We start from the raw sequence: 71,101 nt of genomic DNA, 5'->3' as shown, positions 1-71,101 counted from the left end.
CAACCGCAATCGAAGACCCGGAGCATGCACTCTACGGCTGTAAGAGATACGCAGCATGGACGGAGAATATCCCCCCAGCAGAGTTGCTGGTTAGCTTTATGACAGCATCGGAGGATAACTATATATACGTGTACCGTCTCATCAAGCGCATCCAGGATGACCTGAGACGATGCGAGAAAGAGCGGCATGTAGCGGCCTAGAATAGGCCCCCCCTCCCCGCGAAGCAATACCTAACGGTGATCCCGCGGGGGAAGAGGTGTGTATGTGTGTGGGGTGGTTTAGTACGTATGACTTGACTAGAGCAAGGAATCGTGCATGCCAATGGCACGGGTCATTGGTATCTCATGAAGATTTCCACTCCTCATGGCGCATCCATGAAAAAAAAAAAGAAAAGTGTAATGGGTGTTTGTGTGTGGGTGTCTGTTTTTGGCTATTCTAGCAATCACCAACGCACTGCATTCGATTTGAATTTGTCCGGCCGTATGATTTTGCAAGTGTGTATGGCAGCATTTTTATTCGTTTATGTTTTATTTAATGGCTTTGATGGCGGCAGCGTCCGTTGTTCATTTTTGTTGTGGCATGCGAGTGATATGCATTTGTCATTTAATCCAATGCAGTGGCAGAGATGTGTCCAATTAGTACACAGCGTTCCAGGATATCTGGTTGTCAAGATGGTACCTCATGTTGCGGGCGTAGGCCTTAATGTCATCCATGGAGTCGTCATCTGTCCACATCTCATCGTCATCATTTTCTTCATCCATTTCAGGATCCGTCTCTGGAATGGCGGCTGGCGTTGGCCCTAACGTTTTTTGTGGTGGCTGTGGCGTCCTTCCAGAGTCTGGTCGGCGAGTCGCTAGGGGACGCAGCAGAGGTCCGCGCCCTCCAACAGCGAGTCATCGTTGAATGCAGCGACTTGGACGAGGTGACCACCAAGGAGGAGATAAGGGACGCCCTCATGTCCCAGGTCCAGTTGGCAAACGTGGCACTGGACGACATATCAATAAGGAGAGGGTACGGACAGACGCAGATTGCAACTGTCCGACTTCCGACAGAGGACGCCCGCAGGGCACTCAAAATAGGAGGACTGAAGGTCGGCTGGGTAAGAGGCAGACTTAGGGAAAGGGTCAGCGTCACCAAATGCTTCCGCTGCATGGAGTTCGGCCACATGGCCAGACAGTGTAGGAGCGGAGATGCGGGAAGGAGGACCACCTTGCAAAAGACTGCGACAAGGACCCCCAGTGCATGTTCTGCAAGGGAAAGAAGGAAGATTGGAGGCATATCGCAGGAAGCGGCAGGTGCCCCCTCTTTAGACAGCCACTTGCAAAGAGGATAGGATGAGGTGCATGCAGCTGAACCTTAACCACTGCGAGGCGGCACAGGCACTACTGAGCCAGGACGCCAGGGAGAGGAAACCGGACGTGGTCATCGTATGCGAACCATACAAACCGGTGCCAGGCAGCGGTTGGGCACAAAGTAAGTGCAGGAAGGCCGCGATCTGGGGCGTCGAGACCCCGCCGCTCGATGTGGATTCGTCAAAGGAGGGCTTTGTAAGAGCTAGACTCAAGGGTGTAACTTTCTACAGTTTTTACGCACCGCCGAGTTAGGACCTGTCGCGTTTCAAAACTATGTTGGAACACATTGCGGAAGACACTCGTGGGAGGACACCCTTTGTCATCGCAGGGGACTTTAATGCGTGGGCCGTCGAATGGGGCAGCAAAGAGACCAACGCAAGAGGGTACTGCCTACTGGAGCAGTTCTCGTCTCTCGACGTCGGACTGGCAAACGACGGGAAAAAGATGACCTTCTGCAGGGCGGGAAGATCCTCAATAATAGATCTGACCTTTCTGAGCAGTTCGCTATGTAGACATTCCACCTGGAGAGTGGGTGACGAATTCACATTTAGCAACCACCAGGCGATACACTTTGAGCTCGGACAGCGCAACAGAGTCCCCAGGAAGCCAAAAACAACGGGGCCAAAGTGCAAGGATAGTCTACTGGACGTCGCAGCCTTCTCGGACTCCTTCAGGCAACACGAGTGGAACCTAGCTGGTATCTCAGCGGAGGAAGCGGCACGGGAACTGACGCAGAGGATAGCCGACGCATGCGATCAGTCCATGCCAAGGAGGAAGCCGAAGAAGACGAGGAAGACCTTGCTACTGGTGGACGCAGGAAATAGGCGAGCTTAGAAGGGCTTGTCTCCGAGCGCGACGGCGTGCCCAAAGAGCGAGAGGCCGCTACGCCTTTGAAACCAGGCAAGAGGAATTTCGCACGGCAAAACACGGGCTGAAGGTGGCCATCAAGAAGAGTAAGAGCGACTGCTTCCGCCACATATGCGACGAAGCGGAGGTAGACCCCTGGGGTACTGCTTATAAAGTAGTCACCAAAAGGATCAGAGGAATAAGCACTCCTACCCCGACGTGCCCGCAACTGCTGCATAGGATTGTGACAGCGCTGTTCCCCAGGCACCCGCAGAAGGAAGAAGCTAACCTGGACCAGGAGGAACCACCATACGAGCCAGTATCTACACTGGAGGTCATAAAAGCAACCAGGAGAGTTGGCGACCGGAAGGCACCAGGGCCGGATGGAATACCCAACAAGGCCCTAAAGCTCGCGGTGGCCACCCGACCGGAACCCTTTGCGGAGACTTTCAACAGTTGCCTCAGGGAGGGAACATTCCCAAAACGATGGAAGAGGCAGCGTCTAATTCTGCTGCCCAAAGGCAACGATACGGTCGGCAAGCTGCTTGAAAGAGTGCTGTACAACAGGCTTCTAGAGTTCGTGGAGGAAAAAGAAGCACTCTCAGAGGCGCAATATGGATTCCGGAAATCCCGCTCGACCGTGGACGCCATCATGGCGGTAGTTAGCATCGCAGCGAAGGCCATAGAAGGAACAAGATGGAGGTGGGGCACCAAGGAGTACTGTGCCATCGTGACGCTGGACATCCGAAACGCTTTCAACTCGGCCAACTGGTCAAGGATCGAGACGGCGTTGTACCGAATCGGGGTACCGGTATACCTTCTGAGGATGATCTCCAGTTACTTCTCGGACAGGGTGCTGAGCTACGAGACGGACCAAGGAGAGATAGCGTACGAGGTTACGGCAGGAGTCCCGCAAGGATCAGTCTTGGGGCCGCTCCTGTGGAACCTCATGTACGACAGCGTGCTCAGACTGCAGCTACCCCCAGGTTGCCAGCTAATCGGTTTCGCTGACGACCTGGCCCTAGTCGTTGTAGCTAAGGAGGTCCAGAAAGTCGAATTGGTAGCCAATACAGCTATTGATCTAATTTCTGGATGGATGTGGGAAGCCGGTCTGGATCTGGCTGGCCACAAGACGGAAGCAGTCCTCATCACGAGCAGGAAGAAGACGGAGTACGCCACAGTGCGAGTAGGAGCAGACCTGATAAAATCGCAAGACTCCAAGTATTTGGGAGTGATGTTGGACAACCGCCTAACCTTCCGCTCGCATGTGGAGTATGCTAGCCAGAAGGCAGCGAGGATGCAAGGAGCTCTCTACCGCATGCTTCCAAATGTTGGTAGACCAAAGACTGGATGCCGAAGACTGATGGCAAGCGTAGTGTCCTCCATCCTTCTCTACGCAGCGCCAATCTGGGCGGCAGCGGTCATAAACAACCAAGGCCTGCGAAGGAAGTTAGCTGCTCCATACAGGCTAGACGCGCTGAGGGTCATCTCGGCTTACAGGACTGTGTCCGAGGACGCAGCACTAGTCCTAGCGGGTATGATACCCGTGGACATACTGGCCAGGGAGATGAAAATAGTGTACGAAACGAGTACGGCGCAGGGAACCATAGGCGGCACGGCGGCCATCCGCAATACAGCGCGACAGGCCTCCATCGAAACATGGCAGGAACGGTGGAATCAGAGCGTCAAAGGGAGGTGGACGCATAAACTGATCAGTAGCGCGAAGGAGTGGATCGGAAGGAGCAGCGGCAACGCGGACTACCACATAACGCAATTCCTAACCGCGCATGGGGGCTATCGTAGCTACCTATATAAGTACAAACACGATACCAGCCCATACTGCCCTACGTGCCCAACCGCAATCGAAGACCCGGAGCATGCACTCTACGGCTGTAAGAGATACGCAGCATGGACGGAGAATATCCCCCCAGCAGAGTTGCTGGTTAGCTTTATGACAGCATCGGAGGATAACTATATATACGTGTACCGTCTCATCAAGCGCATCCAGGATGACCTGAGCCGATGCGAGAAGGAGCGGCATGTAGCGGCCTAGAATAGGCCCCCCCTCCCCGCGAAGCAATACCTAACGGGGATCCCGCGGGGGGAAGAGGGGGGTATGTGTGTGGGGTGGTTTAGTACGTATGACTTGACTAGAGCAAGGAATCGTGCATGCCAATGGCACGGGTCATTGGTATCTCATGAAGATTTCCACTCCTCATGGCGCATCCATGAAAAAAAAAAAGAAAAGTGTAATGGGTGTTTGTGTGTGTGTGTCTGTTTTTGGCTATTCTAGCAATCACCAACGCACTGCATTCGATTTGAATTTGTCCGGCCGTATGATTTTGCAAGTGTGTATGGCAGCATTTTTATTCGTTTATGTTTTATTTAATGGCTTTGATGGCGGCAGCGTCCGTTGTTCATTTTTGTTGTGGCATGCGAGTGATATGCATTTGTCATTTAATCCAATGCAGTGGCAGAGATGTGTCCAATTAGTACACAGCGTTCCAGGATATCTGGTTTTCAAGATGGTACCTCATGTTGCGGGCGTAGGCCTTAATGTCATCCATGGAGTCGTCATCTGTCCACATCTCATCGTCATCATTTTCTTCATCCATTTCAGGATCCGTCTCTGGAATGGCGGCTGGCGTTGGCCCTAACGTTTTTTGTGGTGGCTGTGATCGTGGTGGTTTCTTTGACCGCCTGGCTGCTGGAGCTGGGGCAACCACTGTTGCTGCTGCCATTGTTGGTGGATTTTCCGATGTTTCTGGAACTGCTGGAGTTGCCGTCACTGCCTGGGATTGGATGAGCGAGGTGAGTAGTGACATCATCACTTCCAGCCTCTTTTCCAATCGCGTCATCCTCTGCGTATTCTCCAACAGTGCCTGGCTGCAGGCTGTCCTCTTCGTCGCCCAGGAGAGGAGACATTGAGTGGCGTCCATGCTGCCTACTGCTGCTGTCCGCGCCAGAGATTGGCTGGCGTTTGAGCTGGCTGTTGCTGCTGCTGTCGGCGCCCTGGATGTGCTGGTGTTGTTTTTGCTGGTGGCTGCTGCTCTGGCAATGGCTGCAGAAGCGAGCTGCGCTTGCGACGCAACTCCTGCATGGCCACTCGGTGCGACAGAAGGCGGCCCCTTGCTGCCTTGAATGCCGGACATCTCTTGTAGGCGCTGATGTGGGCGCCCTGGCAATTGGCGCATTTAGGGGCGTCTGCCCTTGGCTTGACACATGCCGTGGACGCGTGGGCACCCGCACACTTCATACAGACGAATGAACGCCTGCAGTAGGTGCGGGTGTGCCCAAAAGCCTGACATCTGTGGCACTGGGCTGGGTCCACCGGCTTGGCCTGCCTCTCAGCGATCACCAACTGGTTGTCCAGCTGGGTTAATTGGAGGACATCGTGGTGGCTTTCATCCGGCGTGGGGGCTATCTCCAACTCAAACTGGTCGAGTGGCTGTCCATCGGATCTCGCTTTGATGGCTCTAATAAATTTAACTGAATAGCCCAGTTCGGCCATCTGATTTGTTATTAGTTGGGTGCTTGTGGAGTGGTGGAGATCTCGCACGACGATCCGTAGCCCACGGTCACTCTTGTGCTGGTGTGTGTAGTGGCCAGTCATCGCCTCGTTGCCGCCGCCATCGCCCAGGATTGCCATGGTGGCATCCCTGGTAGCCATGTCGCGGGCCTGGATACGGCAGTGGCAGGGGCGGGGGCAGGGGCATTTTGTGTAATTGTCCGCTGATGTTGTTGCTGGTTTGATTGTTGGTGATGGGGATGGTTTTGAATTTGGGGGACATGGGATTTGCTTGGCTGTTGGATACTTTCCCGGAGTCGTCGTTTGGCCGATGCATGATTGGCATCCAAATTGTGAAGTGGTTTGAAAGAGTAACGTATAAAAAAAAGGTATAAATACTGGGATCCACAAAAGGGAACATTTGGAAAAGTACCAAGAAGGGATATTGGTCTCCCTATGTTACACAACTTTGCCGCCTCAATTCAAGTTAAAAGGTAAACGAAGGAGAGCGGGTTTTTTTTTCTGTTTTTTGAGTTTAAACTTGTACAATAATTACGGCGTCAATTCGAAAATGGAGGATTCTCAAGTTTAACGCTGTACTGGGGGGTCTCAGACTGTGCAGATCTAGCCTCGGTCTCTTGGAAGAAAAACTGTTGGCGAAGACAGACGTGCTATTTTTGTCCAGTCCAAGTATAAAGAAAAAAAGAGGAATAAAAACCGGGAAAAGATCTTAACAGCTGAATACAGCAAAAAGAAAGAAATATTGTGCGTTTATAAAGTAAAAGTGTGTTAAGTGCCAATCTCAATTGGTATGTATTTCAGCGTCGCTAATATACACCACATACACTCGTGGCGTAGGGGAGTGCTTTTTTTTATTGTAGGAAATTAATTTTTCAGATTGGCGGTTACCTTTCTGAACCCCAATACGAAAGCTCGCAACAACAATTTCCCCGATATTAGGGCCTCCGCCCGCGGCAAGGGACTTATGCTCCTCGCCCAACTACAGCTCCGTACCAAAAATTCCCAGCGCTAGGCCGAGCAGCACAAAGCGGGAGGCGTAAAAGATCGGCTCATCAGTCGCTTTGCGGGCGCGAGCCACTTATGTGTCACGGACCCGCGATATATTGGAGGCCGTCCAATTCTGCGGAAATTATTAAAGCTATGTAAACGGTCAGCCAATTTCTACCCGAAATATAGATCTGGGTCTCGACCTATTTTCGTTTCCCCATACGAAGTGCCGAGGAGTGCCCAGATGTGAAGCCGGCGGCAACGACTGTCGTTTTTTTTATATCCATCAGTGTAACCGCTGATTCCTATTTTTATGCTATAGTGTCATTAGTGTAATTAGCTTAGTAAATTTCTTTTGGTTGTGTTTTTAAATTCTGTTCGGAAGAAATAGCAAGTGGAATGTGTGACAGGGCGAAAGTGAACAACGGTTAAACGGCAGAGGAGAGCGTGGGTTTTTTTTTTGTAAAAGTATTTCTCCAGCTTTCGTTTTAGGAACGTTGCCGAAGTCCATGGAAGCGCTTTCATCGCTGTTTCAACGCATTTATTAAAACAAATCAAAGGAAGGCCGTAAGTGATCCCAAAACATAAAGATAAAATATTGGAGTTTGTTTGTTATGAGCAACTATTTATTGCATGACCGAAAAAAAAAAAACTTCACGTAGTCAGGGGCTTCGTCGCTTAAGAGAGGCTGTGCGCTCTCCCTTATGCCCTGCTGGCAACCATAAGCGCTTACGCCGCGCATAAGAACCAGCCCTCTTAAGAACAAGGCACAAAAGGGAAGATGCGAGGCTGGTAGCTCTGACGTTCTTTTATGCTTTCTACTTGCGGTTGCTTTCGCTAATGCACTTGAATAACTGACCTGCCATAACGATCGCGGCGCACAGTTTTTACATTCCCTTTTGCATATTTATTTATTATTATTATCTATTTGCCTAACATAAAAGCTGGAGGTATGTACCCTTCCCTTCTTTCAATTTGTAAGTTAAATTTCAATCTAAAGTGTATTATTAAGAGTTAATCATTTATTAGTTTACTAGTGCGATGCATTGCTATTGCTCAATATGAAATATAGGATTTAACATGAATCGGGGCTAGAGTTCTATATGCGGGGACTATGCTGGGCAAAGGAGGGTAATGGGGTTGGATAGGAGGCTGTAAGAGCCTTCTTTATGGGATCACCGGATGAACCGGGAGCGGTGATCATGGTAGGGTGGGCATGAGTGGTCACAACAACACCGTGGCACGACTTGTATGTGTGTATGTGTCCGTGTGTGTGTAGTTAGGTGTATTTGCTCTTGTACATATTTGTGTCGATACTTCGCTTGCACGTGAAATTTTAATGAACGTTACTGTGTCAGTATTATGATTGTTGGAGTAGAGCTGTGTCCCGTCCGTTCTGGGAAATAAAAAAAACCCCCCCATTTCTTGCCGATGAGACGGAAGCCGGAACAAGCACGTGCCCGGACGGGAGATGAACCATCACCTGCTCAGCCTTCCGTGAAGGTTTGGTAATATCCAATATGCTACAATTGTCGACGTCATCGTCATCAAACTCAACAACCATAACATCACTGTCATCATCGTCATCATCATCATCCACCTCGGCGCGGACGCGCTTCAGTGGCGAACGGGCCGCTGCTGCAGAAGAGGTGGATGGGATATCATCGGTATTGGCTGTGTTTGTTGCCGTTGGCTGATGTTGTTGTTGTTGTTGTTGATGTGTTTGCTGCTGCTGCTGATGTTCCTCTGGCGTCGGTGGTGGGTGTGGTGGGGGGGGGGGGGGGTCCGCCTGTTAACATTGCTGCATCGTCTGGCTGCCGACGTAATTGTAGTTGTCGTTTTTGTGTTTGATGTCGCTGCTTGTGTGCTGATGTATGTCATCATTGTATTTGTGGTTGTGGTTGTGGTATTGGCTGTGTGCATTGCATTTGGAACCGCTGCTGTGGCCGATCGAGCGGGGTTTGTGCCATGGCTGTGGTTCGAGTTCGAACTCGCTCCCGAACGGGCACTCGAACACGAATCTTTTGTTGGCTGCTGTTCGTGCAGAGGCTGCTCGAGTGCCCTCTCGTACTGTCGCTGGTACGAGGTCGTTACCCGCTCTCTCTTTGCGCCTTCTCTCGCTCCTTGCTGTTTCCGGCTCTCTCCACACGATGCATCGGCATACGGTGCATCGATACGTGTCTGTGTGTGTTGGAGTGTGGGAAGCGGAATTATTGGCGCGCTTGGTACCGCTTGGCTTGGCTTGGCTTGACATTGCGGTGCTTTGGCTGACGCCGCTGCCGACGCCGCCAATGCCTCAAGCCGGCGACTACCGCTGCTGCTGCTGATGGTCTGCTGCTGCTGCTGCTGGCGTTCCTGGGTATGGACCGCCTCCACCCAGTCGCCGATCTGGAACTGCTCCTGGCTGGTGAGATTGGGAATGGCCGCCCAGCTGTTGGGGCAGGGCAGGTCGGGGATGGGGCTTGTGGCCGGAGTGGCCGTGATGGTGGTGTCGGCATTTGTGGTCCTCACATACCCGGTAAGTATACCCGGAAGTGCCTCCAACCAGGTGACGGAGTCGGTGGATTGGCGTCTCAGTATCGCTGCGTTTGCCACGGTGCCGGTGGCTGCGCTGTCGGCGCTGGCTTCGCCGTCGGCGGCGCTGTCGGAGCTGGCAGTGGAAATGGCTGATTTGGGGCGATCCCTGGCTGTGACGCCGTGTGGTCCTCGTCGTCGTCGTCCTCTTCTGGCAGTGGATCCGCGTGGCATAGCTGCGCTGGATTGGCTTTGGTTGGATTTGGTAATAAATTTTTCGACCGACGCGAGTAGAGTTTTTATACCCGATACTCAAAATGAGTATTGGGGTATATTAGATTTGTGGTAAAAGTGGATGTGTGTCACGTCCAGAAGGAATCGTTTCCGACCCCATAAAGTATATATATTCTTGATCAGCATCAATAGCCGAGCCGATTGAGCCCTGTCTGTCTGTCCGTCTGTCCGTCCGTCCGTCCGTCCATCCGTCCGTCCGTCCCCTTCAGCGCCTAGTGCTCAAAGACTATAAGAGCTAGAGCAACGATATTTTGGATCCAGACTTCTGTGATATGTCACTGCTTCAAAAATATTTCAAAACTTCGCCCCGCCCACTTCCGCCCCCACAAAGGAGAAAAATCTGTGGCATCTACATTTTTAAAGATAGTATAAAACTAAAAACTCAGAATCGTAGAAGATGATGTAACGAGTAACGAAGAGAATCTTCGCACGATGAAGCTGGTGGTCGGCTAACTGAGAAGGAGTACGCGCTCGCTTCCACGGCTGATCTCTGGTCGGAAATGGGGATGGGTTCTTTAGGGTAACCCTCCAGTTAGGTTGCTTCGCTCCTGCTGGTATTATTTTATTAAAATTCGCGTACTCTTTTTGGTAATGGGAGGGGGACAGACAAGGAAAGGATCGTTAGGGGTACGGAAAGTATAGTGGGGCAAAGATAGTGCAGAGAAGGAGTAGGGATCTACCACCGCGGCGGACATCTCTGTTTTGCTGGCACGGAGTCGTGCCACGCCCACCCTACCATGATCCTGAAAGAGCCAATAATAATATCAGGATCCCTGGAGTGTCCAGTATTGGTCATCCTATTTCGCTCAAGAGCGGCATGGTTCCCCCAAATGCGGTAACGTCTAGCACATATTCATCTTAACAATCATTTTATTAGAAACTATATTCAGATACTATATTCATGTTACAAGAAAAAAGAAACACTAACCGAGAACTCCAAGACAAGGATAAATGGACAAAAGGAGGAACGAAAAGCGTCACAAGAGATATAGCTATTATTACTAGGGAATATTTAGATAAATAAATACGATAAGTTTAAATAGTTATAAGTGCATATACGATATTTTATAGTGCGATATAAACTAATGATTTTTCCTTAGATAGAAAGATAATACTATAGCGCAATATAGGTACACATGTCCCAGCACATCGGCTTCAGGGAGTAGTTGGACATACTATTCGTTCTACCAAGCGTATTGTAAAGGCAGAAGGCCAATCAGCTGTGACTACTTTAAAAGTGTGAGGTCAACGACCGACAAACAGCTCTAGCAAAAAAGAACGAAGCTTTTGCCACGCTCGCGGAATTTTGGGAGGCAATAAAATGTAATGTTGTTGGTATATTATAAAGCTCACTCAGTTTTTGTTTGTGTTCCCGCGGCGAAAGATCTTTCGTAGCTGGGCGTGTGGCTGTGTGTGGGTGCATTAAACTTTTACCTGCAAACCAAAAACAAAATCGTACAGCGCGTGCTGCATGGCATAAGCTCGCGGAGGGGACCCGGCCGAGCGGACGCTTTTAAGCTCAAACTTTTAAGCTTTTATCAAATGCATTTTCAAACTTTCCATGTGTTGGTGGGTTTTTTTTTCTGTTTTTTTTTTACTGTCTACAATTAACACTAAGTATATCCAACTACACAAAAACAGACATATCAACGGACTGCGAGGTTCAAGGGAATGCGAGTCACGGTGGGATCTTACTGGCCTCAGTGGCTTTCAGTGGGCGGTGTATACATATGTATGTGAGCACATCTCTTACAGTTTTCATTCAGCCTACATAATGACACTAACGTGCACATAAGACAAACGCTGGCCTCCACTGCACTTTAAATAAACGTTTGGAACAGCTAGGCCGAATCACGAGAAGAACAAGAGAGGCGATACCACTAGGGGACGCCGGGAGGTTATGTACACACGTGGTGCACTATTTTTTCCCGCCCGGTAGGAACATTTAAGCGGCTTCGGGCCTACGCTGACTGCCAGCACCGGTTTCCGTTTCTTGGCCCGGTTTTGAATGCGAAACGGTTACGCCACTTCGCCGCACTAAGCCCGTTCAGACGGCTGTCCTCGTCTCGCGCAGCCAAAGTTCACTGCCTGCGACTTGGTGGATCAGCTGGTTCGTAGTGCGGGGGCTTAAAGCGCGGGCTGCAGCTTTTGGATAATTCCCAAACTAAGTGCCGATTCTAATGTGGAATTTGAAAATACTGATCAGGCTACTTTTTCTAACAGTTACTCCATGCACATATTTACCCGGTTGGAACTGGCACTGCGAAAATAGGGGGATGGGGTTGAGGTGCTAATTCCTTCTTTCTCCAGGTGTTTTTTTTTTGTTTTTTTGTTGGGGCTGCTCACCTCCAAGCGGAAACTACAGAAAAAGTCGGAAAATCTAACTTCGAGGCTCCTAGCACTGTCGAAGGCCGGTACTCACGTTTTCGATTAGAGCCCAATCTGCTTTCTTGGGTTCTTTTTTCCCGATCGAGTGCACTTTGGTTTCACACCACGGTTATTTACGGCGGTTTAATTTTATTTTTATTATTTTTTTTTCTCACCGCGCAACTGAATGCTTGTACGGCCACGAGGAGAAAGAAAGATTTGGGCGGATCTACTGACCAACAAAAATTTTGTTCTCCGGATCTGCCATTGCACGATCCTTCGCCATTCACCTTGAATGGATATGGACATGGTGGGGAGATTTTTTGTTCGTTTTTAAGCATATTCTTAATGTCAACCCTAGATGGCGCTAGCCCTCACACGACCAGGAACATTTAACAAGTAACACCACAACAAGAAATTAAGCCAACCTAACTATACACTAACTATGGGGACTAAACTTAATAATTAATAAGTATCTCGGTGAGGTGTGATATATACTTGTATAAATAATACAATATATATAAATATATTTATATATATATTATATACATAAATATATAAATTGTACAAATACCATCGGGCATACTTTCAGGCGAAGAACACAAATATGCTTTCCTATCCGCCCGACAAGCGACCACTACAAATCCCCCCGGCCAAGATCACACTTTGGTGTTAATCACATCAAAGGGGGATAGACGCTTGGAGGAAAACCGTTAACCTGTATTAGGATGGTCACTGCTTTATGTCTTTAGCATGGTATTTTCCGATAAGTCTACCTTGGGGATCTTCCAACTCGTAATAACTGTGACCAAGCCTACGTTTTATTCTAGCTTTAACAAAAGTAGGAGCTAGTTTTGCGCTGAAACCTTTAACGAAATTGCTCTGCTGAAAGTTGCGTCTGTAGACCTCCTGGCCAACTTTGAACGCCACTTCACGACTTCGAAGGTTGTACTGCTGTTCGTTTCGTTGGTGTTGTTTTTGTATTGTTCGTTGGGCTATTTTTCGAATCACATCAAACGAATCTTCCCGGCCAAAACTCACGGTACGATCTTCTAAAACCTGCAAATTTCGTAAGAGCTGATAGGTGTCTCCATTGGTGATCATGTGCTGTCCAAATGCAACCCGATAGGGGCTGTCGTTTAGGGCTGAATGCAGACTAGATCGTAAGGCACAACTAATAGAACTAAGCTGCTCATCCCAATTAGTTTGATCTGGCTTGATGTAAGCTTTAATGGCGGTAATAACGGATCTGTTAACGCGTTCCGATGCGTTGGCTTGAGGTGCGTACACAGCCGTATAAAAATGCTGCACATTGTACTTTTTCAACAGCAAATTGAAGTGATGGGACTTAAATTGTACTCCATTGTCGGACACAACCACTTCGGGTACCCCGAAGCAATGGAATAGGTCCTCTTCCATGAATCGAGTTATCGCCTCCGCTGTAAATTTCTTTACGGGTTTTAAAAACGGATATTTTGAAAGATGGTCCAAAACAACGAAGATACCGATATTTCCGGATTTGCTTCGTGGATACGGACCCAGGAAATCCACAAACAACTTCTGAAACACTCGTTGAGTTTCCTTCACTGGAGCTAATGGGGGTCGTAACGAACGATTCAGGTACTTGGTGCACTTGCAGACCGAACAGCTGTTTATGAACGCTCTCACATCGGTTACTAAACTTGGCCAATAATAATAACGTCGAACTCTCTCCAACGTTTTATTAATGCCGCTATGAGCTGCTAGCGACTGTTCGTGACTCTGTTTTAGTACATCGGACACCAGCTCCGTTGGAACCCACAGCTTCCAACACAGGTCGTCAGCGATCTGATCAGCAGCCGCGTGTTCTGCTCGCCGATATATGAGATTATCGATCACCTTAATGTCTGGCATCTGTGTCTGGTTGCCTTTAATTTTTCGAATTAGTTCCAAATATTCTGCCGACTTGAAGCAATCAGACTGCAAGTCTACCAATCCATCGCAGCTGAATGCCGATAGATCTTCGGTGTGCACCCGCGACAGAGCATCTGGGACAACATTTTGGCTACCTTTGCGGTGGAAAATTTTGAAGTTGAACCCCTGCAATTTGAGAGCCCATCTTGCCAATCTAGAACTTAGGTCCGATTGTGACATTAGCCACTTCAATGATGCATGGTCGGTATGGATGGAGAACTCGTGTCCTTCCACATAAGCTCGAAACTTCTTCACACACATTATGGCTGCCAAACACTCTTTCTCCGTGACTGAATAGTTTCGCTGACACTGATTCAGCTTGCGAGACATGAATGCGATTGGGATGTCATTACCATCGCTATCCGTTTGCATTAACACGCCGCCAACTCCGGTGTGGCTGGCATCGCAATGAATGGCAAATGGAATGGTAAAGTCGGGGCTATGTAGGACGGGTGCCTCGCACATTTGGTCTTTTAAACTTTCAAACGCCCTTTGCGCTTCGTTGGTCCATACAAACGATCGACGTTGCTTTAGTGTATCTGATATTGGGGCAGCAATTCCGGCATAGTTTTTAATAAATTTATGGTACCATCCAGTGGTTCCCAAAAATCGTCGCACTTGCTTCACCGATCGTGGCACTGGAAACTCCCGAATAGCAGAAACTTTTTCGGGATCCGTTTGTATCATCCCATACCCTATCACGTGGCCCAGGTATTTCACTTCCTTCAGGCAAAATTTGCTCTTCTCTACGTTTATCGTCAGTCCAGCTTGAGACAGTCGGTCGGCCAGCGCTTTCAACACGGACATGTGCTTCTCGAAGGACTCCGAAATCACCAATAAGTCGTCGGGATAAATGAAAATCTCATTTCGCAAAGATGGTGGGATAACTTTATCCATCAGTTTGGACATGGTCTGTGGGGCATTGCATAAACCAAACGGCATCACCGTGAATTGATATAGCGGCCTCCCAGGCACAGCAAAAGCCGTCTTCTCCCGAGCCCTTGGAGTAAGCGGAATCTGCCAGTAAGCATCTTTAAGATCGATGCTTGAAATGAACTGCGCTTTTGGAAGTCTACTTAAAATGCCATCAATGAGGGGCATAGGGTAAGCATTTTTGACTGTTACTCCGTTAACTTTCCGGCTATCAAGGCAAAGGCGAACCTTACCTGGCTTACGCACAATTACTACCGGGGAAGACCACGGGCTATCTGATTCTTCAATCACCCCAAGGCCTAACATTCGGTCCAACTCTTCGTATATACATTTTTCGACTGCAGGCGACACTGCGTAGTGGCGTTGTTTTATGGGCCGAGTCTCGGAAATTTCTATGTCATGTGTAAGCCAGTTTGTCTTTCCTAATCCTTTTTCGGCAAACGAAGGGAACATCTGTACTATCGCTACTAGTTCCTTCTGCTGTAATTCCGACAAAGGTATTTGCATCGGGTTGACAAAGTTTATAGCCGCCAAACTGTTGTTATTCGCTTTGCTCATTAAGAAGAACGGCAGTAGATTAAAGCTTCTCCAAAAGTATATTCCTAGATATAACTCCTGCGATAACGATGGTACAAGATAAAGGCATATTAGTTTGGAATTTCCACGCAAGCAAATGAGTGTGGAGATCCTATCTAGAATAACTTGCTTTTTCCCATCTGCGGTTCGCACGGCTGACTTCATCGGTTTGACCTCAGGGTTTGTTCGAGATAACTCTTCTGCAAATTTACCCCCAAGGCAGCTGATTGAGGCGCCTGTGTTCATTAATCCACTTATCGTCTTGCCAAACAGAGTGACATTGGCGTAGGGTCGTAGGTCAGTGATATTACTAATAACAGAGGCTAATAATGCTCTGCGCGCATTTTTACTCTGCGTGCGGAACAGCTTCCTACGCTTACGGTCTCGAGTTTTGCTAGGCGCAGGGGTCGTTTCCTGATCGTCGTCCTGTACTGGTATCATAGTGGTCGTTATCATGTCAGGAGGTAGGGGGAGTGAGCTTGACGTAGCCCCGGTTACTCCGTATTCGATGCCTTCGACAGCGTCAGCTTCTTCCGAATCGGCTTCTGCCAGACCTTCTGTCTGGATGGACATTTCGTTCACCTGATTGCGAGGAACAAATCGTCGAGTAGTCGGGATTGGCTTAGCAGTATTTTCGATGAACCTTTCACGCTTGCGGACCACTTGTCGCAACTGCACAATGTTCGGTATGGGCACATATAAAATCTCATGTTGTATCTCATTGAGCAGATTTGCTCGCAACACCTCTAGCAAGGCCTGCTCGGTCATCGGCCGCACGAGCTTGTCTGCAAGCGCCACTATGGCCTCATAAAAACTGTCAAACGGTTCGTTGACTTTCTGCTTCCTCTGGGTGATCGCGGTTCTGATTTCTAAATCTGTTCTGCCGTCCGAAAACTGCGATCTCAGAGCAATACAGAGATCAATCCAGCGCACTCTTGGTACGCTTTTATGATACCTCCAGTACCATTCACCCGCGCTTCCTTCGAACAGGTTGCTCGCGTAGCGAGATAACAATTCAAAATTGCTATCTAATGTCTGGCTGGTCAGAGCTTCGACGCGATACAAAAAATCATCTATTGACATAGAGGAGCGCCCTGAGAATCTCAACTTCCAGTTCGCGATTATCTGGCTAATCCGATCCGCGCGCAACTGATGTGATTGCTGCGACTCGGGTGGGGCTGACAAGTTAGTCGGTCGCTCGGACGCTGAGTTTGGCAATGCTGCGTTTTCCCTGGCGGATAACCTAAAGAGTTGCTCAAAGGATTGATTTGACCTAACGGGAGAGGACTGCCTATGGGCTGGGTGTACCCTTTCCGTTGGAACTGGAGCTGCATTCTGGAGCGACAATCTTTGAAACCCCGCTTCAATCGCGTTAGCTAGCATTTGAGTGTGCTGTGCTAGTGCGGCTGTCACTGCGTCCGCAATGGTCTGTTGCAAGCTACCATCCGTGGCTGGCAGACCCGTTCGAGCTGCTGAAGCTGACACCACTGCTGCCGCAGAGTTTGGCGGTTGGCCTCTAGGACGATCTGGAGCGGCCATTGGACCGGACACACTAGGCCCTTCGGGTTGGCTAACACTTCGGACCCCACTCTGCATATTGGCAGCGGATAATTGGTTTTGCTGTGATTTAAGTGTTTTCGAACGGGATCTGGTCACTGCAACTGCCCCTGGTTGGCTGCCTGAGGCTTGAGCTGCTTCTAGTTCTTCTGCCAAATTAAGGGTCGATTTGCTCAGCGCAGTTCTGCACACTGGACAGACTTTCTTATTTCCTGAACGTGCACTAAAGCAGGTGTGATGGAAATAATGGTTACAGCTGGTAGCTAATAGTTGGCCTGGGTATTCGACTTCTTGCGTGCATACACAGCAAAAGGTTTCGCTCTCTTTTGGCTGAATCCTATAATCCGGGCTTCGGTCTACCGGCATTGTAAAGTTATCCTATATATTAATTAGCTTTAAGCACGTTCCTATAAATCTAGTTGAGACAAATATTAACAAAAAAAGAAACAATAATAACGGGGAAAGCAAAAAAAACGATCTTTGATAGAGAGATTTTGGGGGAAACCATGCAACCCTTTCCCTCCGAAAGGTTGCCAATAACTATGCGTGGTAGAGCGAAAAAGGGGGAAATAAAGAAAAGGTATCTTCGGCAATCGTGACCCAAGTAGTAGCTCTAGGCCCCTTCCTGTCTGCGGCGAACGCCTAAACATAGGGACGGACGACGTTCTTGCCCGCGTGCCCATACCAGGATCACGACGGTGTTCGTCAGCCGCCCATCGAGGAAACATTACCGAAGCGGTTACGGGGAGTTTGTAATAGTCTCTGCGTGCTACGACCTATACCTTTTTCGCAGCCATTATCGGTCCGGGCCGGAAACGTAGCACGAAGAAACGCACCAGCACCAGGGGTACCACGTTCGGCCGGCGATAACCTGCTGTATAAATCGGCGCACGAATAGACCAATCACTAGAAAGTAGAGAGAGAAACAAAAGACGGAGGCACCCTAATAACCCCGATTCGAGTTGAGCGGCAACAAAAAATAATTTTGATTCTTCTAGCTGACTCCGGTGACAACTGAACCAAAGCTACCCAAGGTACCTGTCAATTTCCAAGGAATACGGGCGAATGTATTCACTAATATGCTTCTGTATAGCGGCAGGTCGTAGATTTACTCCACTAATAACCCTGTGTCCAGCCACTTCCACATACCAGTGAATCCATCTAGATTTCACTGCTATGGCATATACTGCTCGGCAATAAAGCTATGGTGAAGCTATTATCGATTCCAGAGCAGCTTACCATCGAGCAAGGGTTATGGATCATACTCCGATGCGGGCTAACCGTTATCAGAAACTAATAAGCATCCACCATCACAGGATCCAATTCCAGGACAAAAGGAAGGCTTTAAGGAAGGGGGGTGGGAAACAGGGAACAAAAGTCTTAAGCCAGTGCATGACTATGCACTGCTCGCAGGTGTTATGGACTTTCTCAACAATTTTTCTGCTTCGGGGTCAAGTTTGGCTGGGGTCACACACAACCATATAAGTTAATGTAACTCCGCTTTGTAACGTTTACAATTACGTCAACCCTGACCTTCAGGTCTTTCGGCCCCACGTTGGGCGCCAAATAAAATAATTATTACTGTAACGAGTAACGAAGAGAATCTTCGCACGATGAAGCTGGTGGTCGGCTAACTGAGAAGGAGTACGCGCTCGCTTCCACGGCTGATCTCTGGTCGGAAATGGGGATGGGTTCTTTAGGGTAACCCTCCAGTTAGGTTGCTTCGCTCCTGCTGGTATTATTTTATTAAAATTCGCGTACTCTTTTTGGTAATGGGAGGTGGACAGACAAGGAAAGGATCGTTAGGGGTACGGAAAGTATAGTGGGGCAAAGATAGTGCAGAGAAGGAGTAGGGATCTACCACCGCGGCGGACATCTCTGTTTTGCTGGCACGGAGGCGTGCCACGCCCACCCTACCATGATCCTGAAAGAGCCAATAATAATATCAGGATCCCTGGAGTGTCCGGTATTGGTCATCCTATTTCGCTCAAGAGCGGCATGGTTCTCCCAAATGCGGTAACGTCTAGCACATATTCATCTTAACAATCATTTTATTAGAAACTATATTCAGATACTATATTCATGTTACAAGAAAAAAGAAACACTAACCGAGAACTGCAAGACAAGGATAAATGGACAAAAGGAGGAACGAAAAGCGTCACAAGAGATATAGCTATTATTACTAGGGAATATTTAGATAAATAAATACGATAAGTGTAAATAGTTATAAGTGCATATACGATATTTTATAGTGCGATATAAACTAATGATTTTTCCTTAGATAGAAAGATAATACTATAGCGCAATATAGGTACACATGTCCCAGCACATCGGCTTCAGGGAGTAGTTGGACATACTATTCGTTCTACCAAGCGTATTGTAAAGGCAGAAGGCCAATCAGCTGTGACTACTTTAAAAGTGTGAGGTCAACGACCGACAAACAGCTCTAGCAAAAAAGAACGAAGCTTTTGCCACGCTCGCGGAATTTTGGGAGGTAATAAAATGTAATGTTGTTGGTATATTATAAAGCTCACTCAGTTTTTGTTTGTGTTCCCGCGGCGAAAGATCTTTCGTAGCTGGGCGTGTGGCTGTGTGTGGGTGCATTAAACTTTTACCTGCAAACCAAAAACAAAATCGTACAGCGCGTGCTGCATGGCATAAGCTCGCGGAGGGGACCCGGCCGAGCGGACGCTTTTAAGCTCAAACTTTTAAGCTTTTATCAAATGCATTTTCAAACTTTCCATGTGCTGGTGGGTTTTTTTTTCTGTTTTTTTTTTACTGTCTACAATTAACACTAAGTATATCCAACTACACAAAAACAGACATATCAACGGACTGCGAGGTTCAAGGGAATGCGAGTCACGGTGGGATCTTACTGGCCTCAGTGGATTTCAGTGGGCGGTGTATACATATGTATGTGAGCACATCTCTTACAGTTTTCATTCAGCCTACATAATGACACTAACGTGCACATAAGACAAACGCTGGCCTCCACTGCACTTTAAATAAACGTTTGGAACAGCTAGGCCGAATCACGAGAAGAACAAGAGAGGCGATACCACTAGGGGTCGCCGGGAGGTTATGTACACACGTGGTGCACTATTTTTTCCCGCCCGGTAGGAACATTTAAGCGGCTTCGGGCCTATGCTGACTGCCAGCACCGGTTTCCGTTTCTTGGCCCGGTTTTGAATGCGAAACGGTTACGCCACTTCGCCGCACTAAGCCCGTTCAGACGGCTGTCCTCGTCTCGCGCAGCCAAAGTTCACTGCCTGCGACTTGGTGGATCAGCTGGTTCGTAGTGCGGGGGCTTAAAGCTCGGGCTGCAGCTTTTGGATAATTCCCAAACTAAGTGCCGATTCTAATGTGGAATTTGAAAATACTGATCAGGCTACTTTTTCTAACAGTTACTCCATGCACATATTTACCCGGTTGGAACTGGCACTGCGAAAATAGGGGGATGGGGTTGAGGTGCTAATTCCTTCTTTCTCCAGGTGTTTTTTTTTTTTTTTTTTGTGTTGGGGCTGCTCACCTCCAAGCGGAAACTACAGAAAAAGTCGGAAAATCTAACTTCGAGGCTCCTAGCACTGTCGAAGGCCGGTACTCACGTTTTCGATTAGAGCCCAATCTGCTTTCTTGGGTTCTTTTTTCCCGATCGAGTGCACTTTGGTTTCACACCACGGTTATTTACGGCGGTTTAATTTTATTTATATTATTTTTTTTTCTCACCGCGCAACTGAATGCTAGTACGGCCACGAGGAGAAAGAAAGATTTGGGCGGATCTACTGACCAACAAAAATTTTGTTCTCCGGATCTGCCTTTGCACGATCCTTCGCCATTCACCTTGAATGGTTATGGAAATGGTGGGGAGATTTTTTGTTCGTTTTTAAGCATATTCTTAATGTCAACCCTAGATGGCGCTAGCCCTCACACGACCAGGAACATTTAACATGTAACACCACAACAAGAAATTAAGCCAACCTAACTATACACTAACTATGGGGACTAAACTTAATAATTAATAAGTATCTCGGTGAGGTGTGATATATACTTGTATAAATAATACAATATATATAAATATATTTATATATATATTATATACATAAATATATAAATTGTACAAATACCATCGGGCATACTTTCAGGCGAAGAACACAAATATGCTTTCCTATCCGCCCGACAAGCGACCACTACAATGACTATATCTTCTAGAGTGCAAAATCTGAACCAGATCGTATAATTATTATAGCCAGAATCAAGAAAACAATTTCATTCTTTCTCGCTCTGTCTCTCTCTAACACACAGGTTTCATGGTCGGTTTTGCCAATTGCAAAATATGAGTTCAAGGATCTCAGAACCTATAAGAGCCAGAGCAACCAAATTTCGTATCCACACTCCTGTGATATCGGACCTTGACCGTTTCGTGTCCAAATTTCGCCACACCCCCTTCCGCCCCCGCAAAGGACGAAAATCTGGGGCATCCACAAATCTCAGAGACTATTAAGGCTAGAGTAACCAAATTTGGTATCCGCACTTCTGTTAGATCTCACTATAAAACGTATATCTCCGAATTTCGCCCCACCCCCTTCCGCCCCCACAAAGGACGAAAATCTGTTGCATCCACAATATTGCAGATTCGAGAAAACTAAAAACGCAGAATCATAGATAATGACCATATCTATCAGATTGCTGAATCTGAATCAGATCGGATCATTTTTGTAGCCAAAAGGAACAAATCAATTTGCAGTGGCTACGCAGCCCCCGACGTCACGCTCAGACTGATTTTCTGTCTCTCTCGCACGCACTCTTTGTCGTGTCGTTTAATATTAGCGGCGTCTGCCGGAGGAGAGCCATACTGACTTAGTATCGGGTATAACTGTAGAGTTGCGGTGTCCGCAGCAACTCACAACGTTCCACCTCGTTTTTTTTTCAATATATACCCGCTTTGGGTTGAGGGCTCTTAGTGCTCCACAGGGGAGGGGCTGAGAGGCTGGGGTGTGAGCCGCCAGCGTTGCTTTATTATAAGTTTGTGGGCAGTATATGTCTTAATTTAATTTATGTACATTTTTGTGTTTGTTTTACTATTCAACTTTAAACGACACTCAAACACACTAGTACATTTGATGGCACAATAATTTACAAACATATAATCTGCAGCAACGAAACACTTGTAACCTCGACTAGGCCCGAAGCCTGCGGAGGGGGGGGGGGGGGGGCGGAAGGGAAAAAGGTAAAGACAAAATATTCGGCACTTTGACGGATGGACTAAACCTCAGACACGTCTCGACTCCACAACGTTCACGACACGACTTTTCATTTGGACAGAGACCCAGACTCGAGACCACTCCACGATCGGGGCAAAAGGCTCCAAAAGTACGAATTGTCAAGAGGTGGGAGGGGGACTCGTCAAAGCATTTCGCGTCAGAGCGGCGCGAAATGAATAATAGTGTGTCAAGTTTTTTTTTTTTATATTCATATACTTATTTATTTTATCTATAATATCTACTGTACAATTTATATTTAACTTAATTTAACGGACAAGAGTATGCTGGGACTAGGGGCCCCGCGGACTGCGGTACTGCCGCAAAGCATTGCTTCGCAGTGGCGTGGGCACCTACTCCGTCTGCTCCTTCCGCCTTCTCTCCAAGGACCTAAGCGTTCGCATCACGCTAGAGGCGAACTCCGCGGCCGCTTCCCACACCTTCGGGTCTGCCAGCATCAGCGGCACCAGAGTCTCGGTGCTGACCCTAGACCCTGCTGATGACTCCAATGTCTGACGCTCGAGGTCAAACCTGTGGCGGTCGAAGAGGACGTGGCGAGCGTCCTCCTCTATGCCTGTGCCACACTCGGGGCACCAGTCCTCTGTCTCGTGGCCGAAGCGCTTGAGGTAGCCGCGGAAGCAGCCATGTCCGCTCAGTGCCTGGGTAAGGTAGAAATCCACCTGGCCGTGCTTCCTTTCAACCCAGCATGCTATGCTTCGGATGAGGGTGTGGGTCGATCGGCCTTTGGGTGAGTGGTCCCATCGAGTCTGCCATCTGTCTATGCTGGTCCTTCTGGCGGCGTCCTTAATTTCTGCTTTGGAGCGTACCTCGGCTGCACTGTCCGTCATGGCATCATAGATCTCCTTCCTCTCCCTTATCAGCTCCCTGAGCGGAACTTGCCCGGCAATGACTAACGCGGCTTCGTCTGAGATGGTCCGGAACGAGCACGCGATCCTAATGGCGCACAGTCTGTACGTTGCCTCCACACCTCGCATGTAGCTCCTCACCTTCGCGGCTTCTGCCAACACCGGTGCGGCGTAGAGCATCTGCGACGTCGACGCTCGTCAGCAGTTTCCTCGTTGCCTGCTTTGGCCCTCTGGTGTTTAGCAGCATCCTGGATAGCGCTCCCGCGGTCCCACCGGCCTTCGTGTGGACGTATTCCAGATGCTCTTTGAAGGACAGCCGCGTGTCGATGAGGACTCCAAGGTACTTGATGGACCTCTGCGATTCGATCGCGGTCCCACCAACCTGAACTCTGGCGGTCTCGACCACTTTACGGCTGGATATCAGGACCGCCTCCGTTTTTTGGGCCGCCAGCTCCAGCCCCGCGGCGGCTAGACACGCCTCGACGGCTTGTATGGCGACGTTGGCAAGCTCCTCCACTGCGGCAAGTTCCTTCGCTACCGCCACTATTGCGACGTCGTCAGCGAAACCCACCAGGTTAGTGTTGGCTGGCATCGGGAGCCGTAGGACCCCGTCGTACATGGCGTTCCAGAGCAGAGGTCCCAAAACGGAGCCCTGCGGGACTCCGGCTGAGACTTCGTATGCCCTAGAGCCTTGACATGTGTCCATTGTCAGCACCCTATTGCTGAAATAGCTGCGCGCTATATTCAGTAGGTAGCCCGGGATGTTGAAGGACCTCAGTGCCTCCAGCGTCCAAGTCCAGTTGGCCGAGTTGAAGGCGTTCCTTATGTCCAGTGTCACCACCAGACAATAGGACTTGGTTCTGCCTCTCCACCTAGTCCCAGCAATGGCTTCCTCCGCCGTTTGTACGACCCTCAAGATGGCGTCCAGCGTCGACCTCCCTTTCCTGAACCCGTATTGGGTCTGGGAGAGACCGCCTGCTGCTTCGATGGCTGCGCTCAGCCTCGCACCGATCACCCTTTCGAAGACTTTTCCCATGGAGTCCAGAAGGCAGATGGGCCTGTAGGAAGAGGCCACCCCTGGCGGCTTGCCCGGCTTGGTTAATAGTAGCAGCCGTTGCCTTTTCCACCTCTCGGGGAACGTCCCCTCCTGGAGGCATTTGTTGAAAAGGCCCGCAACTTCCCTCGGGAGTAGAAGAAGTGCCAGCTTCAACGCGCTGTTGGGGATCGCATCCGGACCCGGAGCCTTCCTAGGTATCAGGTTTCTGCCTGCCTGCAACACCTCGGCTTCCGTAACCTCTCAGATGTCGCTCGGGCTATGCTCGAACCGCAGGGAGCTAGCAATCTTCCGTCCTCGAGGAAACAGTGCCCTGACTATACCCTCCAGTGCCTCTGGATGTGTTGGAGCTTTACTGCCCGCGTTCAGTCTCTTCACCACCATCCTGTACGCGCCTCCCCAGGGGTCCTCTTCGGCGGCATCACACAGCTTAAGGAAGCATTCCCTCTTGCTGTTCCTTATGGCGGTCTTCAGATCCTTCCTCGCCGCTTTGTAGGTCTCGCTGCATCGGGCCAAGCGCGGTGTGCCTCTGGCTCGCTGGAGCAGCCTTCTGGCCCGGTGGCAGGTTCTACGGAGAACCGCAATCGCTTCGCTCCACCAGAAAACTGGATCCTTGTGCTTCCGGAACGTCCCTCTCGGTAGCATGCTCTGGTCGCAGGCGCCTTCGATTGCGTCCGCCAATTTGGTCGCCATATCCTTGGCTCCGTCTGCATCGTTTGCAGAGTAGCTCTCAAGGGCGCTTGCGAAGGCTTGGGCCCTCAGCGTGTCCTGGCGGTACGCCTTCCCATGCCGGAACGGGGTACCTCTCGATCGGGCAAGGGTGCCCAGGGTGCATAGTATGGCCTCGTGGTCGCTGGCAGTATATAAGACGCTGATCCTCCATCGGGCGTGCCGGGCCAGCGGGCTGCTGGCATAGGTGAGATCGATGATCGACCCTACACCTGCCCTGCTGAAAGTTTGTTGGGACCCTTCGTTCAGAAGGACGACGTCCAGAGAGGCAAAAGCCTCCAACACCGTGCGGCCTCTGGCGTTTGTACGGGAGGACCCCCATTCCAGGGCCCAGGCGTTGAAGTCGCCTCCGACTACGACGTTGTTCCGTCCTCGCAGATCGCAGCTCAGCTCGTCCATAATGCGGCTGAAAGTCTCCAGTAGAAGCTCCAGCTGTAGAACCATATGCCGCCTACATACCCTCGGACGAACCCGTCCGCCGACTTGGTGTCGCGCAATTGTGGCGCGTCGACGCCACAGAGCCACAGGGCCGCTTTGCCAGTAAGGTCCGTGGCCCAATCGCTGCTACTGCCCACCTTATGTGGCTCGCTGAGGAGTGCCACCTCAGAGCCAAGCTCGCGCACCGAGTGATTCAGCAGCACCGGTAGCACCTTGGGAGTCCATCTCTTTCCCGGATCCTACATATGGTCCATCCGATCCTCACCTTGCCGCCTTTCAGGACCGCTTGGCCCAGGGAGAAGGGCAAGCTGACCACCGCCAGCTGAGCCTCCGCGTAACCGCGGCGCAGACTGCGGACTCTTACTCGACCCTCGTCAATGTTGAATTGGCGAGTTAGAGCGGCACAGATCTCCTGCTCCGTCGCGAGGGAGTCGATGTCCCGTATCTCCAATATGACCACCTTCGAGTCTTCCGTCATTGCGCGCACAGACGCTCCTTTTCGCTGCCTTGGGCGCGTAGGTGGGGTTCCCGGCTCCCCCATTATACCTTCGGCCACGGATGGCTGGCTAAGTTTACGCCACGGTTCGGTTTGCGCTGCGGCATCTTTCCTCCAGACGGTCATTGTCTGCTGCTCCTTGTCTGCGCTGCGCGTGCTCTGTGAGCATTTCGGGCACAGGCCTTGGGCGTCGGAGCCTTCCTGCAGCGCGCTTCTACCCGCTGCAGCCTCTTGGCTCGATTCGATGATGTTCGAGTGCAGCTCCTTCATGCGCACGAACAGTGCTCTGGTGGCCATGTTGATGTGGCGCGTATTTTTGTCCATCATCCTGGTCTGAACCTCATCAAGGATTTTTCCCAGCTCCGAGAGGTTCTCAAGGCAGGTAGCCTCCTGGTGGGCCTTGCTCTTCTTGGGCGGCGTTTGCCTCTGGGATCTTCCCGGGCTGGCTGGGTCCCGAACCCTCTTGGGGGTCTCCCTAGAGTCAAGGTCCCGACTCTGCGCCGCTGCTGAGAAATGAGAAATGAGATCGAAAATTCAGAAAGTGCAGTGTTGCAACACGTAGTCAATTGAGGAATAGATAAAGAGAAAAAGGTAAACAATGCAGGTGCTTTGCGTGGAAAATAAGAGGAAATACACTAAATAAAAAAGAGACAAGCACTTGCAGAAATAACAATACAGATAAGTAGTAGACTGGAGTGAACACGACAGAAAAACAGGTAATAAAAGAGATACTACACTGGAACAAAGACTAGACAAAACAGGTTCAATTGATTTACGTTTACAATATTACAATAAACATAACAATTTAAAATAATGTCTATATCTTTCTTATAATTACAGGGAAGACAAGAAACAGCGGAGCATCGGCCGGCATAGCAAAACACAATGCTTGTAAAGACATTGCGTTGCATATCGGCCGACCCCGTCGTCCCCCCTGGTCGACGAAATTGGCGTCATCCGAAGTCGTCAGAAGTAGGTGCAATTAGCACCTCGTCGTCGTTGTGGCTGTGGCTGCCCTCTTGGAGAACCAGTGGCACTGGTCCGGCCACCAGCTGGGAGCCAGGAGTAGACGGCACACATATTACTGTGGCGACACGGGTCCGGCCGCCAAAATGAAATGGATGTGAGTGTATGTGTGTTCGCCGGCAATTGTGGCCCTAGTGTAGAGCGAGTGGCACTGGTCCGGCCACCAGCTGTGGGCAATGGCGGACAACGACACACCTACTCGAACGGCACAGGTCCGGCCGCCCAAGTGTAATGGGTGTTTGTGTGTGTGTGTCTGAATGGCTGGCGGTAAGTATTTTGAGAGCCCTTTTTAATCGTATGTGTGGCTGATGGATTTTTCCTTTTCCAGGACCATAGGGCACTCTGAATGCCATGGCACTGGATCCGGCCACCAACTAAGGACGATGGCGGACACGACACACCTACTCGAACGGCACAGGTCCGGCCGCCCAAGTGTAATGGATGTTTGTGTGTGTGGGTCTGAATGGCTGGCGGTAAGTATTTTGAGAGCCCTTTTTAATCGTATGTGTGGCTGCTGGATTTTTCCTTTTCCAGGACCATAGGGCACTCTGAATGCCATGGCACTGGATCCGGCCACCAACTAAGGACGATGGCGGACACGACACACATAACTCGAACGGCACAGGTCCGGCCGCCCAAGTGTAATGGATGTTTGTGTGTGTGTGTCTGAATGGCTGGCAGTAAGTATTTTGAGAGCCCTTTTTAATCATATGTGTGGCTGATGGATTTTTCCTTTTCCAGGACCATAGGGCACTCTGTATGCCATGGCACTGGATCCGGCCACCAACTAAGGACGATGGCGGACATGACACACCTACTCAAACGGCACAGGTCCGGCCGCACAAGTGTAATGGATGTTTGTGTGTGTGTGTCTGAATGGCTGGCGGTAAGTATTTTGAGAGCCCTTTTTAATCGTATGTGTGGCTGATGGATTTTTCCTTTTCCAGGGCCATAGGGCACTCTGAATGCCATGGCACTGGATCCGGCCACCAACTAAGGACGATGGCGGACACGACACACATAACTCGAACGGCACAGGTCCGGCCGCCCAAGTGTAATGGGTGTTTGTGTGTGTGTGTCTGTTTTTGGCTATTCTAGCAATCACCAACGCACTGCATTCGATTTGAATTTGTCCGGCCGTATGATTTTGCAAGTGTGTATGGCAGCATTTTTATTTGTTTATGTTTTATTTAATGGCTTTGATGGCGGCAGCGTCCGTTGTTCGTTTTTGTTGTGGCATGCGGGGGAGATGCATTTGTCATTTAATCCAATGCAGTGGCAGAGATGTGTCCAATTAGTACACAGCGTTCCAGGATATCTGGTTGTCAAGATGGTACCTCATGATGCGGGCGTAGGCCTTAATGTCATCCATGGAGTCGTCATCTGTCCACATCTCATCGTCATCATTTTCTTCATCCAATTCAGGATCCGTCTCTGGAATGGCGGCTGGCGTTGGCCCTAACGTTTTTTGTGGGGGCTGTGATCGTGGTGGTTTCTTTGACCGCCTGGCTGCTGGAGCTGGGGCAACCACTGTTGCTGCTGCCATTGTTGGTGGATTTTCCGATTTTTCTGGAACTGCTGGAGTTGCCGTCACTGCCTGGGATGGGATGAGCGAGGTGAGTAGTGACATCATCACTTCCAGACTCTTTTCCAATCGCGTCATCCTCTGCGTATTCTCCAACAGTGCCTGGCTGCAGGATCCCTCGAAAGATTGGCGTTTCGGCTGCATCTTCTGCCGGGAGCGGATGTTGGCAAGCTGCTGCTGCTGCTGTCGCTGTTGTTGTTCGCGCTGCGGCTGCTGTTGCAGCTGCTGTAGCTGCTGCTGTTGTGCCTGGGGAAGGCTCAATGGCTGCTCTGGACGTAGTCGCCCAGTGCGTGGGCCAGAGGCAGCAGGCGTCTGTTTTTTTGTCTGTATTGGCTGCTGCTGCTTCTGTTTCTGCTGATGTTGTTGTCCTCTTCGTCGCCCAGGAAAGGAGACATTGAGTGGCGTCCATGCTGCCTGCTGCTGCTGTCCGCGCCAGGGATTGGCTGGCGTTTGAGCTGGCTGTTGCTGCTGCTGTCGGCGCCCTGGATGTGCTGGTGTTGTTTTTGCTGGTGGCTGCTGCTCTGGCAATGGCTGCAGAAGCGAGCTGCGCTTGCGACGCAACTCCTGCATGGCCACTCGGTGCGACAGAAGGCGGCCCCTTGCTGCCTTGAATGCCGGACATCCCTTGTAGGCGCTAATGTGGGCGCCCTGGCAATTGGCGCATTTAGGGGCGTCTGCCCTTGGCTTGGCACATGCCGTGGACGCGTGGGCACCCGCACACTTCATACAGACGAATGAACGCCTGCAGTAGGTGCGGGTGTGCCCAAAAGCCTGACATCTGTGGCACTGGGCTGGGTCCACCGGCTTGGCCTGCCTCTCAACGATCACCAACTGGTTGTCCAGCTGGGTTAATTGGAGGACATCGTGCTGGCTTTCATCCGGCGTGGGGGCTATCTCCAACTCGAACTGGTCGAGTGGCTGTCCATCGGATCTCGCTTTAATGGCTCTAATAAATTTAACTGAATAGCCCAGTTCGGCCATCTGATTTGTTATTAGTTGGGTGCTTGTGGAGTGGTGGAGATCTCGCACGACGATCCGTAGCCCACGGTCACTCTTGTGCTTGTGTGTGTAGTGGCCAGTCATCGCCTCGTTGCCGCCGCCATCGCCCAGGATTGCCATGATGGCATCCCTGGTAGCCGACGTAGCCATGTCGCGGGCCTGGATACGGACACCATTGCGGCTGATGAGCTTGGTGTGATAGCTACTGTTGCCCACCCTCGGGTCATTCTGCAGCTTGTCCAGAATGGGTATAATGTCGGGGACAGCTGGCAGAATGATGGGGGGGGGGGGGGGGGGGGGGGGGGGGGGGGGGGGGGGGGGGGGGGGGGGGGGAATAATTGTCGTTGGTTGGTGCTGTCGCTGCAGCATCCGAATTTGTCTGGCATTGGGCATACTCAGGGAGGGCAGGTGGAGCAGCCCAACGCCGCCGCCGCTGCTGCTGTGGGTTCCTGTGCCGCAACTATTAGTTGAATTTGCAGGTGAGTGAGGTAGAGGAGCATTGGCAGTGGCAGGGGCAGGGGCAGGGGCGGGGGCAGGGGTTGTCCGCTGATGTTGTTGCTGGTTTGATTGTTGGTGATGGTTTTGAATTTGGGGGATATGGGATTTGCTTTAAAAGAATTTAATTCCATCTTTGTAAACACTCAAGAATGTGATAGTGTTAACACATGTAACAAAATCCATGTATTAGATAAATTTTTAACTAAGGGTAAAGAAGAATACTCGAATGAAGAAATAACGAGGGGGAACGTTGTGAGTTGCTGCGGACACCGCAACTCTACAGTTATACCCGATACTAAGTCAGTATGGCTCTCCTCCGGCAGACGCCGCTAATATTGAACCACACGAAAAAGAGTGCGTGTGAGAGAGACAGAAAATCAGTCTGAGCGTGACGTCGGGCGCTGCGTAGCCACTGAAAATTGATTTCTTGCTTTTGGCTACAAAAATGATCCGATCTGATCCAGATTCAGCAATCTGATAGATATGGTCATTATCTATGATTCTGCGTTTTTAGTTTTCTCGAATGTGCAATCTTGTGGATGCAACAGATTTTCGTCTTTTGTGGGGCGGAAGGGGGTGTGGCGAAATTCTGAGATAAACGTTTTATAGTGAGATCTATCAGAAGTGCGGATACCAAATTTGGTTACTCTAGCCTTTATAGTCTCTGAGATTTGTGGATGCCCCAGATTTTCGTCCTTTGCGGGGGCGGAAGGGGGTGTGGCGAAATTTGGACACGAAACGGTCAAGGTCCGATATCACAGGAGTGTGGATACCAAATTTGGTTGCTCTGGCTCTTATAGGTTCTGAGATCCTTGAACTCATATTTTGCAATTGGCAAAGCCGACCATGAAACCTGTGTGTTAGAGAGAGACAGAGCGAGAAAGAATGAAATTGTTTTCTTGATTCTGGCTATAATCATTATACGATCTGGTTCAGATCTTGCACTGTAGAAGATATGGTCATCGCCGATTCTGCGTTTTTGGTTTTATCGTATCTTTAAAAATGTGGATGCCACAGATTTTCGTCCTTTGTGGAGGCGGAAGTGGGCGGGCGAAGTTTTGAAATATTTTTGTAGCAGTGACATATCACAGAAGTCTGGATCCAAAACATCGTTGCTCTAGATCTTATAGTCTTTGAGCACTAGGCGCTGAAGGGGACGGACGGACGGACGGACTGACGGACGGACGGACGGACGGACGGACAGACGGACAGACAGACAGGTCTCAATCGACTCGGCTATTGATGCTGATCAAGAATATATATACTTTATGGGGTCGGAAACGATTCCTTCTGGACGTTACACACATCCACTTTTACCACAAATCTAATATACCCCAATACTCATTTTGAGTATCGGGTATAAAAACTATATTTTATGAGATTCTGAACAAGTACAGAAAGGACGACTGGAACATTCTATCAACAGATGCCTCAGTTACAGAAAGTACATGTGGCGTAGGAATAGTAGAATGGCCTAGTGGAAATATCCACAAGTACAAAATAGAAAACAGATTATCCTCAGTAGGTGCCGAACTCGTAGGCCTTAAAAAGGCCTGCGAACTATGTCTTAAATATAATTACAAAAAGGCTTTGATTTTAAGTGATGGATTAGGAGCTATTAATTTAATTAAAAATAAGAATACGGACTCGTACCTAGTGAACCTAGTGTACCTATTCACAACATAATTAACCAATCAGACATTCAGAAACTTGACATTCTATGGGTCCCTGGTCACAAGGGTGTGGCCATCAACGAAAAGACTGACATAGCAGCAAAGGCTGCTACAAGTGAGGGGTTTACAATAAATATAAAATACAGCTACAAGGAGGCTCAAAGAGAAATTAGGAACTTTTTAGTATACAAATGGTATGAGGACTACAGGACGAAGTGTAGGACGAAGGGATCCAGCCTCATAGACATATTTCCAGACATACCCAGTAAACCCTGGCATTTTTCTCTTAAATGGAATGCTAAAAGCATCAAGACCATTAACAGACTTATGACGGGACACACATACGACAAAGTCTTCCTACACAGAATCAAAGCAATTGACTCAAATATCTGCGAAACGTGCAATGTAACTGAATATGCCGAACACCTGATCTTCGATTGCCAAAGATTTGCCGGGCTCAGAAGGAAATTCAAAATCGTTAAATATTATAACAATTTACATCAATTATTAATAAAAACGAGGGGGAACGTTGTGAGTTGCTGCGTACACCGCAACTCTACAGTTATACCCGATACTAAGTCAGTATGGCTCTCCTGCGGCAGACGCCGCTAATATTGAACCACACGACAAAGAGTGCGTGCGAGAGAGACAGAAAATCAGTCTGAGCGTGACGTCGGGCGCTGCGTGGCCACTGCAAATTGATTTCTTGCTTTTGGCTACAAAAATGATCCGATCTGATCGAGATTCAGCAATCTGATAGATATAGTCATTATCTATGATTCTGCGTTTTTAGTTTTCTCGAATGTGCAATATTGTGGATGCAACAGATTTTCGTTCTTTGTGGGGGCGGAAGGGTGTGGGGCGAAATTCTGAGATATACGTTTTATAGTGAGATCTAACAGAAGTTCGGATACCAAATTTGGTTACTCTAGCCTTAATAGTCTCTGAGATTTGTGGATGCCCCAGATTTTCGTCCTTTGCGGGGGCGGAAGGGGGTGTGGCGAAATTTCGACACAAAACGGTCAAGGTCAGATATCACAGGAGTGTGGATACCAAATTTGGTTGCTCTGGCTCTTATAGGTTCTGAGATCCTTGAACTCATATTTTGCAATTGGCAAAGCCGACCATGAAACCTGTGTGTTAGAGAGAGACAGAGCGAGAAAGAATGAAATTGTTTTCTTGATTCTGGCTATAATAATTATACGATCTGGTTCAGATCTTGCACTGTAGAAGATATGGTCATCGCCGATTCTGCGTTTTTGGTTTTATCGTATCTTTAAAAATGTGGATGCCACAGATTTTCGTCCTTTGTGGGGGCGGAAGTGGGCGGGCGAAGTTTTGAAATATTTTTGTAGCAGTGACATATCACAGAAGTCTGGATCCAAAACATCGTTGCTCTAGATCTTATAGTCTTTGAGCACTAGGCGCTGAAGGGGACGGCCGGACGGACGGACTGACGGACGGACGGACGGACGGACGGACAGACGGACAGACAGACAGGTCTCAATCGACTCGGCTATTGATGCTGATCAAGAATATATATACTTTATGGGGTCGGAAACGATTCCTTCTGGACGTTACACACATCCACTTTTACCACAAATCTAATATACCCCAATACTCATTTTGAGTATCGGGTATAAAAACTATATTTTATGAGATTCTGAACAAGTACAGAAAGGACGACTGGAACATTCTATCAACAGATGCCTCAGTTACAGAAAGTACATGTGGCATAGGAATAGTAGAATGGCCTAGTGGAAATATCCACAAGTACAAAATAGAAAACAGATTATCCTCAGTAGGTGCCGAACTCGTAGGCCTTAAAAAGGCCTGCGAACTATGTCTTAAATATAATTACAAAAAGGCTTTGATTTTAAGTGATGGATTAGGAGCTATTAAATTAATTAAAAATAAGAATACGGACTCGTACCTAGTGAACCTAGTGTACCTATTCACAACATAATTAACCAATCAGACATTCAGAAACTTGACATTCTATGGGTCCCTGGTCACAAGGGTGTGGCCATCAACGAAAAGACTGACATAGCAGCAAAGGCTGCTACAAGTGAGGGGTTTACAATAAATATAAAATACAGCTACAAGGAGGCTCAAAGAGAAATTAGGAACTTTTTAGTATACAAATGGTATGAGGACTACAGGACGAAGTGTAGGACGAAGGGATCCAGCCTCATAGACATATTTCCAGACATACCCAGTAAACCCTGGCATTTTTCTCTTAAATGGAATGCTAAAAGCATCAAGACCATTAACAGACTTATGACGGGACACACATACGACAAAGTCTTCCTACACAGAATCAAAGCAATTGACTCAAATATCTGCGAAACGTGCAATGTAACTGAATATGCCGAACACCTGATCTTCGATTGCCAAAGATTTGCCGGGCTCAGAAGGAAATTCAAAATCGTTAAATATTATAACAATTTACATCAATTATTAATAAAAACGAGGGGGAACGTTGTGAGTTGCTGCGTACACCGCAACTCTACAGTTATACCCGATACAAAGTCAGTATGTCTCTCCTGCGGCAGACGCCGCTAATATTGAACCACACGACAAAGAGTGCGTGCGAGAGAGACAGAAAATCAGTCTGAGCGTGACGTCGGGCGCTGCGTGGCCACTGCAAATTGATTTCTTGCTTTTGGCTACAAAAATGATCCGATCTGATCGAGATTCAGCAATCTGATAGATATAGTCATTATCTATGATTCTGCGTTTTTAGTTTTCTCGAATGTGCAATATTGTGGATGCAACAGATTTTCGTTCTTTGTGGGGGCGGTAGGGGGTGGGGCGAAATTCTGAGATATACGTTGTATAGTGAGATCTAACAGAAGTTCGGATACCAAATTTGGTTACTCTAGCCTTAATAGTCTCTGAGATTTGTGGATGCCCCAGATTTTCGTCCTTTGCGGGGCGGAAGGGGTGTGGCGAAATTTCGACACAAAACGGTCAAGGTCAGATATCACAGGAGTGTGGATACCAAATTTGGTTGCTCTGGCTCTTATAGGTTCTGAGATCCTTGAACTCATATTTTGCAATTGGCAAAGCCGACCATGAAACCTGTGTGTTAGAGAGAGACAGAGCGAGAGAGAATGAAATTGTTTTCTTGATTCTGGCTATAATAATTATACGATCTGGTTGAGATTTTACACTCTAGAACATATAATCATCTTCTACGATTCTGCATTTTTGGTTTTATCGTATCTTAAAAAATGTGGATGCCACAGATTTTCGTCCTTTGTGGGGGCGGAAGTGGGCGGGGCAAAGTTTTGAAATATTTTTGTAGCAGTGACATATCACAGATGTCTGGATCCAAAGCATCGTTGCTCTAGCTCTTATAGTCTTTGAGCACTAGGCGCTGAAGGGGACGGACGGACGGACGGACAGACGGACGGACGGACGGACGGACGGACGGACAGACGGACAGACAGACAGGGCTCAATCGACTCGGCTGTTGATGCTGATCAAGAATATATATACTTTATGGGGTCGGAAACGATTCCTTCTGGACGTTACACACATCCACTTTTACCACAAATCTAATATACCCCAATACTCATTTTGAGTATCGGGTATAAAAAGAGCCGCTACATCTCAGAGAGCTGGCAATCTTCATCAAAACTGCTGACTTAAACTTTTGACCCCTTTTTTCTTCATCATGTTATAAAGTAATTTCAGTTTATTTTGTAAAACAGTTAAGTAATTTTCCTCTTTTTTTTTATATACCGACCTGTCAAACTCGCCAAACTACATCACCAGTATCTGATCAATGTGGCTTCAGTGCTACGATCAAAATTCCGATCATCCTTGAGATGATTTAAAACCAAAAAAAAAAAAAAAAGTAATAAGAACATTAATAAAGTACGCTTCAGGGTCACACTAAGTGCCCTGAGCAAGTTTACAAATCAAAAAATCACATCCCCAATGTTGGACAGGCAGATGAGCATCAGCGGGATGCCGACGATGGCATAGAAATCGTTGTCACCTTGCCCCAGTCGGATTTTAAGGTCTTTTAAAGCTTTATTTAGCTGTCACAAAGTTGAAAAGAGTAAACGTGTACATTTCCAAGTGCTGGAAACAAAAGTTTCACACCATATTTTGGGTGGCATCATTTTTACGCGTTAAAAAGTGAATTTTCAGCAGCAGCAGGCACGCAAATCGAATCAAAACATTCAGGTCTATGTGCGCGTTAGGTGAGTGCCCCATCTACGGGTAGTAGATCGCCCAATAAGTACGATTTCCATCCCTGCAGGCCGCTGAATGCACGCGAGCGATGCATACGCTCCGCAGAGGTTGTGGATGTGCTCAATCCACGCGAGATCCTCACACGCCACACCCTCGACTCGAAATTGACGAAGAAGTTTACGTTTGATCGGAGCTTCGGCCCCGAGTCCAAGCAATGCGATGTCTATGCGGTGGTGGTGTCGCCCCTGATCGAAGAGGTGCTAAGCGGCTACAATTGCACGGTGTTCGCGTACGGACAGACGGGTACTGAACAGAATAGAACAGACATAAGGTGAAAACTGGCACAGGGAGAGCTTTTGGTCGTGGCTCACCCAATTCCTGGCTCAGATGCTGCTTGGAGGCCGCCTGCTGCTCCAAATAGAGACTCAGGCTGCCGCTGTACTCCTTGAGGACCGTTTTCTTGGTTAGCTTCTGATTCACTTCTGGCTTATTCTGGATATTCTTCGCCCGATGCGCGTACTCCAGCGTGCTGAGTGTATCGTCAATGTCCTTGTGCCCTGGCGAGATGGTGGCAATGATCGAGGTCTTTGTCCGGCCGCCCAGCGACTCCTGCAGCAGGCGAGTCAGCTTCGATTCGCGGTACGGGACATGGGGGCCCGATCCACCAGAGCGGTAATCACACGGCCCAGCGTCAGGAGGCTCTGGTTGATTTTGACCGTCTCGCGCACGCGTATCCCCTTCTCGTTGCCCGCCTTGTAGACGTTCTCGCTGCCCGCCAGATCCACCAGATTGAGTTTTCCGATCTTCAGCATATCCTCGCCATCGATGCCGTTCTCACGAATGTGCACCACTATGGAGAAGACGGTGTGGCTGCGCGAGGACTGCGCGTTCATCAGGGTGGTCGCGGTCTTGCGTCGCTCCTTGCCCTTCTCCAGGAGCTTGTAGACATCGTCCTTGCTCTGGACAGTGATCTCCTCGAGGCCCTGGATGATCACCGAACCCTTCTTTGTGCTGTCGTCGAAGATGCGTATCTTTGTGGAGTCATCGGTGGAGAGGAGGTCGCACAGCTCCTCGTTGTACAGCTCCAGGTAGGAGATGCGCATCGTAAACTCAACTTCCATCATGCGGAGTTCGTCGAAAAGGTGACTCAAGGCACGCGGTATGATGCCCACATCAGAGTCCTACAAAAGGGCCAAAAGCCAAAGACAAAAGGCAGGTAGAGCAGCAATTAACGTTTGAGCCGCCTCCCTCGTCCGATTCTAGGAATTAGAAAACTGGTTCCCCTCTACTCACATCTTCCCAAGAGGACTTCAACTCCGCGGTCTCATTCCCCACCATCGTGTGCGTCTTGACAGTACCCGTCTGTCCGTACGCGAACACCGTGCAATTGTAGCCGCTTAGCACCTCTTCGATCAGGGGCGACACCACCACCGCATAGACATCGCATTGCTTGGACTCGGGGCCGAAGCTCCGATCAAACGTAAACTTCTTCGTCAACTTCGAGTCGAGGGTGTGGCGTGTGAGGATCTCGCGTGGATTGAGCACATCCACAACCTCTGCGGAGCGTATGCATCGCTTGCGTGCATTCAGCGGCCTGCAGGGATGGAAATCGTACTTATTGGGCGATCTACTACCCGTAGATGGGGCACTCACCTAACGCGCACATAGACCTGAATGTTTTGATTCGATTTGCGTGCCTGCTGCTGCTGAAGTTGCAGGCGTACGTTGTTCGATGTGTCCATTTTACAGCACAAAACTCAAAATTCACTTTTTAGCGCGTAAAAATGATGCCACCCAAAATATGGTGTGAAACTTTTGTTTCCAGCACTTGGAAATGTACACGTTTACTCTTTTCAACTTTGAGACAGCTAAATAAAGCTTTAAAAGACCTTAAAATCCGACTGGGGCAAGGTGACAACGATTTCTATGCCATCGTCGGCATCCCGCTGATGCTCATCTGCCTGTCCAACATTGGGGATGTGATGGCCACGTCATTCCGGTGAGCCTCTGCGCACTGACATCTCCACAGCCGCGTGACTCTGCCGCTAATGACTCCACTCCACACCACTTCTCTCTTTCATAGTTTTCTCTACTGGCGCATCTGCTGCTATGTGTGCACGCGGACGGCCAAGCGGCCGAGGAATGCCCGCTCCAGGCAGCGGTCGGTGAGGGGACAGCGGTATGCCCGCTCCCAGCCGCTACCCTCGTTCCGTCGATCCATGAAGATGACACAGCGATCGGGCAATGACTCCGGGTTGGGTCCCTCCATGGGGCATGCCCATTCCGATCCGGAGCTGCGCATCATGGGGCGGGGCGTCGGCGGCGGCTACGATGATAGGGAGTTTGGCCACCGCAGCAGTGGAGGACGCAATCGCCGCCAGCAGCAGATTGCGGCACAGCCTCGCCAGCAGCGGCATAACATCTACGGGGTGTAGCGCTTGTAGCAGGGAATGCTGAGTTTTTGTGGCGCCATCTAGTGCTCAGAGTGGCAGGCGAACGACAGGTCAAGGGAAAACCAAAAAGTCGGTAACAGGTCAAAACGTCAGGCTATCTCTGTTGAAAATGCATCCAGGGACCTGTTAGAGGATTTGCCGCCAGAACGTTGGCGTCCCTATCGGCTATTCCCTCGTGAAAGTCCATTGAGTCGGTTGCGTATCGGTCCGACGAAAAGGAAAAACCAAGAATTTAGTGAAGAGAAAAACTCTAGGGAATCTAAATATCTAAGTCCAAGATTCGACTGCGAGATTCTTGGTTGAAGGCGAGTGGGCTATTCAGTCGTCAGAAGCCGTATAGCGCTGAGTCCGGTTGGGGTAAGTGCTGCGGGAAGAGAAGAGAAGGGCTAAAGGAGAATAAAGAGTTGTCCCATTTGTAGTCTTGGCGCTTAGTAAATCGAGTTAAGCAGTGCGGATTCGATCGTCCAAGGAAGCCAGCCAGCAAACACCAGCAGCCGCAAGCCTAACAAAGTGGCGTTTAAGCCTTTGGGATTGTCAGGAAAGCGCTCAGCCATCGGAGAAGCGAGCGTGGAAGCAGAGGGAGAAGACATTTGAGGAGCGCTCGGTCCCCCAAGCGGCTAGCTTCCCGAGGCGTTGGCGTCGGCACTTTAGTAGTCGAGCGCGACGCGGCAGATAAGGAGGGCCCGTCCCTTGGTCGCGAGCAGATCGGCGGAGAGAAAGTGTCGATCTAGCACCGTCGGAGATTGGCCGTTTGGCCTTTTCTTTGCTTTCGCGTACCTTTCACCTGCAGAAGCAGGGGAAAAGAATTTGTGCTGTTCCCTTTCGCCCAGGAGGTGGAAAGGAAACATAAATAACAGTCGGGAGAAAGAGAATAGAAAAAAAAGAGGAAGCAACGGATTGACGGAGTAATAGTATTCGTGTTTGTAAATGTGTAATTAATTATGATTTCTGTGCGGAGTTAATTAGGAGAGAGTTAGATTTGATTCCGGTAGTGGCTTCTCGTGACTCTCGCCGATCTGCAAATATGATTTCCCCCAACCTTGTGCCCATTTAAGTGTTCTTCCGCCACAGCAGCCTTAGGTATTCATCGAGGAAAGCGCTTTCGCCGATGGAGCCATAAACTGGAGAAAAGGTATGAGTGGACTTAAATTCTATTATTAATTTTTTTTTTTTTAATGTAATTTAATGCGAGTGCACGACCAAGTTGCGCACACTCGCCCGCCAGATTTGCTACTGGCGGAATTTATTTCAGCTTTTTCTTATTACCGTTACATTGGCAATTTACATTTAAGCTTAACTTACAACAATAATGTTTTTTGAATTTTTGCGGGCAATTGACATTAACATTAACATCTAGAGACATGTTTACATTCTATCAGTCTGGCAGCCCTATTTTGACATTCGCAACAATTGACGTACATTTATACAAACAGGTGGTCACAAAGAGATGAGTATTCGACAAATTGCAACATTAATGACATTTATAGACTAATTTAATTCTATTTATTTTCTATTTCAGGTACTGGAGGATCATCGTCGTCGTCTGGTGCAGTGTGGATGGCACAGGGCGCATCCGCCTCAGCGCTATATGTGCACGTGTGTGTGATGCAGCAGATCACGCATCTGCGGCATCAGAATTGGCAGAGGCTGGATCCAGAAGTTGGCGTGAATGGTGACTGGCGCGACTCTGGTCCGGCCGCCCACGTTGCTTCTACCTGGAGATCTGGGGATTGGCACTGGTCCGGCCAATCAGGGTGCGTTGACCAGTGGAAATGGCCGCAAATGAGTGCGGATTGGCTGCATCCGAGTGGCTGCTGGTCCGGCCACCCAGGATGCACTGTCGATGTAGATGGAGATGGAGCGCTGGCCAGAGTCGTCTGTATTGGCTGGCCTCGTCGTTGGATTGCTGCTGCTGTTTTGTGATGATGATGGCGTGACGTCACGGCCATCGGTTGACGGCAGCGTAATCGGAGAGGCGTCCAAATTGGGCCCAACTTGCAACACAATGTTGCGGTTGGTGGCGAGGCAGGTACTGGAGAGGCTGATCTGTGAGTGTACTGTCAGGTAAGTGTGATTAGTAGAAGTATTGGCTATTTTGTGTTGATGCGTGAATTGAATTGATGTTTTTCTTCTTTTAGCGGCAGCCTGTGGTCTGGATGTTGTTGGCGACGGCGATAGGGCCTTCAAATTTCGCCCATTTGGCAGAAAGTGGATGGTGAATTTGGTGTGGCAACTGCTGGAGAGGCAGCTCTATCGGAGGCGTGGCAGGTACGTATGTTTTGTGTGTGTTTGGACCATTTTGTGTTGAAGTGTGTATTGATGTTTTTCTCCTTTTAGCGGCAGCCTGTGGACTGGATGTTGTTGGCGACGGCGATAGGGCCTTCAAATTTCGCCCATTTGGCAGGAATTGGATGGTGAATTTGGTGTGGCAACTGCTGGAGAGGCAGCTCTATCGGAGGCGAGAAGGTACGTATGTTTTGTGTGTGTTTGTACCATTTTGTGTTGATGTGTGTATTGACGTCATTTTTGGTTTGTTTACAGTGGCTGCTCTGGACCTGTGCGGTGGATTGTCAGGAGCGTCGTCAATAAACCCTAAAATGTCGTCCAATTGGCATCAAATGTGTGGTGTTGATGACGGGGCAGCTGCTGGAGGGGTAGATCTGTCGGAGGCGTGGCAGGTACGTGTGATTATTGTGAGTTTTGTCCATATTTTGTTGGTATGCGAATTGACGTCATTTTGTTTTATTTCAGTGGTTGCTCTGGACCTGGGCGGTGAATTGTCAGGAGAGTCGTCAATATATTCTAAGAATGTCGTCAAATTAGCAGCAAAAGTTTGGTCTATTTGTCGTGGCATCTGCTGGTGGGGCAGCTCTGTCGATGGCGTGTCAGGTGAGGACGTATTGGTCATTTTTCGTGGTTATGTGAGTTAATGTTTTCCATCTGTTTTTAGTGGCTGCCTCAGGACCGACTATTGTGCTTATCAAAAGACGTCAGAGTAGAAGCTACCGTAGGCGTCCATGATCTCCTCCGCTATCTCGTCGTCAAATGAATCGTGGTCCGTCCACATGTCGTCGCCATCGTCGCTGAGTGCTTCGCAGTCCATATCAGAGTCCTCCGATTTTGCTGCGGCGTCAGGTTGTGTATTGGCGGCGGGTCTTGGATGTGTTGGTGCTGCTGCTGGTGTCTGTGTTGGAGGATTGGCCACTGCTGAGCCACTGCCCTTTGCTTCAGTCAGGTTTGTAATTAGTGTGGTAAGTTCTTGCAGTCTTTTCTCTAAATTTTCAATTTTAACGGCGTACTCTTTTAGCATTTCCACACACTTGCCATCGCATTGGACGGCTGGCTGCTGCTGATGCTGGGGATTTCTCGGTGTCTGAAAACGTTTTGGAGTTGGCTGCACCCGTTGATCGCGCTGGCATTGGCGCCCCTTGGCCTGTGGCTGGGAATGATGGCCGCGATGCTGGTGCTGCTGCTGGTGCTGCCGACCCAAATTGTGTCCGCGCTGCTGCTGTTTTGGTTGCTGCTGCTGCTTATCCCTTAGCTTCTGCTGGATCTTGGCCAAATGGTTTTCGGCCGGATTGGCTTGCGCACCTCGGCTATACAAGGGCCTGCGGGTGTTGGGCGTTGCTGCTGCAGCTGGTGTTGGTGTTGGTGCTGCTGGTTTGGCCCCCTGTCGGCCGCTTGAATGCTGCTGTTGCTGTTGGGGTTGGTGTTGTGGCCGCTTCTTTTGAGATGGCTGCTGCTGCTTGGGGGCGTGGATATGGGGCTGCTGTTGCTGGGAAGGACGACGACTGCTCTTCGGCTGTTGCCGTTCTGCCGCGCGTGGCTGCTGCTGCTGCTCAGCACTCCCAGACCGCAACACCCTGCTGTAGGAAGGCCTGCCATTGCCTCTGGTGACTCGGCTGCTGAGTTTGTGGACGTTGTTGTTGGTCAGTTGGCTGCTGTGGCTGCTGGCGTTGCTGTTGATACTGCTGCCGCTGCTGCTCAGCGATGAGCCTGTTTGCCCTTAGCAGACTGCGAGCCTTTTGAAGGCGGCACATCCTTTATAGCAACTCACATGCTTGCCGCTACAATTGGCGCATTTAGGGTCTTCCTGCCTGGGTTTCCTGCAGGCTGTTGAGGGGTGATCTCCTGCGCATTTCATGCATTTAAATGGCCGTCTACAATAATTTTTTGTATGGGCAAATTCCTGACACCGATGACACTGAGCTGGGTCTCGTGGCTTGGCTTGTCTCTCGAACGAAACGCATTGGTTGGCCAGTTGTTTTATGGCAAGTATTGCCTCATGGCCGCCATCCGCCTTGGGCTGTATTTCCACCTCAAATATGTTTAGTGGCCTTCCATTGAATCTATGCTTTAGGCATCGGATAAACCGGGCAGTATATCCGAGCCGTTCCAGCTCATCAGTTATCCAGCTGCTTGGCGTAGTGTGGTGTAAGTGCCGGACTATGACACGGTAGCCCCTGTCGCTGCGCGGCTGGTGTGTATGGAGTTGGGTGTCGTCTTCGGCAAGGGCATTCTGGATGGCGTTATACGTAGCCATGTCGTCACACTGGACTCTGAGTCCACTGTTGGCCATGGATTTGGTCGTAAATTTCCCTACGTTCTGATTGCTGTTCAATTTATTTATGAGGGGTACAATTGCAGGCACCAGGGGCAGGAAGAGTGTAGGGACCTTGGTGCTACGTATTGGCGGTTGAACGGGCGTTAAATTTATATTAATGGCTGGCTGTTGTTGCGGCTGATGAACCTCCGTCTCCATCTGTTGTCTTTCTGACTCCGTCATTTGTGGCTCCCTATGTTGTTGGACCTCACACTGTTGACCAACCGTCGGCGACTCTTGCTCTGACTCCATCTGTCGGGTCTCCTGATGTAGTCTTTTGGCAAATCGGCTCTTGAACATAGGCGTATTTAATGTCAGGCAGGCAATATCGTCATCAACCGAATCCGTTTCGATCGCCGCGCATCTTCGTTTGAGCGGCGAGCGAAACGAATTTGTAGTCAAGTTGGCCTTTGCTATAGGGGTAAGGGGCAGGGGCAGGGGCGGCTCATTATCCAACAGCGGAGGCACATTATTTAGCCATTCTTTTACATTGTGTGCGTCCGCCTGTGTCAATGTAGGTAACAAGCATTTTCTGCTCCTGCTAGTGGTGGTAACTTTTGCTGTCGTCAATTGTTTTTGCTGTTGCTGGTCATTGTTTTGTTGTATGCCGGTTAAAGGTTCGGCATAAGTCAATGTGTTTGTTATACCCGATACTCAAAATGAGTATTGGGGTATATTAGATTTGTGGTAAAAGTGGATGTGTGTAACGTCCAGAAGGAATCGTTTCCGACCCTATAAAGTATATATATTCTTGATCAGCATCAATAGCCGAGTCGATTGAGCCCTGTCTGTCTGTCCGTCTGTCCGTCCGTCCGTCCGTCCGTCCGTCCCCTTCAGCGCCTAGTGCTCAAAGACTATAAGAGCTAGAGCAACGATGTTTTGGATCCAGACATCTGTGATATGTCACTGCTACAAAAATATTTCAAAACTTTGCCCCGCCCACTTCCGCCCCCACAAAGGACGAAAATCTGTGGCATCCACATTTTTAAAGATACGATAAAACCAAAAACGCAGAATCGTAGAGGATGACTATATGATCTAGAGTGCAAAATCTGAACCAGATCGTATAATTATTATAGCCAGAATCAAGAAAACAATTTCATTCATACCAAATTTGGTATCCACACTCCTGTGATATCGGACCTTGACCGTTTCGTGTCCAAATTTCGCCACACCCCTTCCGCCCCCGCAAAGGACGAAAATCTGGGGCATCCACAAATCTCAGAGACTATTAAGGCTAGAGTAACCAAATTTGGTATCCGCACTTCTGTTAGATCTCACTATAAAACGTATATCTCAGAATTTCGCCCCACCCCCTTCCGCCCCCACTAAGAACGAAAATCTGTTGCATCCACAATATTGCACATTCGAGAAAACTAAAAACGCAGAATCATAGATAATGACTATATCTATCAGATTGCTGAATCTGGATCAGATCGGATCATTTTTGTAGCCAAAAGCAAGAAATCAATTTGCAGTGGCCACGCAGCGCCCGCGTCACGCTCAGACTGATTTTCTGTCTCTCTCGCACGCACTCTTTGTCGTGTGGTTCAATATTAGCGGCGTCTGCCGCAGGAGAGCCATACTGACTTAGTATCGGGTATAACTGTAGAGTTGCGGTGTACGCAGCAACTCACAACGTTCCCCTCGTTTTTGTTTTGGTGCTGGCGTAGGTCAGGGTAGCTTCGTTTGGTTTGCTGTTTGTGTTTGTGTTTCGTTTTGCGTTTTGTTTCGGCGTTGTCGGCTTTGTCGGCGGGAGAGAGCAAGCATCTCTCTTTTTGTCATGTGTGCTTGTGTGCAAATTAAATAACTGCGGTAGCGGATTGTGTTTTTAAAAAGTTTTTATTTTACTTCTAACTTCACTAATATAGATTTAAGTAGAGGGTCACAAAGGATTCCGGGCAAAGGGTTTGCGCGATCTTAATTTTTAGCTCGACTTTGCGATGTCGCTTCTGGATCAAGACTGACTTGAACTTTCTGATCTTTGCATCGTTGATCCCTTTCGGGAATAGTTTTTCTATAAACATTTCAATTGATTTCGCCATCCCGAGTATTGGATTTCGTCATCCAAAGATAGAACTGTAAAATGACTAAAGTGCAGGATCTGCAGAAAGCCGGGAGTGAGATTGTTTATGAGAAGCCGGGTGTGGGCAAACATTGGTTTTCCATTTAGGCGAGTGTCAAAGATTGGGATTGCGGCGGGGGCCCTTGAGATTGTACATCTTAGAAATCAATTAGGCGGAGGCCCAAGATTGAAATTGTTTTCGTTTTGGAAAGCCAAAGATTGTTTACAACTCGTATAAGAGCTCAATAGAATTGGGTACGTTAACTCCCCCATTCTTAAATGTTTCGTCCCGATACATTTTGAAGTTCTGATAGAGCTCTAATTTCTTCTGACAGTATTTGAATGTTGCTTTCCACTATTACTTCTGACGGTATTCTTATTGATTTAATAAGTACAAATTTGGTTAATTTATAGCCGAAGTAAAATAACATTATCAATATCAAAATGATTAAGAATAATGTTGTTAATGGTAAGGCCGTATTACCTAATGTTATAAGGGGATTTAAAATATTAACATTATCAAAAGAAAATTGCTTATCATTCGATTGTATATAATCAACTAATTCAAAATCGCTATATCTATGATGAGATATATATCTTAGAATTTTACCCTTATCATTTATGTGGGTTATATTATTTATTACAATTGTGTTGTTGAATATAAGGAGATACGATCCTAACAAAGTAGTATTGTCTACGATGTTTTTGCCTGAAACTAATATGGCACCATCCTGAATGATGTCTATTTCTTTGTTTTTTTCCCTTTTTTTAGTGCAGTTGGCTTTAAAGCCATTAAGTAAATTGGTGAAACAGGTCTTCTTTAAATTTATTTGTGCGTAATTGTTAAAAGTTTCACTTTTAAAATTATTCATTAAATAGTATTTCTCCTTACATTCACAAACTTTTTCACTTATAACTAACATTCCATCATTTTGTGGGATGGCTCTTGCATGGTAACTTGCAAATATCTTTAATTTGAGGATATTTTATGTAAATGATTATTAAATCAGCATTTCGAATTATTTTAACCGTTGCAATGTCCAGCAGATCAGACAGTTGAACAGGATGTTTTTCATGCCGCCCCTGCCCCTGCCCCTTACCCCTATAGCAAAGGCCAACTTGACTACAAATTCGTTTCGCTCGCCGCTCAAACCGCGTACTCTTTTAGCATTTCCACACACTTGCCATCGCATTGGACGGCTGGCTGCTGCTGATGCTGGGGATTTCTCGGTGTCTGAAAACGTTTTGGAGTTGGCTGCACCCGTTGATCGCGCTGGCATTGGCGCCCCTTGGCCTGTGGCTGGGAATGATGGCCGCGATGCTGGTGCTGCTGCTGGTGCTGCCGACCCAAATTGTGTCCGCGCTGCTGCTGTTTTTGTTGCTGCTGCTGCTTATCCCTTAGCTTCTGCTGGATCTTGGCCAAATGGTTTTCGGCCGGATTGGCTTGCGCACCTCGGCTATACAAGGGCCTGCGGGTGTTGGGCGTTGCTGCTGCAGCTGGTGTTGGTGTTGGTGCTGCTGGTTTGGCCCCCTGTCGGCCGCTTGAATGCTGCTGTTGCTGTTGGGGTTGGTGTTGTGGCCGCTTCTTTTGAGATGGCTGCTGCTGCTTGGGGGCGTGGATATGGGGCTGCTGTTGCTGGGAAGGACGACGACTGCTCTTCGGCTGTTGCCGTTCTGCCGCGCGTGGCTGCTGCTGCTGCTCAGCACTCCCAGACCGCAACACCCTGCTGTAGGAAGGCCTGCCATTGCCTCTGGTGACTCGGCTGCTGAGTTTGTGGACGTTGTTGTTGGTCAGTTGGCTGCTGTGGCTGCTGGCGTTGCTGTTGATACTGCTGCCGCTGCTGCTCAGCGATGAGCCTGTTTGCCCTTAGCAGACTGCGAGCCTTTTGAAGGCGGCACATCCTTTATAGCAACTCACATGCTTGCCGCTACAATTGGCGCATTTAGGGTCTTCCTGCCTGGGTTTCCTGCAGGCTGTTGAGGGGTGATCTCCTGCGCATTTCATGCATTTAAATGGCCGTCTACAATAATTTTTTGTATGGGCAAATTCCTGACACCGATGACACTGAGCTGGGTCTCGTGGCTTGGCTTGTCTCTCGAACGAAACGCATTGGTTGGCCAGTTGTTTTATGGCAAGTATTGCCTCATGGCCGCCATCCGCCTTGGGCTGTATTTCCACCTCAAATATGTTTAGTGGCCTTCCATTGAATCTATGCTTTAGGCATCGGATAAACCGGGCAGTATATCCGAGCCGTTCCAGCTCATCAGTTATCCAGCTGCTTGGCGTAGTGTGGTGTAAGTGCCGGACTATGACACGGTAGCCCCTGTCGCTGCGCGGCTGGTGTGTATGGAGTTGGGTGTCGTCTTCGGCAAGGGCATTCTGGATGGCGTTATACGTAGCCATGTCGTCACACTGGACTCTGAGTCCACTGTTGGCCATGGATTTGGTCGTAAATTTCCCTACGTTCTGATTGCTGTTCAATTTATTTATGAGGGGTACAATTGCAGGCACCAGGGGCAGGAAGAGTGTAGGGACCTTGGTGCTACGTATTGGCGGTTGAACGGGCGTTAAATTTATATTAATGGCTGGCTGTTGTTGCGGCTGATGAACCTCCGTCTCCATCTGTTGTCTTTCTGACTCCGTCATTTGTGGCTCCCTATGTTGTTGGACCTCACACTGTTGACCAACCGTCGGCGACTCTTGCTCTGACTCCATCTGTCGGGTCTCCTGATGTAGTCTTTTGGCAAATCGGCTCTTGAACATAGGCGTATTTAATGTCAGGCAGGCAATATCGTCATCAACCGAATCCGTTTCGATCGCCGCGCATCTTCGTTTGAGCGGCGAGCGAAACGAATTTGTAGTCAAGTTGGCCTTTGCTATAGGCGTAAGGGGCAGGGGCAGGGGCGGCTCATTATCCAACAGCGGAGGCACATTATTTAGCCATTCTTTTACATTGTGTGCGTCCGCCTGTGTCAATGTAGGTAACAAGCATTTTCTGCTCCTGCTAGTGGTGGTAACTTTTGCTGTCGTCCATTGTTTTTGCTGTTGCTGGTCATTGTTTTGTTGTATGCCGGTTAAAGGTTCGGCATAAGTCAATGTGTTTGTTATACCCGATACTCAAAATGAGTATTGGGGTATATTAGATTTGTGGTAAAAGTGGATGTGTGTAACGTCCAGAAGGAATCGTTTCCGACCCTATAAAGTATATATATTCTTGATCAGCATCAATAGCCGAGTCGATTGAGCCCTGTCTGTCTGTCCGTCTGTCCGTCCGTCCGTCCGTCCGTCCGTCCCCTTCAGCGCCTAGTGCTCAAAGACTATAAGAGCTAGAGCAACGATGTTTTGGATCCAGACATCTGTGATATGTCACTGCTACAAAAATATTTCAAAACTTTGCCCCGCCCACTTCCGCCCCCACAAAGGACGAAAATCTGTGGCATCCACATTTTTAAAGATACGATAAAACCAAAAACGCAGAATCGTAGAGGATGACTATATGATCTAGAGTGCAAAATCTGAACCAGATCGTATAATTATTATAGCCAGAATCAAGAAAACAATTTCATTCATACCAAATTTGGTATCCACACTCCTGTGATATCGGACCTTGACCGTTTCGTGTCCAAATTTCGCCACACCCCCTTCCGCCCCCGCAAAGGACGAAAATCTGGGGCATCCACAAATCTCAGAGACTATTAAGGCTAGAGTAACCAAATTTGGTATCCGCACTTCTGTTAGATCTCACTATAAAACGTATATCTCAGAATTTCGCCCCACCCCCTTCCGCCCCCACAAAGAACGAAAATCTGTTGCATCCACAATATTGCACATTCGAGAAAACTAAAAACGCAGAATCATAGATAATGACTATATCTATCAGATTGCTGAATCTGGATCAGATCGGATCATTTTTGTAGCCAAAAGCAAGAAATCAATTTGCAGTGGCCACGCAGCGCCCGCGTCACGCTCAGACTGATTTTCTGTCTCTCTCGCACGCACTCTTTGTCGTGTGGTTCAATATTAGCGGCGTCTGCCGCAGGAGAGCCATACTGACTTAGTATCGGGTATAACTGTAGAGTTGCGGTGTACGCAGCAACTCACAACGTTCCCCCTCGTTTTTGTTTTGGTGCTGGCGTAGGTCAGGGTAGCTTCGTTTGGTTTGCTGTTTGTGTTTGTGTTTCGTTTTGCGTTTTGTTTCGGCGTTGTCGGCTTTGTCGGCGGGAGAGAGCAAGCATCTCTCTTTTTGTCATGTGTGCTTGTGTGCAAATTAAATAACTGCGGTAGCGGATTGTGTTTTTAAAAAGTTTTTATTTTACTTCTAACTTCACTAATATAGATTTAAGTAGAGGGTCACAAAGGATTCCGGGCAAAGGGTTTGCGCGATCTTAATTTTTAGCTCGACTTTGCGATGTCGCTTCTGGATCAAGACTGACTTGAACTTTCTGATCTTTGCATCGTTGATCCCTTTCGGGAATAGTTTTTCTATAAACATTTCAATTGATTTCGCCATCCCGAGTATTGGATTTCGTCATCCAAAGAGAGAACTGTAAAATGACTAAAGTGCAGGATCTGCAGAAAGCCGGGAGTGAGATTGTTTATGAGAAGCCGGGTGTGGGCAAACATTGGTTTTCCATTTAGGCGAGTGTCAAAGATTGGGATTGCGGCGGGAGCCCTTGAGATTGTACATCTTAGAAATCAATTAGGCGGTGGCCCAAGATTGAAATTGTTTTCGTTTTGGAAAGCCAAAGATTGTTTACAACTCGTATAAGAGCTCAATAGAATTGGGTACGTTAACTCCCCCATTCTTAAATGTTTCGTCCCGATACATTTTGAAGTTCTGATAGAGCTCTAATTTCTTCTGACAGTATTTGAATGTTGCTTTCCACTATTACTTCTGACGGTATTCTTATTGATTTAATAAGTACAAATTTGGTTAATTTATAGCCGAAGTAAAATAACATTATCAATATCAAAATGATTAAGAATAATGTTGTTAATGGTAAGGCCGTATTACCTAATGTTATAAGGGGATTTAAAATATTAACATTATCAAAAGAAAATTGCTTATCATTCGATTGTATATAATCAACTAATTCAAAATCGCTATATCTATGATGCGATATATATCTTAGAATTTTACCCTTATCATTTATGTGGGTTATATTATTTATTACAATTGTGTTGTTGAATATAAGGAGATACGATCCTAACAAAGTAGTATTGTCTACGATATTTTTGCCTGAAACTAATATGGCACCATCCTGAATGATGTCTATTTCTTTGTTTTTTTCCCTTTTTTTAGTGCAGTTGGCTTTAAAGCCATTAAGTAAATTGGTGAAACAGGTCTTCTTTAAATTTATTTGTGCGTAATTGTTAAAAGTTTCACTTTTAAAATTATTCATTAAATAGTATTTCTCCTTACATTCACAAACTTTTTCACTTATAACTAACATTCCATCATTTTGTGGGATGGCTCTTGCATGGTAACTTGCAAATATCTTTAATTTGAGGATATTTTATGTAAATGATTATTAAATCAGCATTTCGAATTATTTTAACCGTTGCAATGTCCAGCAGATCAGACAGTTGAACAGGATGTTTTTCATGCCGCCCCTGCCCCTGCCCCTTACCCCTATAGCAAAGGCCAACTTGACTACAAATTCGTTTCGCTCGCCGCTCAAACGAAGATGCGCGGCGATCGAAACGGATTCGGATGATGACGATATTGCCTGCCTGACATTAAATACGCCTATGTTCAAGAGCCGATTTGCCAAAAGACTACATCAGGAGACCCGACAGATGGAGTCAGAGCAAGAGTCGCCGACGGTTGGTCAACAGTGTGAGGTCCAACAACATAGGGAGCCACAAATGACGGAGTCAGAAAGACAACAGATGGAGACGGAGGTTCATCAGCCGCAACAACAGCCAGCCATTAATATAAATTTAACGCCCGTTCAACCGTTTTTATTTAAAATTTTTGTATTGAAAATGTTTACTTTTAAGAGGGTTATGGTATCAACTAAATTTAGTAGGTCAAAAGTTATTAATTTTAAACGATGCTTTCTCAGTATTGTTTCTTCATTGAAGATGACATTTTTTAATGAATTTGATAGCAATTCAATTTCTTTGAAAAATTTGGAATTTATTACAAATTGTTTATTATTATTTTCAGTTCATTCATTTACTTTATTTTGTATTTTCAAAAAGTCGTCATGAAAATATTTAATATTTGATGTTATCTTTATGTATAATTCTGTTTCTATTGTTGATTATAATTTTATTCGGTCGATTTTCCTTAACTACCTGCTTTTTGTATCGGGATTAAAGTTTATTTCTTTCCCCGAATTTCTTTTCATAAACTACTTCTCCTATTTTATAATCTTTTTCTCTTCTATCTTTGTTATGTAGCTTAAGCATTTTGGTCTGAGCTTCCTTAAGTAATATTGGATTATGCTTGTGTTCTATTTTGTTATACAATATGTCATATGGCATTTGATTGGTCGTTGAATGTATCGTCAGGTTATATTTCAGTGCCGCCCTTATTATTATTTCTGAATAATCTGCTAGATTTAGTTCATCCTTGATGCACCGCGCTATTTCTGTTAGTGTGGAATGTACCCTTTCTACCTGACCATTTGAGGTGCTGTGTCTGGGATCAGCATAATAAATAGTTAAGTTACTTCTTTGTATGAATGATCTAAATTGTGCTGAAGTAAAGCTTGGTTCGTTGTCAGTCATTAAAGATGTTGCTAACGGAAAGTGTTGCAAAATTTCCATTACCTTATTTTCAATGTTTAATTTACTTTGAATTTCCTTGACCACCAAGTATTTGGAATAAGAATCTATACAAGTTATGAATGTTAGGTTTTGGGCATAGTATATGTCTAAGTGTAATTGATCTCCTTCTTTTGCTGGAATGGGAGCTTCCCCAATTGGAATTTTTACAGGGTGTCTGTGATATTTGTTTTTGTTACAGATCTCACCATTTTTTATATATTCTTTTAATTTTTTGTGCAGGTTTGGCCAATAATACAGCTTAGTTATTTGTTTGTAATTTTCGTCTAGTCCTCTATGGGCTCTGCAATGTGTTTCTTCTATAATTATAGCTTTATCTTCTGAATTTACTACATCTTGGAGGAACTTTCTCGTGAAGAGAAATTTATTTATGAAGTTTTCCTTTAGCTTATTTTGGATAAGGTATAAATCTTCTAAAGTGCAGTGTATTCCTGTGGTTAAGTGAGGCTGAATAAATTCTTTTAAAATGATTAGCAGATTGTCTACCGTATCAAATTCAATAATATGTCGGGTATTTTCATAAACTCTTACTAACTCATGAACTGTGAATCTCCCTTGCGCTAATAGTAGCTGCTGTTTAAATTGGTTTAGAGGCTTGCTAGTCTCTTGAATGACGTTTTCAAAACTACTCTCTGCTGAATGCTGAGTATTTATGTCTGATTCTGATTCTGTCTGGTCGACATCACTATCTGTCATATGATTTATTTTAATCCGAGATAAAGCGTCCGCTACTACGTTAGTTGAGCCTGGCTTATAAATGATTTTTGGTGTGAAACTTTCTATGAAGTAATACCAACGTTTCATTTCAACATTTGGATTTTTTTGCGACATTGCAAAGGACAAAGATCACCAGATCTGTATGTATTTCAATTCCACTCACTCCGTATAAATAATTTCGCAAATTTTTTAATGCCCATACAATAGCTAATAATTCCTTTTTATTAGTAGGATATAATTGCTCGGTTTTACTTAAAGTTTTAGAAATAAATGTTATGGGATTCCCATCTTGCGACAAAACTGCACCTATTGCTATGTCCGATGCATCTGTGGTTAATGTGAATTTTTTATTGTAATCTGGTTGTACTAATTCAATATGTGCTATTAAACTGTCCTTTAAATTATTAAATGCTCCCATTGCTGGTTCATCCAGCTGTATTAATGTTTTCTTGGATGCCCTTCGTGAAACTTTCCCATTTACTCCACTCAGATATTTTGTTAATGGTTTGGCAATTGTAGCATAATTTCGGACAAATTTTCTGTAATACCCTGTTAGTCCTAAGAAGCTACGTAGCTCTCTGATATTTTTAGGAATTGGATAGTTTTGTATTGTGGGGATTTTGTCTGGATCTGTTTTAATGATATTTAACAATGTATCCCAGAAATTTGGTTTCCAATTGAAAGAATTTAGACTTTTCTAGGGAAATTTTCATGTTAGCGTTTTGCAATATCTGTATTATATGAATTAGATCTTTATAATGTTGTTCTATAGTTTTTGAAAATATTATTATATCGTCCATAGAGACGTGACAAGTTTTCCCAACTTGTTCTCTAAGTATATCGTCCATTGCCCTTTGGAAAATTCTGGGAGCGTTCGTCAATCCCATAGGCATTCTTAGAAATTCATATTTGCCGTTATTTATGGAAAAAGATGTTTTTTCAATATCTGATTCCCTCATTAAAATCTGATAGAAACCTGACTCTAAATCAATGGCCGAGAAATACTTTGCCTTACCTAAATTGGCAAGGATTACTGAAGGATCTTGCATAGGGTATCTATCCGGTATGGTGTTTTCATTAAGTTTCTTAAAGTCTATTACTAATCTATGTTAAGGAGTTCCGTCCTCATTTACTCCCTTCTTTGGTACTACTATTACCGGTGAATTATATGGGCTTTTACTAGGTCTGATTATACCTTCATCTAACATTTTACTTATTTCGTTATTAACGAAATCGTTAACCGAATAAGCGTATGGATACTGCTTGCCATATACCGGTCTATCATGTTCAGTGTTAATCTCTCCTTTTATATCCGTTCTGAACGGTAACTGTAAATTTATATTGGCATGGTCTTCTTCGATGATAGATACCATTTTCTCTCTGAGATTTTCTAAATTGTCCTCTTTGTAGGTTATTGTGTTATACAATTTCATTTTTTTCAATTCAGAATTTGCATAATTTTGAATGTCGGATATTTCTACGACGGCGCGTTCAGGATTTTTGCATCCCAAACTTTTAAATTGTTCATTGTCGGATAATTCAACGACGGCGTGTTCAGGATTCTTTAATCCCAAACTATTCGAACTTTTAGTGTCGGATAATTCAACGATGGCGTGCTCAGGATATTTTAATCCCAAACTATTAAAACTTTGGATGTCGGATAATTCAACGACGACGGGTTCAGGATATTTGAATCCCAAACTATTGACGGATAATTCTTCGTCGGCGTGCTCAGGATTTTTTGATCCCAAGCTATATAAACTTCCTTCTACCTTTACTGAATCACTTTTCATTTCTTTTTCTTCTTCAAAATATTTTTTTATTATATATTCCTTCAACGGAAGGATGGTTTTTCCTTCTATAAAGGTTAATTTGTTTAAAGAAAGGACCTCGTCATATATTAGTTTCTCCTCATTGTCTTTATAACTTAAAGTCCCCTTTCCTGTATCAATAACAGCTCCGATTTTCTTTAATAGGTTAAATCCTATTAGTAAATCTGCCTCCATTCCATCTATTTCATAAAACACTTGTTTTGTGTTGAAAATAGTTATATTATGGAAATATTTAATTATTGAAAACCCATTCACTGTAGCAACTTTCTTATAAATTGATAATTCTTTTTTATTTTCGTAAATTCCCTTTTTTATATAACAGGAAGTTGCTCCCGTATCTATCAAAACTTTTAATTCTCTGTTTATTTTTTTATTTACTCTTTTTAAGTAGGGCAGACCTACTTCGGGGGCTGATCTAAAAAATGGTCCTCCTCAATGTTATTTATCCGCATTGCTTTATTAGCCGGTTGTTCCGACATTTCGTTTGGCTTTCGTTAGACTGATTATTCGGTACTACGTTTGCCCTAAAATGCTGAGCTTGGTTATAATTGTTATTATTTCTCCTATAATAACCGTTAGTATTCTCCCGATAATTTCTATTATTATTATTTCCCCTGAATTGATTGCTGTTCTGTCGGTTCTTGATTTGTATTAATTCGTCTACATCCATTGGTTCTGGGGCCTGATTTTGTTGTCTATTACCCAAGAAATAGGGTTGTCCCCATGACATGTTATTCCTCTGAAGATCCCTTTTTTGGTCGAATGGTGAACTATTAGTCCTTGGTTGTCGTTGGTTGAATCTTAATGTATTGAATTTCTGGGGCCACTGAATTGGTAGGCAAATTGGGCCCGAATGTTATTTGATTGCAATTCCTGTACCTTTGCCAAGGCATTCGGTAAATCTGGGGGATGCAATGAAAATAGGATTTCTGCAATGCCGCCGTTTAGACCAGTGACAAAAATGCGTAAGGCATTGTCTCTAATTTTCTTATTTGATTCTTTCGTGATTTCACTGTCCTTTCCGTGAGTCATTATTGTCTTATTTATTAACAAGGTCATTTTCTTGTTAACCTCGTTATAGAAATCTATTATTGAAAGGTTCCCTTGTCGGAGAACGCTTAACTCCTGTTCTATTATGTAAATTGGTCTCTTGTCACTGTAAACAAAGTCAAGTCGTGAAAGTATGGCATCAAAATTTAAAACTGTCCCGTGGTTGGTCAGTGCGTCATGTGCTGGTCCTGTTATTTTGTTTCTCAAAATTGTTATGGCAATATAATATTGCTTACTTCCTTTCTTATTTAACTTCACTGCAGTTTCTGCAGCTTCCCTCCATCCTACGTATTGGTTTAATCCACCATTGAAAATTGGTAGGGATTCTATTACCTTTAATGTGGTGTCATCTTTTATTGTCTCGTCTATTGCTTCTGCCTGATAATCTGATAACTGATCGGATTTAGTTTCTATTTGTTGTTTTAAATTTACAATTTTCTCCTGTACTTGTGAAATTTGAAGTGCTATCAATTGTTTGACCAGATCTGCAGTGAGATCGGTCCTTGTTTGTGAGTTAATCATTTTTAGTTTTTCAAAATCTAAAGTTAGTTGATCCACCTTAAATTTTTCTTATATGTTTGTTTTTATAATCTAATATAACCTAATTGAACTTATATATTTATTTATACAACTTTTGCTCACGGACTATCCGGTAGGGGTCGTCCTTCTTAGTTTGGCTGACAGATCTTCGAACGGGTCTTCCTTCTTGATTTGGCTGACAGGTCTTCGAACGGGTCTTCCTTTTTAAATTTCTTTGTTTAACTGGGTCTTCTGGGGGTCTTCCTTCTTTGGTTTAGCTGATAGTTTCACTTTCTTTGTGTTTTGGTTTGGTTGGTTTTGTTTAAAAACTTTGGTTTTTTTGGTTTTTTTGTATTTTTGAATTGTCTTGATTAGCTTTTGTATTTTGTATTGTATATTGTATTTATTTTTGCACACCCTAAGCTCCGGTTTGTTTCCTTTTTATCTCACTTTTTTTATCTTATATCTCACAGTCACTCCGCGTTTTTATATCTGAAGGATTTATTCCATTAATTAATTGTCCTTCGGGTTTCGGCACGACGCAACACTTTTATTATTCGGTGCTTTTTATACAACGTCGCCCCACGTTGGTCGCCAATTAAATAACTGCGGTGGCGGATTGTGTTTTTAAAAAGTTTTTATTTTACTTCTAACTTCACTGATATAGATTTAAGTAGAGGGTCACAAAGGATTCGACTTTGATTTCGCCATCCCGAGTATTGGATTTCGTCATCCAAAGAGAGAACTGTAAAATGCCTAAAGTGCAGGATCTGCAGAAAGCCGGGAGTGAGATTGTTTATGAGAAGCCGGGTGTGGGCAAACATTGGTTTTCCATTTAGGCGAGTGTCAAAGATTGGGATTGCGGCGGGAGCCCTTGAGATTGTACATCTTAGAAATCAATTAGGCGGAGGCCCAAGATTGAAATTGTTTTCGTTTTGGAAAGCCAAAGATTGTTTACAACTCGTATAAGAGCTCAATAGAATTGGGTACGTTAACTTGCATGTTTGGCGGCAAACGTTCTAGGGCTTGCAGAGACGCGCTTTCGTTTTGTTTTTGCGCCGAGGGTTCAGATGCTGAGAGAGCGCAAGCGTCGATCTCTATGATGCTTGAGTGAGTTGTTTCGATTGTTTGGCGCGAAAACATATGGGCGTAGTTCTTGTTTTTATTGTGTGCATTTAAATGCTCTTTGGTGAGAGCGAAAGCGCCGCTATCTTTGGCAGCCGTTGCGCTTTCGCTTCTGGGAGCAATTTTTGTCGGCGTCTTTGTCGGTGTCTTTGATGATTGTTCATGTATGCAAGCGTCAGTTTTTGTTTTTTTTGGGATTGGCGGCATTTTTTTTACATATAGACTCCTGTCCAAGAAGCGACGCTCAAACTCCAGAACCGTCGCTCCCAAGGAACTCTGGGAACTCTCTGGCGAGTCCATCTCCAACTCACCCGCTTCGGCTGATGTTTTTCTTGCCGAGTTGTCCAATAAATCCATATTGTAGGTCGTCAATCTTGGAGCAAGTGCGTCAGTATGGTGGCCTGGTCCAGTTGCGTCAGAAGCCTTGCTTTTCTTTCCTCTTTTATTGCAGCTAGATTTTAGCTGCGTGGTCCAGAGTTTATTGAGTTTATTGGCTTCACTGTATTACGGCGCTGATTACAGATGATTAGATTGCATTAATTGCAATTATTTGGCACATATAGTTCATTTCCCGGTTTATACATTGTAGCATATCACATACAACGATTGTTGTTCAAAACTTCGCCCCGCCCACTTCCGCCCCCACAAAGGACGAAATTCTGTGGCATCCACATTTTTAAAGATACGATAAAACCAAAAACGCAGAATCGTAGAGGATGCCTATATGTTCTAGTGTGTAAAATCTCAACCAGATCGTATAATTATTATAGCCAGAATCAAGAAAACAATTTCATTCTTTCTCGCTCTGTCTCTCTCTAACACACAGGTTTCATGGTCGGCTTTGCCAATTGCAAAATATGAGTTCAAGGATCTCAGAACCTATAAGAGCCAGAGCAACCAAATTTGGTATCCACACTCCTGTGATATCGGACCTTGACCGTTTCGTGTCCAAATTTCGCCACACCCCCTTCCGCCCCCCCAAAGGACGAAAATCTGGGGCATCCACAAATCTCAGAGACTATTAAGGCTAGAGTAACCAAATTTGGTATCCGCACTTCTGTTAGATCTCACTATAAAACGTATATCTCAGAATTTCGCCCCACCCCCTTCCGCCCCCACAAAGGACGAAAATCTGTTGCATCCACAATATTGCACATTCGAGAAAACTAAAAACGCAGAATCATAGATAACGACCATATCTATCAGATTGCTGAATCTGGACCAGATCAGATAATTTTTATAGCCAAAAGGAACAAATCAATTTGCACTGGCTACGCAGCGCCCGACGTCACGCTCATACTGATTTTCTGTCTCTCTCGCACGCACTCTTTGTCGTGTCGTTTAATATTAGCAGCGTCTGCCGGAGGAAAGCCATACTGAATTAGTATCGGGTATAACTGTAGAGTTGCGGTGTCCGCAGCAACTCACAACGTTCCCCCTCGTTATACCCGATACTCAAAATGAGTATTGGGGTATATTAGATTTGTGGTAAAAGTGGATGTGTGTAACGTCCAGAAGGAATCGTTTCCGACCCCATAAAGTATATATATTCTTGATCAGCATCAATAGCCGAGTCGATTGAGCCCTGTCTGTCTGTCCGTCTGTCCGTCCGTCCGTCCGTCCGTCCGTCCGTCCGTCCGTCCGTCCGTCCGTCCGTCCGTCCGTCCGGACGTGATATGTCACTGCTACAAAAATATTTCAAAACTTTGCCCCGCCCACTTCCGCCCCCACAAAGGACGAAAATCTGTGGCATCCACATTTTTAAAGATACGATAAAACCAAAAATGCAGAACCGTAGAAGATGACTATATGTTCTAGAGTGTAAAATCTCAATCAGATCGTATAATTATTATAGCCAGAATCAAGAAAACAATTTCATTCTTTCTCGCTCTGTCTCTCTCTAACACACAGGTTTCATGGTCGGCTTTGCCAATTGCAAAATATGAGTTCAAGGATCTCAGAACCTATAAGATCCAGAGCAACCAAATTTGGTATCCACACTCCTGTGATATCGGACCTTGACCGTTTCGTGTCCAAATTTCGCCACACCCCCTTCCGCCACCGCAAAGGTGAAAATCTGGCGCATCCACAAATCTCAGAGACTATTAAGGCTAGAGTAACCAAATTTGGTATCCGAACTTCTGTTAGATCTCACTATAAAACGTATATCTCAGAATTTCGCCCCACCCCCTTCCGCCCCACAAAGAACGAAAATCTGTTGCATCCACAATATTGCACATTCGAGAAAACTAAAAACGCAGAATTATAGATAATGACTATATCTATTAGATTGCTGAATCTGGATCAGATCGGATCATTTTTGTAGCCAAAAGCAAGAAATCAATTTGCAGTGGCCACGCAGCGCCCGACGTCACGCTCAGACTGATTTTCTGTCTCTCTCGCACGCACTCTTTGTCGTGTCGTTTAATATTAGCGGCGTCTGCCGGAGGAGAACCATACTGACTTAGTATCGGGTATAACTGTAGAGTTGCGGTGTACGCAGCAACTCACAACGTTCCCCCTCGTTTTTGTTTTGGTGCTGGCGTAGGTCAGGGTAGCTTCGTTTGGTTTGCTGTTTGTGTTTGTGTTTCGTTTTGCGTTTTGTTTCGGCGTTGTCGGCTTTGTCGGCGGGAGAGAGCAAGCATCTCTCTTTTTGTCATGTGTGCTTGTGTGCAAATTAAATAACTGCGGTAGCGGATTGTGTTTTTAAAAAGTTTTTATTTTACTTCTAACTTCACTGATATAGATTTAAGTAGAGGGTCACAAAGGATTCCGGGCAAAGGGTTTGCGCGATCTTAATTTTTAGCTCGACTTTGCGGTGTCGCTTCTGGATCAAGACTGACTTGAACTTTCTGATCTTTGCATCGTTGATCCCTTTCGGGAATAGTTTTTCTATAAACATTTCAATTGATTTCGCCATCCCGATTATTGGATTTCGTCATCCAAAGAGAGAACTGTAAAATGACTAAAGTTCAGGATCTGCAGAAAGCCGGGAGTGAGATTGTTTATGAGAAGCCGGGTGTGGGCAAACATTGGTTTTCCATTTAGGCGAGTGTCAAAGATTGGGATTGCGGCGGGAGCCCTTGAGATTGTACATCTTAGAAATCAATGAGGCGGAGGTCCAAGATTGAAATTGTTTTCGTTTTGGAAAGCCAAAGATTGTTTTCAACTCGTATAAGAGCTCAATAGAATTGGGTAGGTTAACTCCCCCCATTCTTAAATGTTTCGTCCCGATACATTTTGAAGTTCTGATAGAGCTCTAATTTCTTCTGACAGTATTTGAATGTTGCTTTCCACTATTTCTTCTGACGGTATTCTTATTGATTTAATAAGTACAAATTTGGTTAATTTATAGCCGAAGTAAAATAACATTATCAATATCAAAATGATTAAGAATAATGTTGTTAATGGTAAGGCCGTATTACCTAATGTTATAAGGGGATTTAAAATATTAACATTATCAAAAGAAAATTGCTTATCATTCGATTGTATATAATCAACTAATTCAAAATCGCTATATCTATGATGCGATATATATCTTAGAATTTTACCCTTATCATTTATGTGGGTTATATTATTTATTACAATTGTGTTGTTGAATATAAGGAGATACGATCCTAACAAAGTAGTATTGTCTACGATATTTTTGCCTGAAACTAATATGGCACCATCCTGAATGATGTCTATTTCTTTGTTTTTTTCCCTTTTTTTAGTGCAGTTGGCTTTAAAGCCATTAAGTAAATTGGTGAAACAGGTCTTCTTTAAATTTATTTGTGCGTAATTGTTAAAAGTTTCACTTTTAAAATTATTCATTAAATAGTATTTCTCCTTACATTCACAAACTTTTTCACTTATAACTAACATTCCATCATTTTGTGGGATGGCTCTTGCATGGTAACTTGCAAATATCTTTAATTTGAGGATATTTTATGTAAATGATTATTAAATCAGCATTTCGAATTATTTTAACCGTTGCAATGTCCAGCAGATCAGACAGTTCAACAGGATGTTTTTCATGCCGCCCCTGCCCCTGCCCCTTACCCCTATAGCAAAGGCCAACTTGACTACAAATTCGTTTCGCTCGCCGCTCAAACGAAGATGCGCGGCGATCGAAACGGATTCGGATGATGACGATATTGCCTGCCTGACATTAAATACGCCTATGTTCAAGAGCCGATTTGCCAAAAGACTACATCAGGAGACCCGACAGATGGAGTCAGAGCAAGAGTCGCCGACGGTTGGTCAACAGTGTGAGGTCCAACAACATAGGGAGCCACAAATGACGGAGTCAGAAAGACAACAGATGGAGACGGAGGTTCATCAGCCGCAACAACAGCCAGCCATTAATATAAATTTAACGCCCGTTCAACCGTTTTTATTTAAAATTTTTGTATTGAAAATGTTTACTTTTAAGAGGGTTATGGTATCAACTAAATTTAGTAGGTCAAAAGTTATTAATTTTAAACGATGCTTTCTCAGTATCGTTTCTTCATTGAAGATGACATTTTTTAATGAATTTGATAGCAATTCAATTTCTTTGAAAAATTTGGAATTTATTACAAATTGTTTATTATTATTTTCAGTTCATTCATTTACTTTATTTTGTATTTTCAAAAAGTCGTCATGAAAATATTTAATATTTGATGTTATCTTTATGTATAATTCTGTTTCTATTGTTGATTATAATTTTATTCGGTCGATTTTCCTTAACTACCTGCTTTTTGTATCGGGATTGAAGTTTATTTCTTTCCCCGAATTTCTTTTCATAAACTACTTCTCCTATTTTAAAATCTTTTTCTCTTCTATCTTTGTTATGTAGCTTAAGCATTTTGGTCTGAGCTTCCTTAAGTAATATTGGATTATGCTTGTGTTCTATTTTGTTATACAATATGTCATATGGCATTTGATTGGTCGTTGAATGTATCGTCAGGTTATATTTCAGTGCCGCCCTTATTATTATTTCTGAATAATCTGTTAGATTTAGTTCATCCTTGATGCACCGCGCTATTTCTGTTAGTGTGGAATGTACCCTTTCTACCTGACCATTTGAGGTGCTGTGTCTGGGATCAGCATAATAAATAGTTAAGTTACTTCTTTGTATGAATGATCTAAATTGTGCTGAAGTAAAGCTTGGTTCGTTGTCAGTCATTAAAGATGTTGCTAACGGAAAGTGTTGCAAAATTTCCATTACCTTATTTTCAATGTTTAATTTACTTTGAATTTCCTTGACCACCAAGTATTTGGAATAAGAATCTATACAAGTTATGAATGTTAGGTTTTGGGCATAGTATATGTCTAAGTGTAATTGATCTCCTTCTTTTGCTGGAATGGGAGCTTCCCCAATTGGAATTTTTACAGGGTGTCTGTGATATTTGTTTTTGTTACAGATCTCACAATTTTTTATATATTCTTTTAATTTTTTGTGCAGGTTTGGCCAATAATACAGCTTAGTTATTTGTTTGTAATTTTCGTCTAGTCCTCTATGGGCTCTGCAATGTGTTTCTTCTATAATTATAGCTTTATCTTCTGAATTTACTACATCTTGGAGGAACTTTCTCGTGAAGAGAAATTTATTTATGAAGTTTTCCTTTAGCTTATTTTGGATAAGGTATAAATCTTCTAAAGTGCAGTGTATTCCTGTGGTTAAGTGAGGCTGAATAAATTCTTTTAAAATGATTAGCAGATTGTCTACCGTATCAAATTCAATAATATGTCGGGTATTTTCATAAACTCTTACTAACTCATGAACTGTGAATCTCCCTTGCGCTAATAGTAGCTGCTGTTTAAATTGGTTTACAGGCTTGCTAGTCTCTTGAATGACGTTTTCAAAATTACTCTCTGCTGAATGCTGGGTATTTATGTCTGATTCTGATTCTGTCTGGTCGACATCACTATCTGTCATATGATTTATTTTAATCCGAGATAAAGCGTCCGCTACTACGTTAGTTGAGCCTGGCTTATAAATGATTTTTGGTGTGAAACTTTCTATGAAGTAATACCAACGTTTCATTTCAACATTTGGATTTTTTTGCGACATTGCAAAGGACAAAGATCACCAGATCTGTATGTATTTCAATTCCATTCACTCCGTATAAATAATTTCGCAAATTTTTTAATGCCCATACAATAGCTAATAATTCCTTTTTATTAGTAGGATATAATTGCTCGGTTTTACTTAAAGTTTTAGAAATAAATGTTATGGGATTCCCATCTTGCGACAAAACTGCACCTATTGCTATGTCCGATGCATCTGTGGTAAATGTGAATTTTTTATTGTAATCTGGTTGTACTAATTCAATATGTGCTATTAAACTGTCCTTTAAATTATTAAATGCTCCCATTGCTGGTTCATCCAGCTGTATTAATGTTTTCTTGGATGCCCTTCGTGAAACTTTCCCATTTACTCCACTCAGATATTTTGTTAATGGTTTGGCAATTGTAGCATAATTTTCTGTAATACCCTGTTAGTCCTAAGAAGCTACGTAGCTCTCTGATATTTTTAGGAATTGGATAGTTTTGTATTGTGGGGATTTTGTCTGGATCTGTTTTAATGATATTTTGGGAAACAATGTATCCCAGAAATTTGGTTTCCAATTGAAAGAATTTAGACTTTTCTAGGGAAATTTTCATGTTAGCGTTTTGCAATATCTGTATTATATGAATTAGATCTTTATAATGTTGTTCTATAGTTTTTGAAAATATTATTATATCGTCCATAGAGACGTGACAAGTTTTCCCAACTTGTTCTCTAAGTATATCGTCCATTGCCCTTTGGAAAATTCTGGGAGCGTTCGTCAATCCCATAGGCATTCTTAGAAATTCATATTTGCCGTTATTTATGGAAAAAGATGTTTTTTCAATATCTGATTCCCTCATTAAAATCTGATAGAAACCTGACTCTAAATCAATGGCCGAGAAATACTTTGCCTTACCTAAATTGGCAAGGATTACTGAAGGATCTTGCATAGGGTATCTATCCGGTATGGTGTTTTCATTAAGTTTCTTAAAGTCTATTACTAATCTATGTTAAGGAGTTCCGTCCTCATTTACTCCCTTCTTTGGTACTACTATTACCGGTGAATTATATGGGCTTTTACTAGGTCTGATTATACCTTCATCTAACATTTTACTTATTTCGTTATTAACGAAATCGTTAACCGAATAAGCGTATGGATACTGCTTGCCATATACCGGTCTATCATGTTCAGTGTTAATCTCTCCTTTTATATCCGTTCTGAACGGTAACTGTAAATTTATATTGGCATGGTCTTCTTCGATGATAGATACCATTTTCTCTCTGAGATTTTCTAAATTGTCCTCTTTGTAGGTTATTGTGTTATACAATTTCATTTTTTTCAATTCAGAATTTGCATAATTTTGAATGTCGGATATTTCTACGACGGCGCGTTCAGGATTTTTGCATCCCAAACTTTTAAATTGTTCATTGTCGGATAATTCAACGACGGCGTGTTCAGGATTCTTTAATCCCAAACTATTCGAACTTTTAGTGTCGGATAATTCAACGATGGCGTGCTCAGGATATTTTAATCCCAAACTATTAAAACTTTGGATGTCGGATAATTCAACGACGACGGGTTCAGGATATTTGAATCCCAAACTATTGACGGATAATTCTTCGTCGGCGTGCTCAGGATTTTTTGATCCCAAGCTATATAAACTTCCTTCTACCTTTACTGAATCACTTTTCATTTCTTTTTCTTCTTCAAAATATTTTTTTATTATATATTCCTTCAACGGAAGGATGGTTTTTCCTTCTATAAAGGTTAATTTGTTTAAAGAAAGGACCTCGTCATATATTAGTTTCTCCTCATTGTCTTTATAACTTAAAGTCCCCTTTCCTGTATCAATAACAGCTCCGATTTTCTTTAATAGGTTAAATCCTATTAGTAAATCTGCCTCCATTCCATCTATTTCATAAAACACTTGTTTTGTGTTGAAAATAGTTATATTATGGAAATATTTAATTATTGAAAACCCATTCACTGTAGCAACTTTCTTATAAATTGATAATTCTTTTTTATTTTCGTAAATTCCCTTTTTTATATAACAGGAAGTTGCTCCCGTATCTATCAAAACTTTTAATTCTCTGTTTATTTTTTTATTTACTCTTTTTAAGTAGGGCAGACCTACTTCGGGGGCTGATCTAAAAAATGGTCCTCCTCAATGTTATTTATCCGCATTGCTTTATTAGCCGGTTGTTCCGACATTTCGTTTGGCTTTCGTTTTTGCGCCTGAGTTTCGTTAGACTGATTATTCGGTACTACGTTTGCCCTAAAATGCTGAGCTTGGTTATAATTGTTATTATTTCTCCTATAATAACCGTTAGTATTCTACCGATAATTTCTATTATTATTATTTCCCCTGAATTGATTGCTGTTCTGTCGGTTCTTGATTTGTATTAATTCGTCTACATCCATTGGTTCTGGGCCTGATTTTGTTGTCTATTACCCAAGAAATAGGGTTGTCCCCATGACATGTTATTCCTCTGAAGATCCCTTTTTTGGTCGAATGGTGAACTATTAGTCCTTGGTTGTCGTTGGTTGAATCTTAATGTATTGTAGTTATTATTCCCTGAATTCCTGGGGCCACTGAATTGGTAGGCAAATTGGGCCCGAATGTTATTTGATTGCAATTCCTGTACCTTTGCCAAGGCATTCGGTAAATCTGGGGATGCAATGAAAATAGGATTTCTGCAATGCCGCCGTTTAGACCAGTGACAAAAATGCGTAAGGCATTGTCTCTAATTTTCTTATTTGATTCTTTCGTGATTTCACTGTCCTTTCCGTGAGTCATTATTGTCTTATTTATTAACAAGGTCATTTTCTTGTTAACCTCGTTATAGAAATCTATTATTGAAAGGTTCCCTTGTCGGAGAACGCTTAACTCCTGTTCTATTATGTAAATTGGTCTCTTGTCACTGTAAACAAATTAAAGTCGTGAAAGTATGGCATCAAAATTTAAAACTGTCCCGTGGTTGGTCAGTGCGTCATGTGCTGGTCCTGTTATTTTGTTTCTCAAAATTGTTATGGCAATATAATATTGCTTACTTCCTTTCTTATTTAACTTCACTGCAGTTTCTGCAGCTTCCCTCCATCCTACGTATTGGTTTAATCCACCATTGAAAATTGGTAGGGATTCTATTACCTTTAATGTGGTGTCATCTTTTATTGTCTCGTCTATTGCTTCTGCCTGATAATCTGATAACTGATCGGATTTAGTTTCTATTTGTTGTTTTAAATTTACAATTTTCTCCTGTACTTGTGAAATTTGAAGTGCTATCAATTGTTTGACCAGATCTGCAGTGAGATCGGTCCTTGTTTGTGAGTTAATCATTTTTAGTTTTTCAAAATCTAAAGTTAGTTGATCCACCTTAAATTTTTCTTATATGTTTGTTTTTATAATCTAATATAACCTTATTGAACTTATATATTTATTAATACAACTTTTGCTCACGGACTATCCGGTAGGGGTCGTCCTTCTTAGTTTGGCTGACAGATCTTCGAACGGGTCTTCCTTCTTGATTTGGCTGACAGGTCTTCGAACGGGTCTTCCTTTTTAAATTTCTTTGTTTAACTGGGTCTTCTGGGGGTCTTCCTTCTTTGGTTTAGCTGATAGTTTCACTTTCTTTGTGTTTTGGTTTGGTTGGTTTTGTTTAAAAACTTTGGTTTTTTTGGTTTTTTTTTATTTTTGAATTGTCTTGATTAGCTTTTGTATTTATTTGTATTTTGTATTGTATATTGTATTTATTTTTGCACACCCTAAGCTCCGGTTTGTTTCCTTTTTATCTCACTTTTTTTATCTTATATCTCACAGTCACTCCGCGGTTTTATATCTGAAGGATTTATTCCATTAATTAATTGTCCTTCGGGTTTCGGCACGACGCAACACTTTTATTATTCGGTGCTTTTTGTAGAACGTCGCCCCACGTTGGGCGCCAATTAAATAACTGCGGTAGCGGATTGTGTTTTTAAAAAGTTTTTATTTTACTTCTAACTTCACTGATATAGATTTAAGTAGAGGGTCACAAAGGATTCCGGGCAAAGGGTTTGCGCGATCTTAATTTTTAGCTCGACTTTGCGGTGTCGCTTCTGGATCAAGACTGACTTGAACTTTCTGATCTTTGCATCGTTGATCCCTTTCGGGAATAGTTTTTCTATAAACATTACAATTGATTTCGCCATCCCGAGTATTGGATTTCGTCATCCAAAGAGAGAACTGTAAAATGCCTAAGGTGCAGGATCTGCAGAAAGCCGGGAGTGAGATTGTTTATGAGAAGCCGGGTGTGGGCAAACATTGGTTTTCCATTTAGGCGAGTGTCAAAGATTGGGATTGCGGCGGGAGCCCTTGAGATTGTACATCTTAGAAATCAATTAGGCGGAGGCCCAAGATTGAAATTGATTTCGTTTTGGAAAGCCAAAGATTGTTTACAACTCGTATAAGAGCTCAATAGAATTGGGTACGTTAACCTGCATGTTTGGCGGCAAACGTTCTAGGGCTTGCAGAGACGCGCTTTCGTTTTGTTTTTGCGCCGAGGGTTCAGATGCTGAGAGGGCGCAAGCGTCGCTCTCTATGATGCTTGAGTGAGTTGTTTCGATTGTTTGGCGCGAAAACATATGGCGTAGTTCTTGTTTTTATTGTGTGCATTTAAATGCTCTTTGGTGAGAGCGAAAGCGCCGCTATCTTTGGCAGCCGTTGCGCTTTCGCTTCTGGGAGCAATTTTTGTCGGCGTCTTTGTCGGTGTCTTTGATGATTGTTCATGTATGCAAGCGTCAGTTTTTGTTTTTTTTGGGATTGGCGGCATTTTTTTTACATATAGACTCCTGTCCAAGAAGCGACGCTCAAACTCCAGAACCGTCGCTCCCAAGGAACTCTGGGAACTCTCTGGCGAGTCCATCTCCAACTCACCCGCTTCGGCTGATGTTTTTCTTGCCGAGTTGTCCAATAAATCCATATTGTAGGTCGTCAATCTTGGAGCAAGTGCGTCAGTATGGTGGCCTGGTCCAGTTGCGTCAGTAGCCTTGCTTTTCTTTCCTCTTTTATTGCAGCTAGATTTTAGCTGCGTGGTCCAGAGTTTATTGAGTTTATTAGCTTCACTGTATTACGGCGCTGATTACAGATGATTAGATTGCATTAATTGCAATTATTTGGCACATATAGTTCATTTCCCGGTCTATACATTGTAGCATATCACATACAACGATTGTTGTTCAAAACTTCGCCCCGCCCTATTCCGCCCCCACAAAGGACGAAAATCTGTGGCATCCACATTTTTAAAGATACGATAAAACCAAAAACGCAGAATCGTAGAGGATGACTATATGTTCTAGATTGTAAAATCTCAACCAGATCGTATAATTATTATAGCCAGAATCAAGAAAACAATTTCATTCTTTCTCGCTCTGTCTCTCTCTAACACACAGGTTTCATGGTCGGCTTTGCCAATTGCAAAATATGAGTTCAAGGATCTCAGAACCTATAAGAGCCAGAGCAACCAAATTTGGTATCCACACTCCTGTGATATCGGACCTTGACCGTTTCGTGTCCAAATTTCGCCACACCCCCTTCCGCCCCGAAAAGGACGAAAATCTGGGGCATCCACAAATCTCAGAGACTATTAAGGCTAGAGTAACCAAATTTGGTGTCCGCACTTCTGCTAGATCTCACTATAAAACGTATATCTCAGAATTTCGCCCCACCCCCTTCCGCCCCCACAAAGGACGAAAATCTGTTGCATCCACAATATTGCACATTCGAGAAAACTAAAAACGCAGAATCATAGATAACGACCATATCTATCAGATTGCTGAATCTGGACCAGATCAGATAATTTTTATAGCCAAAAGGAACAAATCAATTTGCACTGGCTACGCAGCGCCCGACGTCACGCTCAGACTGATTTTCTGTCTCTCTCGCACGCACTCTTTGTCGTGTCGTTTAATATTAGCAGCGTCTGCCGGAGGAAAGCCATACTGAATTAGTATCGGGTATAACTGTAGAGTTGCGGTGTCCGCAGCAACTCACAACGTTCCCCCTCGTTATACCCGATACTCAAAATGAGTATTGGGGTATATTAGATTTGTGGTAAAAGTGGATGTGTGTAACGTCCAGAAGGAATCGTTTCCGACCCTATAAAGTATATATATTCTTGATCAGCATCAATAGCCGAGTCGATTGAGCCCTGTCTGTCTGTCCGTCTGTCCGTCCGTCCGTCTGTCCGTCCGTCCCCTTCAGCGCCTAGTGCTCAAAGACTATAAGAGCTAGAGCAACGATGTTTTGGATCCAGACATCTGTGATATGTCACTGCTACAAAAATATTTCAAAACTTTGTCCCGCCCACTTCCGCCCCCACAAAGGACGAAAATCTGTGGCATCCACATTTTTAAAGATACGATAAAACCAAAAACGCAGAATCGTAGAGGATGACTATATGTTCTAGAGTGTGAAGTCTCAACCAGATCGTATAATTATTATAGCCAGAATCAAGAAAACAATTTCATTCTTTCTCGCTCTGTCTCTCTCTAACACACAGGTTTCATGGTCGGCTTTGCCAATTGCAAAATATGAGTTCAAGGATCTCAGAACCTATAAGAGCCAGAGCAACCAAATTTGGTATCCACACTCCTGTGATATCGGACCTTGACCGTTTCGTGTCCAAATTTCGCCACACCCCCTTCCGCCCCCGCAAAGGACGAAAATCTGGGGCATCCACAAATCTCAGAGACTATTAAGGCTAGAGTAACCAAATTTGGTATCCGCACTTCTGTTAGATCTCACTATAAAACGTATATCTTAGAATTTCGCCCCACCCTTTTCCGCCCCCACAAAGAACGAAAATCTGTTGCATCCACAATATTGCACATTCAAGAAAACTAAAAACGCAGAATCATAGATAATAACTATATCTATCAGATTGCTGAATCTGGAACATATCGGATCACATTTGTAGCCAAAAGCAAGAAATCAATTTGCAGTGGCCACGCAGCGCCCGACGTCACGCTCAGACTGATTTTCTGTCTCTCTCGCACGCACTCTTTGTCGTGTCGTTTAATATTAGCAGCGTCTGCCGGAGGAAAGCCATACTGAATTAGTATCGGGTATAACTGTAGAGTTGCGGTGTACGCAGCAACTCACAACGTTCCCCCTCGTTTTGTGCTGGATAAGTACGTCCGTACTGTTCGGATACCACGAGGAGAGAGAGAGCTGCTTCTCCCGGAAATCAAGGCCTCATCCCCTCGTTCTTCCCTATTTCTTTTCGATTTGTCGAAATGACAGTGGAGGAAGAGGCCGATTAAAACGTCAGCCAAACAAAATAATATGGGCAGCCCACGGTGACGAAGTGCACCCAGTAGATGGCGTGTTAAAAGCTTAGCTTTCTTGGACCCAACAGAAGACTTAGCCTATTCGCGTAGCATAATTTTAGGGTACACCGCAACTCTACAGTTATACCCGATACTAAGTCAGTATGGCTCTCCTGCGGCAGACCCCGCCAATATTGAACCACACGACAAAGAGTGCGTGCGAGAGAGACAGAAAATCAGTCTGAGCGTGACGCGGGCGCTGCGTGGCCACTGCAAATTGATTTCTTGCTTTTGGCTACAAAAATGATCCGATCTGATCCAGATTCAGCAATCTGATAGATATAGTCATTATCTATGATTCTGCGTTTTTAGTTTTCTCGAATGTGCAATATTGTGGATGCAACAGATTTTCGTTCTTTGTGGGGGCGGAAGGGGGTGGGGCGAAATTCTGAGATATACGTTTTATAGTGAGATCTAACAGAAGTGCGGATACCAAATTTGGTTACTCTAGCCTTAATAGTCTCTGAGATTTGTGGATGCCCCAGATTTTCGTCCTTTGCGGGGGCGGAAGGGGGTGTGGCGAAATTTGGACACGAAACGGTCAAGGTCCGATATCACAGGAGTGTGGATACCAAATTTGGTTGCTCTGGCTCTTATAGGTTCTGAGATCCTTGAACTCATATTTTGCAATTGGCAAAGCCGACCATGAAACCTGTGTGTTAGAGAGAGACAGAGCGAGAAAGAATGAAATTGTTTTCTTGATTCTGGCTATAATAATTATACGATCTGGTTGAGATTTTACACTCTAGAACATATAGTCATCCTCTACGATTCTGCGTTTTGGTTTTATCGTATCTTTAAAAATGTGGATGCCACAGATTTT

General features: G+C 45.3%; 3 protein-coding genes and 2 long non-coding RNA genes across 7 annotated transcripts; 4 read left to right on the top strand and 1 right to left on the bottom strand.

Moving 5' to 3' along the window:
- The first annotated feature begins 7,199 nt into the window (after positions 1-7,199).
- On the top strand, positions 7,200-7,620 carry LOC117189259. Its single transcript, XR_004473335.1, has 2 exons — positions 7,200-7,281; positions 7,377-7,620. It is a non-coding gene; the product is annotated as an uncharacterized LOC117189259 (long non-coding RNA).
- Positions 7,621-29,480: 21,860 nt separating this feature from the next.
- Positions 29,481-36,074, top strand: LOC117189263 (kinesin-like protein Klp61F). The gene is made up of 3 exons (XM_033394440.1): positions 29,481-29,552; positions 35,695-35,747; positions 35,807-36,074. Exons 1-3 carry the CDS (start codon positions 29,481-29,483, stop codon positions 36,072-36,074), a joined length of 393 nt encoding a protein of 130 aa, XP_033250331.1.
- Positions 36,075-36,271: 197 nt separating this feature from the next.
- On the bottom strand, positions 36,272-37,575 carry LOC117189258 (kinesin-like protein Klp61F). Its single transcript, XM_033394437.1, has 3 exons — positions 37,393-37,575; positions 37,033-37,333; positions 36,272-36,920 (listed from the first exon to the last, which is right to left on the bottom strand). The coding sequence occupies exons 1-3, from the start codon at positions 37,479-37,481 to the stop codon at positions 36,363-36,365; spliced, it is 948 nt and encodes a 315-aa protein (XP_033250328.1). The 5' UTR covers positions 37,482-37,575; the 3' UTR covers positions 36,272-36,362.
- LOC117189262 lies at positions 37,512-38,174 on the top strand. Its single transcript, XM_033394439.1, has 2 exons — positions 37,512-37,738; positions 37,823-38,174. The coding sequence occupies exons 1-2, from the start codon at positions 37,524-37,526 to the stop codon at positions 38,172-38,174; spliced, it is 567 nt and encodes a 188-aa protein (XP_033250330.1). The 5' UTR covers positions 37,512-37,523.
- A 1,577-nt stretch (positions 38,175-39,751) lies between these two features.
- Positions 39,752-41,153, top strand: LOC117189260. Of its 3 annotated transcripts, XR_004473337.1 has the most exons (4): positions 39,752-40,256; positions 40,331-40,460; positions 40,734-40,870; positions 40,944-41,153. It is a non-coding gene; the product is annotated as an uncharacterized LOC117189260 (long non-coding RNA). The 3 variants fall into 3 exon arrangements; XR_004473336.1 differs by lacking the exons at positions 40,734-40,870; positions 40,944-41,153 and adding an exon at positions 40,530-40,652; XR_004473338.1 differs by lacking the exons at positions 40,734-40,870; positions 40,944-41,153 and adding an exon at positions 40,530-40,652 and having other exon boundaries at positions 40,331-40,475.
- The last annotated feature ends 29,948 nt before the right edge of the window (positions 41,154-71,101 follow it).

Source organism: Drosophila miranda, assembly GCF_003369915.1.
Source record: "Drosophila miranda strain MSH22 chromosome Y unlocalized genomic scaffold, D.miranda_PacBio2.1 Contig_Y10_pilon, whole genome shotgun sequence".
NCBI lineage: Eukaryota > Metazoa > Arthropoda > Insecta > Diptera > Drosophilidae > Drosophila > Drosophila miranda.
Note: the sequence above shows the minus strand (reverse complement) of the source record. Positions and strands in the feature narration are given on the sequence as shown.

Coding starts and splice junctions, on each gene's coding strand:
- LOC117189263 (XM_033394440.1), top strand. CDS start 29,481: ATGGCATCCCTGGTAGCCGACGTAGCCATGTCGCGGGCCTGGATACGG. Junction 29,553..35,694: donor CATTGCGGCTGATGAGCTTG/GTGTGATAGCTA, acceptor GTGAATTTTCAG/CAGCAGCAGGCACGCAAATC. Junction 35,748..35,806: donor CAGGTCTATGTGCGCGTTAG/GTGAGTGCCCCA, acceptor CCATCCCTGCAG/GCCGCTGAATGCACGCGAGC.
- LOC117189258 (XM_033394437.1), bottom strand. CDS start 37,481: ATGGACACATCGAACAACGTACGCCTGCAACTTCAGCAGCAGCAGGCA. Junction 37,334..37,392: donor CAGGTCTATGTGCGCGTTAG/GTGAGTGCCCCA, acceptor CCATCCCTGCAG/GCCGCTGAATGCACGCAAGC. Junction 36,921..37,032: donor TGAAGTCCTCTTGGGAAGAT/GTGAGTAGAGGG, acceptor GCCCTTTTGTAG/GACTCTGATGTGGGCATCAT.
- LOC117189262 (XM_033394439.1), top strand. CDS start 37,524: ATGATGCCACCCAAAATATGGTGTGAAACTTTTGTTTCCAGCACTTGG. Junction 37,739..37,822: donor GTGATGGCCACGTCATTCCG/GTGAGCCTCTGC, acceptor TCTCTTTCATAG/TTTTCTCTACTGGCGCATCT.